Source organism: Poecilia latipinna, unplaced genomic scaffold (assembly GCF_001443285.1).
Source record: "Poecilia latipinna isolate Pla-1442-1.1 unplaced genomic scaffold, P_latipinna-1.0 Scaffold32, whole genome shotgun sequence".
In the NCBI taxonomy this organism is placed as follows: domain Eukaryota; kingdom Metazoa; phylum Chordata; class Actinopteri; order Cyprinodontiformes; family Poeciliidae; genus Poecilia; species Poecilia latipinna.
This window is the reverse complement of record NW_015112648.1, coordinates 416,214-481,926: the sequence shown is the minus strand read 5'-3', so window position 1 is coordinate 481,926 and position 65,713 is coordinate 416,214. Positions and strand designations below refer to the sequence as shown.

At 36.1% G+C, this 65,713-nt stretch overlaps 3 protein-coding genes across 3 annotated transcripts in view; all 3 read left to right on the top strand.

Moving 5' to 3' along the window:
- Positions 1–5,454: 5,454 nt before the first annotated feature.
- Positions 5,455–34,920, top strand: jak2b (Janus kinase 2b). The gene is made up of 24 exons (XM_015041862.1): positions 5,455–6,096; positions 8,046–8,281; positions 8,751–8,874; positions 8,970–9,087; positions 14,210–14,355; positions 14,497–14,788; positions 15,713–15,832; positions 15,923–16,080; positions 16,256–16,367; positions 16,871–17,057; positions 19,846–19,970; positions 20,135–20,269; positions 20,867–20,954; positions 21,804–21,931; positions 22,076–22,214; positions 22,533–22,684; positions 23,808–23,958; positions 24,964–25,100; positions 25,733–25,922; positions 26,971–27,095; positions 27,188–27,360; positions 28,513–28,630; positions 33,491–33,604; positions 34,108–34,920. Exons 2-24 carry the CDS (start codon positions 8,050–8,052, stop codon positions 34,213–34,215), a joined length of 3,372 nt encoding a protein of 1,123 aa, XP_014897348.1. The 5' UTR covers positions 5,455–6,096; positions 8,046–8,049; the 3' UTR covers positions 34,216–34,920.
- An 872-nt stretch (positions 34,921–35,792) lies between these two features.
- LOC106953258 (monocarboxylate transporter 13) lies at positions 35,793–42,585 on the top strand. Its single transcript, XM_015041873.1, has 5 exons — positions 35,793–36,155; positions 36,714–37,006; positions 37,107–37,250; positions 39,467–40,249; positions 42,257–42,585. Exons 2-5 carry the CDS (start codon positions 36,805–36,807, stop codon positions 42,463–42,465), a joined length of 1,338 nt encoding a protein of 445 aa, XP_014897359.1. The 5' UTR covers positions 35,793–36,155; positions 36,714–36,804; the 3' UTR covers positions 42,466–42,585.
- An 8,385-nt stretch (positions 42,586–50,970) lies between these two features.
- The window catches only part of prlrb (prolactin receptor b), a 21,918-nt gene continuing 7,175 nt past the window's right edge, over positions 50,971–65,713 (top strand). The window contains exons 1-5 of the mRNA XM_015041850.1: positions 50,971–51,155; positions 54,945–55,101; positions 58,315–58,447; positions 60,815–60,984; positions 65,183–65,349. Of these exons, the coding sequence (XP_014897336.1) occupies positions 55,026–55,101; positions 58,315–58,447; positions 60,815–60,984; positions 65,183–65,349 (546 nt within the window). The 5' untranslated portion in view covers positions 50,971–51,155; positions 54,945–55,025. The remainder of the gene's footprint in view (positions 51,156–54,944; positions 55,102–58,314; positions 58,448–60,814; positions 60,985–65,182; positions 65,350–65,713) is intronic.

Genomic DNA, 65,713 nt, shown 5'->3' with positions numbered 1-65,713 from the left:
ATATATATATATATATATATATATATATATATATATATATAAATATATTTTTTTTTTTTTTTTTTCTTTTTTTTTTTTTCTTCCATTTCAAAATGATGTGATCATCATCATGCAAACTTTTAGATTGTATGTGTGATTCTGTCAGCATTGATCAATCTTGGGGATTTCCTGCTGGTAGGTGGGGAAGTGTTTGCTATGAGAGAGGTTAAACAATAAGACAGCGGAAAAGTGAACTGTTAAGCAAGAACATGTCTTACCTGACCTATCACATTCATACGAGTCTTGACAGGTCAACTTTTCAACAGACCTGACGTGAGGGTTTTGGCGTCTGCGGTATTTGTGCTTAAGCAAAACAAAAGCATGCAAAGCTGGTCCTTTTACATGTGATAAACAGTGGAGTGGCATGTCAGTGAAAAAGGCGAGGCGTTTACTGTTTGTTGACTATCATTAGGGACCCAAAGGCCAAGAACAACAATAAACACTGAGCTTTCTTCAGGCGTGGAATTTTAAAATATCCAGTCAAGGGATTAGCATTTATTTCACATTTATAGATAACTATTTCCTTCTTTATTTTCTGAATTATATATGTTAAGCTACTTATGAGGTGCAAGAAGATTAACTGTTAAATGCTTAAATTTTAAAATAAAACTGAAAGGCAAAAAAGACAATAAACTGTCTCCTGAATTTCCTCTCTGTGGGACAATAAAGGCTTTTCCTATTCTATTGTCCTGTTTTTTAATCAGGTTCAAGTGGGGATGCAGAAACAGTACAGTCCAAATATATTTATCGTAAATCATGGTATTGATATGAAAGATTTATATTTTTTAGTACCTTTCTCTTCCTAACTTCCCTTTCTTCCACCACCCCACCCTTGTTTTGTCGCCTTGCCTTTTTCTCAGTTCCTCTTCCTCTATGTTTGTCTTGTGCTTTCGTTTCCACTCTCTCTCCCTTTCCTGTGTCTTTTTTTTTCCTCCCTCGGCCACCTCTGTCTGCCACGGGCAAGCCGGCTGTGGTGATGTTTTAGATCCACCGTGGGGATAACAGACTCTGCTGTCCCAACAGGAGTGTGTGTGTTTGTCACCTGAATGCCCCAGGTCCATCCAATTCATCCCAGTGTGTGGGAGGTTTTATGTGTCCGTGTCAGGTGCTTGCCAATGGGGCTTTTGCTAAAATAAAAACAAGCTTGCTTGGCAGCAGATGTGTGAATTTGACTGTCTTTCTGTCCAACCTGACATCTACTTGTTGTGTTTACTTTAGCATTAATGCTACAAACTTTTGGTTCAGTGTGAACTCTGCAAACCAATTTTCACTTCTTGTTGAAAATTGTTTTCATAGTTTCACATTGACTCTGCAAAAGCAATCATTTAATCACATGTTAAGAACTTTTTCAAACAAATAAGCAGGAGAATAAAGTTTTTTTCAAGCCAATTTCAAATTGACCAAAGATCATCTTACATTTGCTGAAGCTGATTGATAATTCATATATCTTATGGGGAAATATTCTGGACAAATGTAGCACCAGTTGGAAGGTGGGTGTCGTATCTCTTCTCATCATTTTACAGACTAACTTCATGGTCAATCACACCTGCAATGTAAAACATTTGAGCTGCATTTAGTTGTGTCTGCTATATTCTACTCTTTGAGTCAAATAAACTTAGCGAGTTTTAGATTTTGAACCTAAATGTGTGAGTTTGTGAAAAATAAACTTCCAGGAGCAAGTTGTTAACTTTTATTAATTTTGTCAAACCTCCAAGAGTTGAATAAACTAGAGATTTTAGGTTTAAAAAAACAAAAAGAGGAAAAAGAGAGGAGTGGGAACTATTTCCCAGAATGCTTAGCAGCTTGTTTTTGTATCCTCAGATAGAAGTGCGTTACATTGAACTGACTCTTGAGTTTTATTAAGGTAAATGTTTATTTTCATGCATCTTGAGGATAATGTCCTCTTCACGTGAAATTTTTTGAGCAGAATTCATTGTGATGTTTAATAAAATTCATTATCAGATCAGAAATTTTATTCAGGCAATTTGAAACAAGAATTAAAATTACTCTGAAATGAAATAAGTTACTTTAACTTGATATTGTGAGTAAAATAATAGAAAAATGAGGCTCTTTAACTAGGTGAGGGTCGTTTTTTTTCTTGAATATTGTAAAATAATTATTTGGTTTAACTTGCAGTATTACGTTAAAACTCACAATTCAGGGTTAATGAACTTAAAAAACAATGATTAGATAACTTGTCTCTTGCTGTTAAATCAATTTCATGAACTTTAATTTCTGAATTAAAACCAAAATAATTTTCTTGTTGACTAAAATTGCATTTTCAAGGCAGCATGAGGACTTTCATCTTCAAGTCAAATCACTTTCAAATGTTTTACAGTGTGGGTTAAGGATTTAGAGCACACCGCTAAGTTCATCTCTGTGCACTCAAAAAACTAAACAAAATGAAGGTTTTGTAGTGACCTAGTCAAAGTCCATACATAACTCTGACTGCTATAGTGTGATCCTGCAATGTAGCAGAATTACAAAACCGCTCTTCAAAGATGTGGGTGAAACTCTTCCACAGAAATGTGAAACAGTTATTGCCAGTTCCTGCAAGCACTTTGTGTCAGTTATCATTGCTAGGGAGCAAGTATCCATCAGGTTGTCATTTTTTGTTCCTAAAGCATTTAAGTGGGACCAAAACAAAAAATAGCAGAACTGCATAGGAGCAAATTTAGACATTTATTTTCACCACTATGTTTATATGTTTTGTTTGAGGAAACTGAGAGCTGTTTCTGGTAATCTAACCTCATGATGCACACAACTCTACCTTTTTTTTTTCTTTTCTTTTTTTGAGGTAGGTTGGGGTTTTTTTCTACATTCTGCTACATTGTCTGTTTTTTTCCACAAAGGATAGAGTATGCTAAGCACAACAAAAAATCACCAGGTTTTGTTAAAAATCAAAGAAATGTCGCAAGTTAGTTTTACTGCTATTTATTTATTTTTTTACTTATTTTATCCAGTTTAGCCTGTAAAATCAAACTTTTTACAGTTTTTAACCTCTGCTTTTTATGTCTGGGGTCCAAAAACCTCAACTTCTCTTTTGCAGGACTCAACGTACGCTGTTAAAATTCTCATGAAACAGTTTCTCAAGTTTCCAATTTTTCAGTTAAGTCTTGGCTCGGTTTCAGCTTGACTAACATGAAAAGTAATCTCAAAACACAAACTGTGTAACCACAACAAAAGCCACCATTTGATTTAGTTCTGCCAGATAAAACCATAGATATTAGCTCCTGGTGTCAGGATGAAAACAATTGTTTATAAGTTCATATTGTGGTCAGAAGAACTCATTAGTTCTAACCCAGCATTATCTCTGATAGCACAATATAATGCTTTGTTACAACCTCCTCAAAGTCAATATTTATAACGAAACTCTTCTAGGTCTGAAGGGAAAATGGGTTTGTTTTCCTCCGCTGTGTTACTGCTTTGTGGTAATTTGTGTAATATGTGCCCACTCCAGTTTCGGTGGGTGGGTGTTGGTTAGGTTGGTGGTTTGCGTTTCAATTGTAACCTTTTTCTCTGGGACTGTTTCCTTCCTAGTAGCTTTGTCGTCTTAGCAACAAAAACTTATTTTGTTTCATGAGGAAAATAAAATGAGCACTAGAATCATCTCACTCTTTATAATGTACAGTCTATCAAAACAATTTTATGTTTTATCACAATAGCATCTCACACTGGTTTTGTATCTAAGTTTGAATGCATGAATTCTATAAAAAGCACTTTTTTAAATATATAAGATCACCTGTGCAAGACTTATTAGCATCTCTGGTGTCAACTAAACCCTGTGTGCAGACAGGACAGCAGTTCACATTATTAACATTTCATAGGGTTGCAAACACCACATCACAGATCTGTGATAATATCAAATCCTGAGCTTTTCATATATGCACAAATTCAAATTCAGTATAAAATTCTCTCCATATACTTTTAAAAGCTTTTAGTGCTGCATTGAAGTCCTAATTAGATATTGAACAGAAATTATTTTAGTTGCATGTTACCACTGGCCAATATAACCACAAATTACACTTTAGAAACATTACATGTTTGACTTATGAATCTCATGACCAGAACAATGATCAGTGGTTCAGATTTTTTCTTTCTGATTTTGTCACAATTTACTGATTTAATAATTAGTTGATAAAATAATCAAATGATCTATGAACAAACTGAGGGAAACCTTGAGAATACAGTGATTTGACAGAGCAGCTGGTCATCCTGCATCCCTTAATACCTGTTTTGAAGTAATAGTAAAAATTATGTTTGATATAGAAAATCTTTCTTCAGATTATTTGAAAGAAAAAAAAATTGAATCTCTCAGAGGTAAGAAAAAAAATTGGAATCATAACCTCCAAAATACTTCACATTTGACACAGTTGTCCACAGCTTGTGGATCTTATGGCAGTCCGAATTTTAGTGTGTTTGGGTCTCCCTGGCAGAAAACATTGACCAGATTCTAAAATGATCACAAAACCAGTAACAAATCACCTTTAATCAATGGATCCTTGCTGTACATAAATGTCAGCTGACTACTGACAATGCAGTAGAGTGAAAATCTCCCAAGACAGGTTTGAACTTTTTAAAAAAATTTATTAAGATTCAAAACAATATAACCAAACACAATTTACAACAAAAAGTGCAGTTTAATAGGACAACTGAGCAGGAAAGTAATTACATGATAATCTATTAAAATGGAGGGTTGTCTTAAAAAAATGGCAAATTTTACTAGTTATTAGTTTCATTCTTTATCCCCTAGAAAATCAAATCAAAACTTAAAAGTGAAACAGATAAGATCAAATTATAAAAATCCTTCTAAAAAACATGCATAACATTGCATAACTGTTGTCTCAATATGTGAATCACAAAATAAGCAGGAGTTGACATTTCATTTCAATTGGAAAAAGTCATTATGAGGGTTAACTTACATCGTTTCAATGTGGATGTATTTTACATTTTATGGAAAGGGGAACAGAATCTATGTCTAAACAGATTAATGCATTAATTCCCACGGTTGATGGAAAGCATGTTAATGAGAGCTTCATATTAGTTTTTTACTACATGTTTTGTCTATAAAATTTCAGCTATTTATAATCAAAGATGGTTCTTTTGTAGAACTGTTGAATATGTTATCATGTCTTTAATTTGTAAAATCACAACAGGAGGAATTACCTTTAACACTTATGGTATAAATTTGTGCATATTATTTTGAGAAAAGCATCACAAAAGTCATATTTTTCTTCCATTAAGTTGTAGAACAACACACATTTCTTTCTACGCCCCTTTTTCTGTTTTATGAGGACGCATTTGTTGTTTCCAATCGGGGAAATCTGCTTATAAAAATCTGATAATTTTGTTTCTTGTAATTTTTTTTACGATGGCGTCATTTATTAGATCAGAGCTGATTATATTTGAACTTCTTCTTCCCTTTCCTCCAGGGAAGTTAGTCCATATGTTTTTGCTAGCGGGTAATTCGCTGATGCTTTGATGTTTGGAGTCATCCGGAGGGAGTTCTTCAGAATTCCCACCGCCGGTAAACGCACCATTCAGTATGGTGGGAGAGGCAGCTTTGTTGACTCAGTTGGAGCTCGGGATAGTTGGAGCAGGCACTGACAAAGTAGCTAGCAAAGTGTCATAGTTCGAGCTGCCTCGTCTGAAATATTTTAGTTATGTAGTTATATGTACGAGCTTCAGAAGATGTTTGTCGGCAAACAAATAAATTCGTGCGACCGGGACAATTTATAAACACGCACGATGTTAGTTAGCCTTAGCTTATATGAGAAGATTGACGAGATAAACGAAGTTCCCCTGTAGGAGTGAGATGGCTAAAGCTAGGCTGACCAGAGGTAACTTCAGCCAGCTGTAGTCAGCTGGCAAGCCGTGTAAAATATGGAATCGTTCATATCTCCTCAAGGATTCATACCGTAAATAAATCAGGGATTTTATTCGGTGTGCGACAGCAGAAAGCAGTGGTATCTCGGCGCTGCTTTTGGAGCTCTCTGGTCCAGGCTTCGGCGCTGGCCTTGGAAGTTAGCAGAAAGCTAATAGCTATCCACCACCAGGGTAAGTCTACACTAACTCATCAATATTGCCTTGGCAGCCTTTTTGGGGGGTGTTTATTCTTGAAGGTGTATAACCCTGAACCTTACGAGTCAGCTGCAGTTAATTAGAATATTTAATTAATGTAAAGTTCTCCAGTGACATTTATCGGTGGTTGAATGGGGCTGCAAGCGACAAGTTGGGAGTCAGTTGAAGCAACAGCTAACTGCAAAGATCACGGCCTTGATAAGTTTTAAAGCAAGTTTTTATTGAATTAATGCTCTGCTGTGTTTAGTGTTATTGTATTGCAACTTAAAGTCTGACATATTAACAGATAACCTTTAGAAAATACTGAAGTGTTGAACAGGTCTATAGCCCGCTACTTTGAAGTATTTTAGAGATGACATGCTTGGCTTCTAGCAAAAGTTTAGGATGGAGAAGAAATATTAATGTGCAGTTCTATCAGTTACTGTAAAAAAAGTGTCAATGCATGTATTGTCTTTATGTTTTGATTGAAATATAGAACATTAGGGGGGTTTGCAGTGCAGAGGAATTTTATGTAAGCTGCATGATATCATTGGAGCTGTTGTTATGGGAAAATATTTCGCATTTGAATGTCATGCATATCAGAACTATGACCCTGAACTTATACTAACCAAAAAACGGAATGAAAATACTGGTTTAAAGATTGTTTTTGTGTATATTTTGAATAGTACTCATTTTAAAAGTAACCTATAATAGAGATAACATTAGAATTAAACCATTCAGTCAGAAATTACATCAGATTTACTCAAACTAGCCGTCCTTCCTAGAGTTTTTGCTTGTTTGTTTTTTTAAAAGATTTTTCATTCATGTTCAAGGATATGTATAATATTAAATACCTTGTCCTTTCAATCAACCTCTAGTAGAAAAACGGAGTTTACTAGATTCTCTGATGCATTAGTTACCATATCCTCTCTTTATGCTTCTTTGGAAAATGCAGTTACACTGTGTGTACGGCGAGTCTTAAAACTAGTGACATGAGATTTTCTGCACTCTTGTTTAAAAAGAAACATGTAACATTTTTACTATAACACAGAGTATTTTGATTGATGAGGAACAGAACTCAAGATTATCTCCATTCATATCTATCTATCTATCTATCTATCTATCTATCTATCTATCTATCTATCTATCTATCTATCTATCTATCTATCTATCTATCTATCTATCTAGTTTATGTGTTTTAATTCCTTTGTGCTCCTTGCCTCAAAATTTTGTCTGCAAGAGAAATAGGTTCCCAGTCTCCTTTTGCTTCATGTTTTGTGCCTTATCACTCACATTTACAGTAAGAAGAATGTTTCTTCATGAACTGCATATGGGAACAATAACTTTTAGAGGAGATGGGGGAGGCTACAATATCTAAAGTATTGAAAAATGGGGTTAGGATGAAATAGCGACTCTTACTGAGGAGAAGCTAAAATCCAGATGGGAACTGAGTAATAACGACTTTGGCTGTTGAGGGAAAACATCGAAACAGTGATTCATTTTTCATCTGAGTTTCATATTATTAGCAGCACCGTTTAATTACCCAGCAGATTTGAATCAAGGTCAGATATTAGTCAGTAAGCGCATGCCAATCTCCAGTTTTAATCTCTGCAGTGGGAGGATTATTTTTCTTTCACACATTAATTGCAAACCAGAATTATTGCATGTTTAATTTCTTAAAATAAGATGTATATCCTGAATTTTACAAAATGAGTTTCTTAGAAAAGAATCTCATGACTGCGTTTCATAACTGTCACTCATGGAATTAGATTTACAGATTTTATAACCTTTTTTCAGACAATGCCTCCTCTGTGCTGCAGCTTTATGCAACATTTTCCAGCTCTGTAACGTTTCATACCATGCACCCTCGTCATGATATTAAATTTACATGTAGGCCAAGTTGCCACTGTCAGCCCCAACCCATTTTGTTTGCTATCACCGTTTAGGTGGATGTTGCTAATGGCTTCCCCACCAGCTATGGACACTGTGACGGACTCGCGTCCCACAGTGCACCAGAACGGGAACGCCCATCGTGAATCTTCAGACACAAGACCTGCTGCTCCTGTTCTGAGGCTTCATTTCTACCACTGCAGCCAGGGAGCAGCCGACAGCGGCACTCTCAGCTACCCACCCGGGGACTACGTGGCTGAGGAGTTGTGTATAGATGCAGCCAAGGCATGCTGTGAGTACTCCAAACTGTGCAGGCCCGCATAAAGCACTCCGTTTGTGAAGATTTTTGTAACTTTCACTACATGGGATTTGGTTTTTTTTGCTTAGATTTTGTTTATAATTTAAATATAAGCAAAAATAAATAGGCTAAGTTTTTTTTTTTGTGTGTGTGTGTGTGTGTGTGTGTGTGTGTGTGTGTGTGTGTGTGTGTGTGTGGGGGACAGAGACTAGATTTACCTGCATGCCATGTGTTTAAGGGTAAACCAAAACACACCTGACATTTTAGATGATCTTTATTGACCTTTTTTTCACCTGTATTGGTACTTAAAACAGTTTTCTTCTGCATGTCTTGAGGCGTATTCCGGTTAATTGCCTCATTAAAGATTGTGCCACTACAGACATTGAAGTCTGATTATTTAATGGTACATCATGAAGCTTGCATTTAATTATTTTGGTTTCTGTTTTGTTTTTTAACACTGTAGGTATATCACCCCTTTACTACAACCTTTTTAGCCTTTTTCGAGAGAGAGACAACTTGTGGTTTTCTCCCAATCACGTCTTTCGGCTTGATGAATCGACCTCTGAAGATCTGATTTTCAGAATACGGTAGCACACTTTAGTTCACCTTAGATTGTCCTTATAAAAATTATTTACATATTTACTGAAAATCATTGACATCTTTTTTTTCTTGCTCACCGCAGGTACTACTTCCCTGGCTGGTACAGTAGTGGTGCATTGCGGGCATATCGATATGGGGTCAAAAAAGGGTCAGAAAGTCCAGTCCTTGATGATTATGTAATGTCCTATCTCTTCTCTCAGGTAAGTGCCTCTGACTGAGCTTTTATTTTTAATCGCAAACTTTAATAACGGTGCTTTTTATATGAGTTAATCTATAGACAGTTCAAAGTTTTAGTTTCCATTCTTCCATACTTTCATATTCAGCCGTGTTACAACTCATTATAACATGTAAAAAACACTCAGGGATCTCAGTTTCTACAATAACTGTTGGTACTTGCATGAAAAATACACTTTAGTTGAGATAAAAGTCGAACGCGACCAGTAGTCGAATCTCTACTGTAAGCTTCCTCTCTAGGGCCTTTGTCCAAATTAGTCATTACTTCCTGTATTTGTTTGAGAAAATTAAGACTTGTAGCTCACACAGGAATCGTGCACACAGGATTCCTTCCAGTAAGGGTCAGTAAATGATAGAACAAAGCAGGAAGCGTCTCAAGGCTTGGCGTCGCCTCGCAGCAATAGTAACTTTGCTTTGGCATTGGGTTGCACATGTTGCCTGAAAATATAGATTTCATTATTATTATAGATTGCAGCTGACAAAACAAACATCTTTTTGACTGAGTGGAAACAATTTGTATCAGTTTAAAGGTTATTTTTCTAGAATTTAGAAATAAACAGGCCTCTACTGGACAGTTTCCTGTTTTAGTTTGGAAATCGACCTGTGGGTGCTGATTCTCTGACGTTAACACATACAGGCTCATTTGTGGAAATGTGCAGCAAAGAAAAGGCTGTTGGTTGACAAATTTACAGCATGAAGAAAATGTCAGTTTTCACCTTTGATTCACGTAATGAACAGGAGAGAAAAAAAAACAAATTTGACTTACCAGATAATGTAAGATTGGCACATTTTGATTACTGGCTGATTGATAAATACCAGAAATGTAACAACAGTTGTGCTGTGACTGGTGGTAAACTGTGAGCAATTGGATAAATACCTAAAAGTTAAATGTTATTTAATTAATGGGTATTTATACTTTTTAATGTTATCTGTGTATATTGAACATTTTTATTAATTGAATTGGCTCCCGCAGAAGATATGAAGCCTTATCTTTATTTCATTATTTACAGAAAACAAATCTCAAAAAAAAAAACTTTTAGATTGATAAATGAACTGAGAAATTGTTTTTGTTTGCAAAATGCAGAACGAAACATCCACAAGTTAAATATATTGTCCTCTAGTCTCTAACTCATACTGAAGTCATTTTGATGCATGTTGTTCATAAGGGCATCTTTTTTAACTGTGCACTTTGCAGTGGAGCGTCTGCTTATACTGGGCATATCTGACAAAATATTAACAGTGAGGCTCTTTGCCTAAAGTCATTTGTAGTTTTTGTCAAAGGATCAACACTGCAGATGAAATGAGAGTACTTTATTACTGTATCTGGTCTGCTTTGGTTCGGTAGGGGCAGGTGAAATCCTAAACAAGTAAACACTGGTCTGCCTGAAAATGTGGGTCTGGAAGTGAACGTTGGTGCATTTTGCTTACAGTGGGGAATCTAACTTACAGGGAGAAATGGCTCCAGGCATTTTACCAAAGACAAAAGAGAAATTCTGCAACTACTAAAACTTGACGCTATTCCATTTTTGTTTTACATTTTGTGATGAAGGAAGCAGCAATCATGTCGTCTTTGGAGGTTTTCGTGTCTTTTCCTTCAGTGGTTCTTGATGGAGCGACCCCACAGGAGAGGCGTTTAGCACAACACAGTATGAAAGCGAAACCACACCAAATGAAATAAATGTTGCAACATTGATCCGCAATCGAACTGAGTCTGTTGAAATATCAGGAATGAAATCATCCGTATTGAGATATCTGAAACTTCTTAATGCATAACCACATCAGTCTCTTTTGTTTTCTGTTCTCCTGTATTTGTGTCGTCATCTTATGAGTGATGCACATCCAAAAACCTGCATGGAGAATTAACAAAAATGTAATGATGTTAGGCCAACCAAACTCTTCAAACTATTTCAGTTGTCCGGAAAATCATCAACACTAAAACTTTGGTTGGATTTCCTGAAAAAACATGTGGTCAGCGTTAAATTATCTACCCCAAAAAAATATTGTCAAGTTGCAGCAAAATATCAGTGGGTTAGTCATCAGTAACCCAAGCTGGGCGATGCATGGATTTACGGAGTTTGTGGAGTTGTGCTTTTGAAAATCTATCACAGCGTTTCTGAACAGGAAATGAAATTAGTTTGATTCTTGTTTATCTATGTTGGTTTGTCCTCATCTCTCTGGGTCAAACACAACTATAACGTGAAAAACAAAACAAGAAATGGCCACATTTCAATAAAAGAGTACAGAGGTCATAAAGGAGACTAAAGTTGACTTTATGAACTGGATTATGGATTATGTGGATTTAAGTCTGTGGAAAGCCAACATGTTAGAAGATAAGCACTGCAGGGTTAGGGTGTTTGTTTTGACACATTGTGTGTTTGCGCCTATAGAGCAAGAAAATGTGGTTTCAAATGTTTTTCCTTTGCTAAGCTTTTTTTTTAAACTCATTGTTGCATACCAGCATCCTGATTGAATTAACTTAAATTGGAATGTTATAAGAACAAATTGGGTTGACGCAAGAGATGATTTATAAATAGACCTAATTGGGGTGAAGCTTTCATGCTGAAGTTTGTACTTAAAACATAAGTTGCTAAAAAAAAATTTAAAAATCCAGCTTTTTCTAAACACAAAAAAACACTGTTGCACATTGTGTCTTAATCAGTTAGTTATTGTCTGTGTCTTATTAGTTTACACCCTCCCAGTCTGAAATCAAGATTAATGAAAGTGTGAAAATCGAGACAGAGATGGTGAATCCATTAGCCTTTAATTCTGGTCTGTTTAGTGTTCACATTGGCCCATTACAGCCAAAACAAGAGTTGCAAATGTTATGTCACATAGACTAATAGGAAGCTCATTCATTGGTTAGTTGTGGTTAGCAGCCATCCTACAGCGTCATGTGGGCCTGCAGGGGGAAAACGAAAACAAAGTTTGTTCCAGTGACTGCAAGCACGTCACCATGTTCCTCCTCCAGACTGTTTTTTTAGTCTCTGCAGAGGTTAAAAAGGTCTTAAAGGCAGTTTATTCAGGACTTGTTATAAATGTATATGAATAAATGAGAGGTTGAGTAAGGAAACGACATGGCAGTAGGACTGATTAGATATTTGTGTATATCTGAATTCATTAGACTTAACATAGCTTCAGTCAACAGTAGTTGGCAGTAATAAGAGTATCGGCTCACATGGAAGTGAAATGTGACAAACCTTTAATGCAGCTGTGGTTTTATTCCAAGGTATAGAGTTTATTTTCTTTAGATGTGAATAAGTATTGGGGAATAAAATCTAAGGAGGTTATTGCTTCCTTAGTGTTTTCCACAGTTTTGGATTTTCAGTTGTACCTGTACGTTTTCTTCTCTAAATGTAAAACTTCACATTCCTTGCTTTTTTTTATCTATAAAATAACGGAGGTCTTGTGGTAAATAAAGTTCAGTAATTGGTACGGGTGCAACGATTTATTGGCCAGCTGATTAATCAGCCAGCTGATTTATTGGCGCTAATTTCATTAATTTTAGGTGATCAACTGATACTTATATAAGACCGATCTTATCCACCTACTTTATCTGCCTCAGCAGAAAAATCATCCACTGTCCTCTGCTGCTCTGCTGAGAGTTTTGACTGATAAAACGGCCCACCAGGTGCACATATGCAGTCAACAATAGTCACCCCCCTGTTGCCAACTCAGTGACTTTCTTGCTATATTTATCGACATTTCATTAAAAATAAATTGGTATCGGACAGAATCGTAATCCGCAGATCTGGCTTCTTAAAGATCGGCAATCTGTGCACCCTAGTAATTGTTAACATGGAAATTAAAGCTCAAGTACGGCTCAATTAGAATATCATGAAAAGTTTCAGGATTTGTTTTCACTCATTTCAGAAAGTGAGACTTGTATATAGAATCATCACACAGTGAAATATTTCAAGCTTTTGTTTTTTGTCGTTTACAACAGTATGATCCCAAACTTGAGCGTTTCAGAGAATTAGAATGTCACAAAGGATTAATTTATAGAAATACGTTTCAATATAAATTTCAGGCTTTGTTTGGGCTCTTTTTGCATGAATTACTGCATCAATGTGACATAGCTTGGAGGTGATAAATCTGTGGTTCTGCTAAGATGAGTTGTTGGGTTAGTGTCTCTCTCCCCCCTCCTGACTGCCCCCGTTGGTTCTCTTTGGGGTTCAGGCCAAGCCAGTAATCTTTTGGGCTCTTTCTTTGGCAGTGTGGAAAATGAAATCAGCAGAATGAGGCATGAAGTTGACTGAAATCTCTCTAAAGTCTGTGGTTATTATCATTGCTGTTGCACCTTTTCCTGTTTTTGACATGTTTTAATGACTCGTCTGGACATTGGTCCAGTCAGCAGTCCTTGCCATGACTGTCTACTGACCCAGACTGAGAGACTCAGGAAACCGTTGATTTAATTGGCTGATTCGGTTGTATCACCACGAGTTTCTAATGTTTAACTTTTTTTTTTTTACAATATTAAAATTTTCTGAGACATTGAATTTTGAGTTTTCATTATCTGTAAGCCGTGATTATTAAAAATACAAAATGTAATAGTATTGGAATATTTCACTCTGTGTGACAATTCTATAAAATATGTTTCATTTTCTGAAGTAAGTGACAAATAATATAACTTGTTTTTAGATTCGATGTTTTTAAGTTCTCATTTATTCATCCTTTTTAAAAAATTAAATAAAATTAAAGACAAACCTCCATCCTCTTGTCAGCATGTTCCATTTAACCTACTGATTTATTTTCATTTCCCTTGGTGCAATTATGCATATTTCTAATATGAAATCCTAGAAATACCTTTCCATAATATATGAAATTTCAAAATTGAACTGTGACGTCCACACCATTTACCAACTTTTAACATTAATGAGGTTGGGTTGTGACAACTTTAAACAAAAACATTGCTAAACTTTTTTTTTGTTTTTTGTGAAACTAAACAACTGACTAAATATCCCCCAAATGCATTGAGGTAGTTTGCAAATGAAAATGTCCAAATTAAGTCTTTTAACAGGCCTATTCACACTAACGTGCATCAAATAGAGGAAGTACTTAGCCGTGTTTCTCTCTCGTTACTGTGTGCAGTGGAGGCATGACTTTGTGAACGGAGTGGTGACGATTTCCAACTCCCACGAGTCCCAGGAGGAGTGCCTTGGTATGGCTGTGCTGGACATGACGAGGACGGCTAAGGAGAGACAGATGTCCCCTCTGGACATCTATCACAATACAAGGTGCTAAAACAAAATAAAATGCTTGATGTTTTATTTTCTAATAGTAGCTCACCTTCTCTATTCAATGTACGTTTTTGTTTAGTTACATTTAGAAATGAATTTAAGACAAATATTGATTCAAATCTGTTGCGTCTCTTCTAGTTACAAGTCCTTCCTACCAAAGGATATGAGAAATCAGATCCAGGATTGTAGTTTTTTAACTCGTAAGAGGATCCGCTTCCGATTCAAGCGCTTCATCCAGCAGTTCAGTCAGTGTCGGACCACGGTGCGCGACCTGAAGCTGAAGTACCTCATTAGCATCGAGTCGCTGGAGAAAGCCTTCTACACGGAGACCTTTCAGGTCAGAGAACCAGCTAGCGGGCAGCTCATCATCCTGGTGGCAGCGGACACAGGGATACAGTGGTGTCGAGAGAAATTAAAAGATTCTGATGAGGTTTGTACCACCGTTAGCTTTCTTCCTCTAAACCAGAATGAACTGACACCAGGAACCTGAACTGAACTGGTCATAAGTGTACAAACACAGATCACACTTCAACTTGTTCACATTTTGTCATGTTACAACCAAAAACATCGAATTATATTCAGTGTGTTTTTGTGTCATGGTTTGTGAAGTAAACCCAAAACGATGACGTATCTGAAAAGATTTGCAAACAAAATACATTGACGGTTGTCTTTGTAACGTGACAAGATCTGGAAGTTCATGGGTAATGAATAATTCTGCAACACACTTTACAATATAAAAATAATTACCAGCTTTGAAGCTTAAAGAAACCTGATGGATACTAGAGATGCACCTGTCCAATATTAATATCTGATACTGAAAAAAAATCTAGATCAGGTATTGGTGACAATGTGCTCGATTCCTAAGGACAGATCTACTCAGTATAGTTCTATACTTTGTACTCTGAGTAACATCATGCCTTATTATTTATATTACACTACATTTACAATTCCTAATTGCACTTTCTGAACCATTTGAAAGGAAATTTTAGTTTGTTTTTGTCAGTTTCAGTTTTTTTACTATTTATCTTGCATTGGTTGTTATAGTCTAATTGCACTGACTGAACAAATGAAAGTTATTTTTACATTTTTGACTAAGCTTGTGAAGCGATTTGTGTATTTAAGTGTTACTAAATACATCTGTGATTCTGTAAAACTATCTCTGTTTCAAAAAAGAGACATTTTAAGTCAATTCAGTTCCGTTTTCGGTATCGAATCGGCTGATTCAAAACCTCATCGGAATCGGAAGGGAAAACGTGGATAATCCCAAATGGATAAATTACAATGAAAAATGTGTAAAGTTTTTAAAAAACGATGTTTTCTACAATAGTTAGTTTATTTTATACTGTTTTTTCAGGAGCTGCAGACATTGTGCGACTTCCATGATGTCACCGACATCAGCATTAAACAGGCCTGCAAAGAAGGCAACACAGAAAGTCGGTTGGTCACCATCAACAAGCAGGACGGGAAGAACCTGGTAGCGTCTCAAAATAAACCCGTTTCTGTCTCCAGCAGAGAAACCTGAGCTCAGCTTCATGTTGACTGGAGAATTTTTGTTTGCTTTTAGGAGCTGGAGTTTCCGAGCCTGTTTGAAGCCTTGTCATTCGCGTCCCTCGTTGACGGCTACTATCGACTGACCACAGATGCACATCACTACCTTTGTAAGGAGGTGGCCCCTCCCAGGCTTGTTGAAGCCATATCTTGTCATTGCCATGGCCCCATTTCGTAAGTCATACGTTTCTGTGATTTACATAATACTTATCTGGGACGAAAAAAAGCAAAAATTCTCATTCACTGCTTGTTTTCAAAACTTGTCCAAATCAAACAAAATCAAATCACTGGTTGTATTCTTTGTCAGTAACAACAGCTTGTTTTTAATTATTGATGACTTTTTTTGCAGAATGGAGTTTGCCGTCAGCCGGCTTCAGAAGTGTGGAGACAAGCGTGGGTTGTACATTTTGAGATGCAGCCCAAAAGACTTCAATAAGTATTTTCTAACTTTCCCAGTGGAGGTGAGTTTCTATATCGGTGATGACTAAAAATTATTGAATGGAAAATGTTCCTGAGGTTTGTTTTAGAGCTGTTTTCCCCTTGATGTGTATTTAGTCATCTTCCCCTTGAACGTCTTGTCCCTCTGTCTTGTTTTGCTCTCAGTATGTGGGAATTATGTTGTTAGTGATGCCAGAACAACCACTTGTTATGCAATGCATTGAAGAGCCGGACAACAACAATAGGATTCATATCATAATTTCTCCTTCAATAAGTGGAAAACGTTTAGAAGTCTAGAGCAGAAGACTTTTTATTTTAGACTTTAAATAAATTGTGGACGCTTTAATCCCTGCATGAATCCCAAAAACGGCTCTAGATTTTTAACATCAAAACACAAATTCAATAAACATAAAACAAGCATTTTTATAAACCTTATGTCTTTGCTCCCTGTTAAACTGACATGAGCCTCAAAGTGATGCTCAGTGTTGCGTTCCTGCAGCAAATCTGTGCGCTTTGTGTCTGCCAGGTGTTTGATACAGTGGATTACAAGCACTGTCAGATCACCAGGTCCGCCGCTGGCGAGTTTAACCTCAGTGGAACCAAGAGGAACTTCAGCTCACTGCAGGAGTTGCTCAGCTGCTACCAAAAAGAAACGGTGCGCTCGGACGGTATCGTGTTCCAGTTCAGCAAGTGCTGTCCCCCTCAGTCCAAAGGTAAACGCAGTGCATTTATTTGAAGGCTCCTTTGATGAAAATTTGGGCTTTAAGGTGGAAATATCATTGCAGGATTTCCCTACAAATATAGCTCTTAGTAAAAAATAAAACTTGTAGTAAGAATTTCTGGTAAATGTAATTTTTAACCAGCTTTTTATTGGTTTCCATTTCAGTATTTTTCATTAAAACCACTACAGAATACTATTTGTATGAAATAATAGTGTAAAGCATTCAGGTTGTCGTGTTTAAATAAGCAGAGAGGAAACTGAAAACTGTTAATTAGCTTTAAAATATTCCAGTTGAAGCTCAGTGAGCTTTCTTTATGTTTAAGTCTCTGGCTGCGAAGGTTAGCCGTTATGAAACAGACGCTCCTCTGATTGCTTCAGCCTGTTGAGTTTTAAAGTCAAACATATATTTAATACTTAGTTGTTGAAATACTTCATCATTCTGCCTTTCTTTGAGATTCTGTGTTTAACGGCCAAATAAAACGATAACTATGTTTTAAAGCACAATCCAACACATTTTAAAGTTACTTTTATTTTTAAACTAATACTTATTATACTAATACTGTAGTGCTGTCATGTTAATAATTAAAGCCACTAACACCAGTTTATGTAGCTGGAGGAAAATGAGAAAAATGAAACTGATGCATCTAAGCAGCGTCATTGCATACAATGTTCTCTATTGATAATCCTGCATATAATCTGCTTTGGCAGATTAACACATTCTAATCCTTCACAATCTAATTACACGCCTCTACTTTGGGGATTTTTGAACAGAATGTGTGCAGTACCATTAGATTATGCCTCAAAAAGGATATATATCAGAGGAAGCACAAAGAAATATGCTTTTCTGAGCTCTTAGGTTATGTATTTTCAACCAGATGTTTCTTTCATGCATTTTATTTTGCATAATTTACGCATAAACACAAAAGGATAATTCAAGTAGGACGATGAGGTGAGTATCTGAGGCCAAACACCTACATATAAGAACCTGTTTTTGCTGTTACTGCTTTGATGGATGTTTATCAGATTTGCAGATAAAAAATATTTTAAGGTAAATATCTTAGTTATGTCACTTAACATGGATGTTTTTGGACTTATTTTTGTTTTCAAGGGGAGAGTTACAACAGATATGAAATGCTCTTCTAATGTCATAAGATAAACAGAGATCTGTGCACAAAGTTCATCTTGCAGCACAGTCTCTGTCTCTGCTGTATCTTTTCTGTTGTCCAGTGCAAACCAATATTATTTGGGTTTTTTTCCTTTTTATTTTAAATTTAGTAATGGTGTTTTTCTCTTTTGGATACTTTTCTAAGTAATATTCAAAAAGCCTCAAAACTTAAGTCTGGTTTTGCTGATTGTCAGTAAGAACTAAGGGGATTGTGATTGTTGAACGTTGTGGATTCAGTCGTCGATCACAAGCAGTTTAAAGACTTCAGGTGTATTCATCAAGTAACCAAATGCTGGTTATGCAATTATCATTATCATATTTAAAAATGATCTCAAGTAGAACTGAAACAATTAATCATGATGGATTGATTGTTGAAATAATTGTCATCTAATTTGGTAATTGACTAATCGTTAACTTTAATAGACTAAAAAAAAAGCATTTGCTGAAAGAACAACATATTCAGAAAAGTAATTAAGCCAAAGCTGTACAAAAAATATTTATGTACACATTTCGTGTTTAAGATAAGAAAAATAAACATTTACTTTTGTAAATATGTACTGCCCAGAACTCCTGAAGTGACATGGTTTTAGATTCACTTGGTTCAAATTCTTTTACCATCTAATTAGTTATAAGTCTGGAGATCAGCCCTGCACTGTATTGATGATTTTAAATCAAGCAAAAATGACTTGAGCTTTTAATATTTTTTTCTGTTTAAAAGTATTTTTTAGCTACAGATGCTACAAATGATCAGGCATTCACTAAAGGAATGTTAGGCTGTTGCATTGTAGACAATAAAATGTTTATTTCTTATATTAAAAAAGGAATTAAATTATTAATATGCATTTTTTTATGTTTTTCTAATTTTGCATAAAAACGTTTCAATAAAATCTGTATAATGTGCCACCTTTTTAGATAATTAATCATCAGAACAATCTGTAGAAAACTCAATAACTAAAAATAATCGCTAGTCTCAGCCATAATGTATAGTCAGACCTTTTCTGAGCTGCAGTCTATGCTTCACTTTTATGAAGTGTTGTTCAAGGACTGTGTGGAAACAGTGAGACGACTGCATGAAGAAACGCTACGTTTAAATTACCTAACCAAGGCAACCTTAAACAAACTGATGTCTCCCCCTGCTGGTGGCATCTATATTTTCACCTGTCTACACCAGCAGGTAATTACTGAGCTAATTTCCATCAACAAGGGGAGGGGGGGATTTTTTTAGCTAATATTTTTTAGTTTCATGTGCTCTTCAAATTGTTCCTGAACCGTTTTACTGTTGTGACAGAATAATGTGACTCACAGGATATCCGGACGTTATGTTTCTTGTTAAATTCTCCAGTTCACATGTTGTCAGCCGCATAGAGACGCAGTTCAAGGGAAAATTACCAATAACCAGGAACCTTTAAAAGTGCCTTGCTCCCTTTTTTCTTTCGAAATTTTACCAGAAGTGGTGATGAAAGGGATGAAGAAATAGTCTGTTGTTTCTCAGATTGCTGACTCATAACACGAACTCTAAAACCAAGACTAGAAAAAAAAACCTCAATTTAAAAAAAAATAAAAGAAACAAACTAAGTTTCTGCCTTTTTTTTTTTAAATTCTTTTCTCCAAACAGAAAAGTCGTGCCTCCTCATCTGCAGGAGCAACAAAGGTTCAGAAGTGCCTCTGTCTCCGTCGCTACAACGACACAATGTCAGTCAGATGGTGTTTCACAAGATCAGGAAAGAAGACCTGGAGTTTGTAAGCTTACAGAGCATTTCCAACCTCTCTGGTGTCTGTAATCCCCCAGTTGCCTCTTTGATTACATAAACTCTCATAAAACTTGGAATTTGTGTTTGGTCATTAATTCCAGCTACAGAAGTCACTTCACTCTCGTTTTTGTTTTTATTTGTGATTTTTGTCAGGTGGAGAGTCTTGGTCAAGGCACATTTACAAAGATCTTTAAAGGAGTTCGTAAGGAGCTCGGCGACTACGGGCAAATGCACGAAACTGAGGTTGTGATGAAAGTTCTGGACCAGGCCCACAGAAATTACGCCGAGGTCTGTGGTTTTACAGCCGTTTACTGTGTTATAGCTAAATGACCAAATGACTAAAGGCCCACTTCTGCTTGCTTTTTATTCAAGTCACAGACAATCCAAACATTATTTTGCAGTCATGGTGCAGATCTTCTTGGTCAAGCATCTCTTTCTGTAGGCTTCTTTCACAGTCCTAAAAACTCTGAGTTTTTTGTTTTTCCTTCCTCCTCTGTGCCTCCTTCCATCCTCGATTCATTTTTATCTCTCCTTTGGTGTCCTGTCTTTTCTCTTTCCACATTTCCTTAATCTTTTCTCTCCTCCTCCCTTATGTCCCTAAGGGATAAAGACCATCCTATGTCCACCTTTACTTGTTTTTGTCCTTTCATGATACATTCCTTTTCTTTTTTCCCCTCATATTATTTTTTTCTTACTTTGTTTTTCCTTCCTTGCCTTTCATCCTCTAAAAGTATGTCTTTGAAAAAGAGATTAAAATAAATACCAAGACAGTTTTTGTTTTAAATATAGAATATAGGAAACTCAAGTAGTCAAGATTTCTGGTTTGGTTTTAATTTTTCTGAGTTGTAATTTTGCATATTTTTTTCTCTCCTTCTGGTTTTCTAGTCTTTCTTTGAAGCAGCCAGCATGATGAGCCAGTTATCCCATAAACACCTGATCCTCAACTATGGAGTTTGTGTCTGTGGAGAAGAGAGTAAGTCAGATTCAGACATTTTCTGCCATATTTCTTACTGCTGGTATGTTACAAGCATTCTGCAAATGCTAACTTTCTAATACTGTTAAATTTGATTAAAAATACCACTAATATGGATTATTTGTCGACTGGCAGCGCTGTGATGATGTTTCACAGAGACTCTCACACCTGAGGTTCAAATGTCCAAATCAATCTATTAGTTGAGCTCAAATATCTGAAATAAATAAATAGTGATGGTTAAATCCCTTTGTAAAATTAGCTATCAACCAAAAGAAATTGCACTTTATGCCTACAATTGTATGTTTCTAATCATAAGTCACAGATCAAATTTGCAAAGTTTGAGTTGAACTTCATTAATACAAAATCTTACCAAGTATAATTGACCTAATTTCTAGTGCAAATGTCTCGGTAAACTTGAAATAAGACAGACTAATTTAAAAGCAAGATTTGGAGACTTGTTTCAAGTAAATAAATCCTTAATAGTGATGAAAAAACTTTTTCTATTGGCGGATAAATTAACATGGGAATCATGTCTTGCTATAAGTAAAAAAATAACATGTTCTTTTTACACAGGTAAATAAAAAGACAAAATTCTCTTAACCTTTAAATTTTAGAAATCCTCTTCCACTTGATTGAATATGTATCATAGCTGTTTCACCGGTTTATTAAAAAAGTGAAAAGTGTTTTTCACTGCCCAAGTTACTGACTGCCCTTTCTTCAATTATTTTGCAACAAAAATATGCTTTGTGGTTCTCTTTGTATTCAAAGCTTTATATTTTGGTTTGAAGAAACTTGTCATTTTTAAAAGATAAATTGCAAAAAGAAAAATCCCTTTTTGTCCCCTTTCAGATATCATGGTGCAGGAATATGTGAAGTTTGGTTCGCTGGACACTTACCTGAAGAAGAACAAGAACTCTATAAACATTCAGTGGAAGCTCGAAGTGGCAAAACAGCTAGCCTGGGCCATGAACTTCCTGGTAAAAATCCATTTTAAATCGGGCTCTGTTTGTTCTGCAGTAATTTCTTTTAAGAACTTTATAAAGACGATATTAAGGATAATATGAGCTGAAATGTGTTTTTTTAAGTTAAATTTTCACAAATTTCTCGTTTTGTTCCTGCAGGAGGAAAAGCATCTTGTCCATGGGAATGTTTGCGCCAAAAACGTTCTGCTGATCAGGGAGGAGGATTGGCGGGCTGGGAATCCTCCGTTCATCAAGCTTAGCGACCCTGGTATCGGCATCACTGTCCTGCCTAAAGAAAGTGAGCTCCTCTCCAGCCTCCACTTCACTGCCATAACCATTTCTACCAGCAGGGGGCGCTTGTTAGCACATTGACAAGCATCAGTTGGACGTTTTTTTGTGTTGACAAATGAACAAATAAAAAGAATTGACTGCACAGAGAAGCTGTTTTCCTACAAACGTTGACTTTTACAGCTGATATATTGACATTTCTAGTCTAAATGTAATCAGTGAAGGCATCAAATCAAACTGGATACAATTACATTTTGTTTACTAATGTCAATATGTGACCTGAGGGTAAAAAGCAATCAATTCCTCACTTGTTTTTGTTTGTAATCAGTCCTGATTGAAAGGATCCCCTGGGTGCCTCCTGAATACATAAACGAGCCGATGACTCTGAGCCTGGCTGCAGACAAGTGGAGCTTCGGGACCACGCTGTGGGAAATCTGCAGCGGCGGAGAGAAACCACTGGCAATGCTGGACAACACAAAGGTAGGGCTGAGTTTATGGCCAAGAATAGAAAATCTTTGTAAAATTGATGCAGCATCCCTTCCTGTATATTCTCACACCTGATGCACAAGTACAAGTAGTGTACCAACCACAGAGTTGGAAATGAGGTAGATTTATGGTAACTGGTCGATTCAGTGCAATATTCACCCATAATCACAGTCACAGCCTTTATACAGACCTGATTTGATGTATTTAGATCTTGAATTAGAGTTGATCTTTGTTGCGATAGCAGACACAAAAGATACAAAGGGGAAATGGGAGTTAAAAATTAATACAATAATAATCAGAGATGAGAATTGGGAAAAGTAGTTTCGGGAGGGACATAAAATATCAAATAGTCTGATATTAAAAATCAGAGTGATGTTCCTTAGGACTCCTTCTCTCACATCTAGATTTGGTTGCACCTCAGATAAATGTTTGGTTGGAGATTTCACCCTTAAGCTTCCAGCTTATTGCAAAGTGAGATTACTGCAGGTTTGAGCATTGCACTCCTCTTAGAGCCACCTTTAATAGAACCAGGTATATTTCAGAATAAAATTCAAGATCATGATATGTGACATCAATTAAAGCCGAGGCAGCTGTTTAGTACAAGTAAGAAAATTTTAGACAATTTTTTAGAAAAATCTGCAATAAACTCCCAATTAGCTCAAAAAAGTGCAGAGATGTTTTTTATTTTTGTGTGAATTTCCACAATAATTCTCAATAAACTGAAGGAAGTGATTGATATATTTTGGCATTAAGCAGATAAAAACTGCAACTACATAATATTCAAGTGCTAAGTCTAGAATCCAGAGGGCCGCATAAAAAGCTTTGGCGGGCTGGATTTGGCCCACGGGCCTTGAGTTTGACACATGTGTTCTATAAACTACAGGAAAGAAACCTTAAGTTTGGAAAAAAAATATCTTCAAACAGTAAAATTCGATAAACCGGGCGTAATTTGAATAATTGGCCATCCTGTTGATGCATGAGCCGGCTGTCATAATATACAAGAACACTCACTGGGTTTTCCTGAGCCGAATGCCCGGTTCTCTCACATCGACTCAGGACGGTTGTTGTTTTTGATCTTCAGAATGAGTTTGTATTACTCCTCATTTCTTCGCTACAGAAAGTCCTGTTCTACAACGATCACCAGCAGCTTCCGGCACCAAAGTGGACGGAAATCGCTAACCTGATCACCAGCTGCATGGACTACGAGCCGTCGTTCAGGCCCACATTCCGGGCGGTGATCCGCGACCTTCACAGCCTCTTCACACCGGGTCGGTTTAACACTCCTTACCCTGCAGACAAATTCCTCCTCTGGTGTTTCAGATTCAAAATCAGACGCCCATGTAGATTCCAGAAGTCCTCGAACGCATCCAACTAAACAGTCATGAGTATGTGTAATGATTTCCTGAAAACTTATTGGGAAAGTCTTGGCTCATATCTGGGGAAATAAAATTACGAACAGACTAAAGGAAGAAGTATTAGTCGGTGTTTTCTCCGTGGCAGTAAAAGAGTTGATGTGTTTTTTTTCCACTTTGCCCTTTTTGGCAACTACCGAACTCTGAAGAAGACATGATTGTTAGGTTAGATAGATGAGGAATCGGTACTGGAATTGGCTCAGTTTCTATAAAAATTGTGGCTACTATTATCAGAGCACCATTTATAAACTCCTGTTAGTTTACAAATGGTGGAGTACTTAGCAACCCAGAATCAAACATGGAGAACCAACATTTAGTTTTATATTTTACAAATCTAAATCAAACTTTGAAAATACTCTCTACTTAGCAACCCAGAAAAACTGGAACATTTTAAAATGTAGTTTTTCTTTTGCTGTGCTTGTTTTATCTATTGTTGTTTTTCTTCTAATTCATGTAAAGCGCTTTGAACCGCCTTTTGCTGAAGAAGTGCTACATAAATAAAACTTATTCCTGCTAAACTTAAACTTCTTCAGAGGATTCTGTTATTGCAAAGATGTTTATCAGCATCTTAACTGTACACTTATTTCAAACATGATACCAATATCAAGTGGCAGACATAAACAAGGAATTCAAGAGACATTTTTGTAGACCCAAAAAGAAAGAATTGAATACAATAAAAAAAATGTATGAACTTCTACCCCATAAACTCATACTTTGTCAAAAAATGAAAACTTTAAAGTAGGTTAATTAATTTTCCATTTTAAGATGTCTGTCTTTTTTTTGTTTTGTTTTGTTTTGGGGGGGTTGCCATGGACTTCCCAAACCCACACAGAAACTAAATATATCTTTTCCTGTTCTTAGACTACGAGTTGATCATGGATGACATCCTGCCAAACCGAACAACAGGTGCTGGTGGCACAGCTGGCAGCGGCTTTGAGAATCAGGAGCCAGCTCTGTTTCAAGAACGGCATCTCATATTTTTACAGTTACTCGGCAAGGTATTACTTGATGACGATGTTTTCATCTGTTGAACCCCTGCAAAGTATCTTCACACTGTAAAATCACCAAATCTCCAAGTATTTTTGGTCTAGTTTCTAGTTTATTTATCCTTAATATTCCAGTGTTTTATAGTGTGTTGCTACTATATTTTGTATGTGAGATACTCATTTATTATTATTTTATTAAATTATTTGACTTGCCTTCAAGAGTTGCTATTTTTTACATTTCGTTGCATTTTATTCAAAATGACAAAAAAGAAATTCTGATTCTGCACATATTTTCATACACTTGAAACAAGACAAAACTAACTTAAAAGTAACTTTTCAGCAATATAAAAATAAAATCCTATATGTTAATAAAAAGTACTAGTTCCACTGGTATATTTTTCCATTCATAACAAGGGAAAAAATAGTCAGTCTTTAGTTTTTCTTTTCTTTTTTTTTTTTAGAAACTAGACCAAAAATACAATATAAGATTTGGTGTTTTTGCAGTGTAGACTGTCGGTCTTCAACAGAGATGACATTATTACGATTTATAAAGACTTAATTTAGAACAAAGCTGACGTGCTGTGCATTTTTTAGAGTCTGAAATCAAACAGCAGTGTCTCACCTGGAGTCATTTTGTGTTTAAGGGAAACTTTGGCAGTGTGGAGATGTGCCGCTATGACCCGCTCCAGGACAACACCGGAGATGTCGTTGCTGTGAAGAAACTCCAGCACAGCACAGCAGAGCACATGCGAGACTTTGAGAGGGAGATTGAGATTCTGAAATCTCTCCAGCATGAGAACATCGTCAAGTATAAGGGTGTTTGTTACAGCGCAGGTACTTCTGACGTTTATTTTTAGTATTTATTCTAAACCTCATGTGTTATGACTGAAATATAATCTGCGTAGTGAATGAAATAGATCAGGTTTAATATGGATTTTGTTGTCTGGGGAAAGACGGTCCAGAAGGTTAAACAGTTTGTATTGTGTATAATACTATGACTGAGATGCAGTATTACTACAAGCTGACTAAGTAATGTGTAGTTGCAAAGAAATTTCACAAACGTGCTTACTGAGCAGGTAGCATCCTGTCAGAGGATTTAATTCACTGAGTTTGTCTGGACAATAAATCAATAACAATATATATCACAGTAGACATATGATCAATATCTATAGATAATAAATCTGATAGAATTTTCAGTAATTGTACTGAACTCTGATCCAGAACCACAAAGCATTCTGGGAGATGTAGGCAGAGGAAAGGCTTTAGCTGCTCAGAGTGAGCTTTGGCATGAGCCAACTCACTCAGTCTTTGGTTACCTAGCAACACGTTGAGGAACGTGTGGTTTCCTAGCAACGACTTGTTGAGTAACTTGCGCACCAGCAGTGTAAGGGTTTTTGCCTCTTTGCCTCTTTGCCTACTTAAAAATAAAACTGTGGAACAGGAAAGGTCACATCAGCAGTTTGACTGAATTTCAGATATTTAAAACAAATAACAAATTAATAATTATCTATCGACTGATATGAAACGTTTCTTATCATGATAAGTTTTCAGCCCCATCACCGAGAGTAACAGATTCTTTCAGAAATGATTATCAAAGCAGTCTGGATGTCTAGGTGCTTTGCTATGTTGTTGCGTTTTAGGCAATACAATTTTTATTTTCTTATTTAAAAAGGGTTTTTTCATCTTTAATATATTTCTGATATTGTGAAAAAAGTCCTAAATGGTTAGATGAAAATCTGCAGAATGTGCCTATCTTTTATCTGATTGTCAGACTATTTAATAGAATAATCGATTAATAAAATGTTTATGTTTCACTGAGCATCATTAAAGTCATTATCTTGTGTGTTATTGACATCTCATTGTTTTCCTTGCGTTCATTCAGGTCGACGTAATCTTCGCCTCATCATGGAGTATCTTCCCTTTGGAAGTCTTCGCGATTACCTCATAAAAAACATGGAGCGGATCGACCATAAAAAGCTGGTCCACTATGCCTCTCAGATCTGCAAGGTGCTGCAGCGTGACCTGAAGTTTTAGCACACTGCTCCGAGCCTCTAACCAACAGCTGGACTTCCTGTTTGTCTTTATGTGTTTGTCAACAGGGAATGGAGTACCTGTCGAGTAAGCGGTACATCCACAGAGACCTGGCGACACGCAACATCCTAGTCGAGAGTGAGCTAAGAGTGAAAATTGGAGACTTCGGCCTCACCAAAGTTCTGCCTCAGGACAAAGAGTATTATATGGTCCAAGAGCCCGGAGAGAGTCCCATATTCTGGTGAGAGCTTTTTTTATGTTACATATGTCACAAATGCACTTAATTTGACAAAATGAGTAAACTAGACAGCCTTGTTGAATCCAGAAGTTTACTTGCACATTTTTTCCCCTCGCTGTCTGAATCAGGCCAAAACATTGACTTCATTGTTGTTCTGGAACCACTTTGTAACTCGGGGTGCACCAATTTATTGGCCAGCCGATTTATCGGTGCTAATCACTGATTTTGGGAGATTGGTGATCAGCCGATTCTCAGATGTGAAGCCAATCTTATCCTCCGATCTTATCTGCCTCAGCAGAGGTCTAAAAATCAACCACTGTCCTCTGTGAGAAAAGTTTGACTGACAGACCAGGTCATGTCTGCATGTTGACAGCTAACAGTAGTTACCCCACTGTTGCCAATTCAGCAACTTTTCTGCTGTATCGAGCAACATTTCAGACCAAAAAATAAATGGTATCAGCCAAAATTGGAATTAGCAGGTTAGGCTTTTTAAAATATTGGTAATCGGCGATCGGACAGAAAACTGCAATCAGTGCACCACTGTCCCTTTGGACCCGTTTGTAACCACGGTCCCTTTGGACCTGAGCTTCAGCTTCAGTATTTCACATAATGTTCTTTCCTCGTGATTCCATCTATTTCATTAAGCGCACTAATTCCTTCTGCAGCAAAACATAATGCCGCCACCACCATACTTCACAGTTGGCATGGTACAATCATTCCTGTTTTTCCTTCGATGGTCATCATGACCAAATAGTTTCAACAGACCACAGGTCATGTCTCCAGACATCATTGTCCTTGTGTTAATTTGCAAGCTGCAGTCTGGCTTTTTGTGTTCCTTTTGGCATAATGGATTCTTCCTTGCTGAGAGACACATATTGTTTCTCGCATTACAGCAGCATTTAGCAAATAGAAATGCTTTTTGTAGATTCTAGCTGACTTAACACAAGACATTTGGTCTCAGACGGTGAGACTTTTTTTATATTGATTATATGTAAACCTCTAGTTTCAACTCTGTATGGCACAGAAGTTGACCACAAGTTAACAACACACACTCAGTTTGGTATTTATTCAGACTTTTTTTCTTTGGCATTAAAGCTTCGATTCTGATATGTTTTACCATCTCCAATACGCCGCCTGTTTACGTGTGTTTTGCAGGTATTCCCCTGAATCACTGACTGAGAGCAAGTTCTCTGTGGCTTCAGACGTCTGGAGCTTTGGAGTGGTGCTGTATGAGCTCTTCACACACAGTTACAAGAACTGCAGCCCTCCTGCAGTAAGTAGCTGAATTCATCTGTATGTGTGAATTGCATTTTGCTTCCTGATCCCGTTGATGTTGGTGCTACTGCTAGCAACTTGATAAAGTAAACCCAACACAAAGCTACAGCTGGTGACTCCAGGATAGATTTCCAACTGGCTGCTTTTTCCACTGCTCCCTTTTTCTGTTTTAATTTGCTTACAGTATTTTCCACACTATAGGGCGCACAGTGATTTATTTTTTTATATTAAAGTCTTTAAGTGTGCCTTATAGTCCAGAAAATATGGTATTTTTTTCTGCACCCATTTTATTTTCATTAAAAAAGCCTCCAGAAGTGCGAACGGCATTTAAAAGTAGAAATCTTGGAAATTGGAGGTTTATAAACAATTACACCTTTCAGTTTTTCATTAAATGTCCAATTAACTCTGATTTATAACAGAGAATATATTTTACAGCTAATGTTTTAATGCATCCTTGAAATATGACTAATTTAATAAACTTTAAAAACTTTCACCCTTTTTAAATCCATGTTTACTAATGCATTTCTGCTTTTGCGAATCAACAAATGCATCTTTCTTTTTAATTCAGCATGGTTTACTTCAGCTTTACTAGACCAATGAGATTCCTCTCTATTTCTAAAATAACGTTGTAAAATATTTATGAATGACCTGTTATCCAAAACCAGTGGCTCAGAAAGAGAGATTGAGATCGGTGCCTTAGCCTTTCATTGTGTCTTTGTAGACAGAATTGAAACAAAGAGGACAAGATGTGCGTCACTGGGAGCATTTCCTTTCTTTCTTAAAGTTTAACCTCCTATTAAAAGCTTAACCTCCAAGTTGGTGGCTTATTTCAAGAAAATACTCCGTTTGTGGATGCAAATATAGTTTTAAAAAGAGCACCAACTTAAATACACACCAGTAATGATCTGCATTGGGCTTCATTTGGTACAAATGCAAACCTGCAACAAGTGTTTCACAGATTGGAAACGTACGAAGCACAACTAGTATGGGCATGAGAGAACAAGAGGTGATATTCAGGATTCATGGTCGTGTTCTGGTGAGTTGCTGAAGCTTGCAACTGCCAGCTACATTGTCAGGAAAGTGCAATGACCTCAGCATGTGGGCGTGCTTTTTGAAATGTCAGCCCCAACTTGTAGCTCTTAGTGTGGTGCATTCACTGGTTGGAAAAAAGATCTGATTTGTGGGTTTCTGACAGTGGCCAGTTTTTATACTCATCACCAGTCTGTAATGTATCTAAACTTCTTCTTGGTTTTAATTTTTTGGCTTTATGTTAGAAAAATTACTAAATATCAATCATGGTTAATTATACATGCTGGGAAGATTTCTGTAAAATAATTTTTAACCGAAAGCTGAAGCATGCTGAATATGTGAAACGTTCGCTGGTAAAACACGGTTTCATGCCTTGAGTGGATGTAGAAGAATAATTTTCTCTTAGCTGCAGCGTCCCTGAAGTTTATCTTCATGAAAGTATCTTGTCAAAGGTCATATTAGTTGTTTTTATCTGGCTTGAGTCATGCCTTGTAAAAAAAAACAAGTATCTTTCCCACAGATGTAATTCACAGGAAAGGTCACAACTAAAACTTTTAAATCAAGCATGGAAACTGGAAAATTGAAAATATATATATATATATTTCCAATAAAATGTAAAAAAATTATAGGGTTCACATTCTTGAATCCGAATTCAAAAACATCCTGAAAAGTTTTTGAAGATTTGAACGCCGCCCATCATAAGAAGTCCTGGAATGTTTTTTGATGACTGTTGTCAACAGTTTTCTGTTGTCAACCTGCCATTTTTCTTATTTGATTGACAATTTGTGTTTTCTGTACTTAGTCAACATGTGCGTGACAACACATGCTTCAGTTGGTGCGATCCTCTCGTGGGTGAATAGCCTGTCATGTTGAGTCAGAACCAACAAGGTTTATGCCAAATCTGTATCGTTTCTCTCGTTAAGGTAACAAAGCCTTGAAATATTAACTGAGAATTTTTTAAATGTATCTTTGAGCCTAAAGTTTGAAAACCTCGTCTCACCATCGCCGTTTATAACGGCCCTTCAACTCACTTTCTGTCGTGATTCTGATCCAACAACTTATTTAGTTTTTGTTTTTTATTGAATTTGATTTGTATTGATTCATGGCTCTGTGGGTAGAGTATAGTCGTCTTGCGATCGGAATGTTGTAGGTTTGATTCCAGCTTCCTCCTGCCATGTCGATGTGCCCTTGGGCAAGGCACTTAATCGATCTGCGTATCCGTGTATGAATGTGTCAGCCTTTGTGAGTGCGAATGGGTGAATGTGACTCTAGTGTAAAGCGCTTTGAGTGGTCAAAATGACTGGAAAAGCGCTATTTAATTTACCATTTAAAACTATTTTTTGATAACATTGTAGCAGTAGGTAAATGCTGCTGCATTTGGTCCTTGAATTTGATTAAATTCTCCTGGAAATCCTTGGATTTGAGGTTAACTGAGGTTTGGCAATCCTGTAATTCCCACAGTGAAAAATGAAAAGTGATAAATTGGTCTTTACACTGTCGTCGTATGAAATGACTCCTGCTGTATGGCGTTGCTCGTTTCTGAACAGACCTATTAATTTAAAACACACTTCATAGTTTTAATAACTTGGACCTCTGAGTGCAATCTTTAAAGTAAATTGAACATGAATTCAATGTTTGGAGCTTTTTCTGCAGTTTTGCATGTAGACTCTGAAATCTGTCTATAACTTGCATCATAGCTTGATTTCCCCTTCTTAGAAATTATATTTACCCATGAGGCTTCTCCAACATCAGCACATGGGGATGCCAAGTGTTGCAATTTACCGCATGTTTTTTCTTTTCCATGTCTGAAGAAAAAGCTTTTTTGTAGAGGGACGGGGGATTAGAAACCTCCAGGAATGATTTTATTAAATTAATTGACAATTTTGGGAGGAGATGGGTTCCTTAAATGTGAATTTCTGCCTTTTTGATTGCAGAGAGATGCTGGACTTTATTAGATTCAAAAAGTGTAAGAGTGGTTCAAGGAGCAGAGTAATTTTGTAAAACATAAAATAAAAAAAATATTTGTTTGAGGCATTTCTTTTATTTTGAAGGGGCATTATTATTTACAAACAAAAATTTCTGCAGTTCACTTTTTTGTCCATTTCACTACATAATATCTATGTATACATGTGCAAAATTCCTTGATTAGATTAAATTATCCAAATGTATTGGTTGTATGGGCACAAAATTAATTAATCCAATCATGATGTTTAATCCAGAACAGAATAAACTGACGTGCAGTTTTAAAATGTTCCTTTAAAAAACACTGAAGTTCTACTTCTCTTGGTCCTGATCAAAAACAGTCGCAGTCCGTCTGTTCTGTGTCGCCTTGGCGCCCAGATGGACCAGCGCCATGTCATAATAAAGGTTAAACTACAAGCTGAGCAACACAAGCTGTTGGTCCTCCTGCGTTACGGCGTGAGGAATCAGCAGACCTGCTTTGTCACCTGGTCATAGGCCACACCTGTGCAATTATGCTGCTGTGCCACAATCAGAATGGCCTGATCAAAACCAATGTTTACAGGCGGGTTACAAATTCATACCTATCAATCTGAATCCAATCAGATTACTCCAGATTGGGCGTTTCACATGATCCATTTTTATTCCGATCCGTTTGTTGGTTTCTGTTTTTCAGTCATCATTTTTTAAGAAACTAAAACTGTCTTTTGCACCATTTAAGACGGTGTGAAATTAAGTGCTAAACATTTATATAAAATGCCTCCACCCAAGTGAAATTGACAGGATTTTGGAGAAACTCTAGACTTGAAAAGACATGCAGGACCTCTACTGAGCAAACACATTAAGGAGACACAGGTACAGTGTACACAGTGTCTGTATTTGGCTTCAGAGCACATTGTTTCGTTTTTTATAAAGTGGCCAAAAACGAGCCCCGACATGTGAGTTGAGTCTTGACTAAAAGAGGTTCGACTGCCTGAGGGTGGAGTCTTTCACCCTGTTTTCACCTGAGCTCATGATGTTCACTTGAACGCTAGATGTAAAGGCTTTCAGTACTTCTGAGAACACTGTGTACATTCAGAGAGCAAGCTTCAGTTTGATTCATGTAGGATGACAGCGCCATTAAACATAAACCCTCTCCAGACATGCTCTTCTTTCCAATAACCTGACAGCCAAGGCACGTTATCCTTCATGTCTTAATGTGCATGTGGCTCAGTTCCCCAAAAACATCTCCCATTGGGACTCGGGCCTGAATGAGTAATGTGAAATACTCGCATATCTTTCTCCCTCACATTTTCTTTATAAATATTAATTACTTCACCTCTTTTTTCTTCTTCATTCTTTTAGTTGGGAAGCTGGTCAGAGTTGAATGGAGCTAAATACAAGGGAATCCCTAGAGAAAAACCTTAGAGGCTACGTAAGGCTTGAGACTGGGGTGGAGGTTTGCTTATAGAGAAGGGGAACAACTCAAGATTACACCAGAGCTGCAATAGAAAAACAAAGATTATTTATGTGTTAGAAAGGCAGAGTGAAAGTCCAGACCTAAACTCATTGAGCTCTGTGGCAAGGCTTGACTTATTTTGCAAAGAAAAGCAAATATTCAATTTTTTGTCTGAATGTTTGGATGTTTCTTCATGACAGATTTCAGTGAATGGAGATTCTAGGAAGTATTTCCTCATGAGGGATGAATGTGAATATGTGCTACACTTCCAGATTATAATTGTAAAAAAATGTTTAAAAACTGTTTTCTTTTGCTTTTATTTTTATGTCCTACTTTGTTTGTCTGTGACATAAAGGACTAAAGTTTGTAGTTTGAAAAATTCCTACTTGCCCTAAAATTCACCATCTTTTTCCACTTATTTCCCCCATTTAGGTATTTATGTCAATGATGGGTAACGATAAGCAGGGGCAGCTGATCGTCTATCACCTCATTGAGCTCCTCAAATCAGGCAGCAGGCTGCCTCAGCCCCTGGGTTGTCCTTCAGAGGTATGCACCGTTGTGTTTATCTACGAGCTCTGAATGGCTCTTATTAAGTCCTACCACCTGTTTCATATAACAGCAACTTTCCCTAGATTTTGATAACGACTTCCTCTGACAGCTGTGCTTTGTCACGCTACACAAACCAACATGTCAACGTGAATCAGGGATGTCCAAAGTGCGGTGCGTGGGCCACTTGTGGCCCCTGGACTGATTTTGTGCGGCTCCCAACTGCATTTCTAGAATGATTCAAATTTGATCCATTTGATCTAAAGGTTAAACTACAAGCTGAGCAACACATGCTCAGCTTGTATTGCTGAGCATGTGTTGCATTGTATTTGTTTCCTACAATAAACAAATAAAATAAATTATGAATATTTTTCTTGTCCACAAATACTTTTGACCCATGTGACAAAAGATTTTGACGCCTCTGTTGTACATGTTTCTGTGTCGTAAACCTCTAATGATTGATTTCCTTTACTCTCTGCTGACATTCTTCCTTTTCTTTCCAGATCTACCAGATCATGGAGGAGTGTTGGGATAAAGACCCAACCCTGCGTCCGTCTTTTAACGAGCTGGCTCTGCGCATCGACCTGATCAAGGACAGTGAGGAGTTTTAAAAGTTAAGTGCCCTCCTCACGTTGAACCACGACACTTGAAACACTGTTGCCCTGATTGTGGCAGAAGGATGAAGACCAAAGCAAAGAAAAGTGGAGCGCCGTGACTTGGAACAAGGAATCTGCTCGAGAACTACTGCCGAGGTGCCTTCCAGCAAGGCATTTGTGTAATGTGGAGCAGCTGAGTGGCCTGGAAATGTTTGGATGGTCAAACTTTTGAAGCGGATGTTGCTGAAACTGTATTTGGTCAAAGTTTAAAAGAAGACTTGAAGCACCTGTAGAGACTGTGACGAGACTGTTGCCAGAACTAAAGCTACAGACGCTTGTGGTGAACAAGTTCTCTGTTTATGAGTGTGTGTGTGTGTGTGTGTGTTTGCGTGTGTGTGTGCATCTGCATGAGAGGTCCATACGGCTAGCTGGGCTAGCTCTTGCCATCCCCTTTTCTGTCACCTGAGAAGAAGTGGACTGATGGCTTCTTTTTTTTTTTTTTGTTAAATGTGTGTGCTTAACTGTATTATAGCTGTAAATTGTGTACATATGTCCAGAAAGATTTTATAATTTTATAAATTTAAATAATGTTAACACTATATTTGAGATGCCAGCAACTGCCATTGTTAAAGTATGTGCATACAAAGGTGATTTGAAAAATCTGTCATTGTTTTCATTGTGAGAGGTGGCGTGAAAATAAAGACTATATCTGTGAAGAAATTTCTTTACATGCATTTCCTTCATTTTCCTCAAAACTTCCATTTCACAAATGTAATGTATAGTTGAAATCACATGATCCACTGGGAAATTAGTGGAACATGTGATGCTTTTGATTTTTTTATTATTACATTGTTACTTTAATTTAAAAGCTAGATACACTAAAACTCAATGTTTTAGTATTTTTACAGTATTCTGTAAAAATACTAAATTTAGCTGTTCAAGTTGAAGATGTGTGTTAGCTCTTAATTGGTCCAAATCTTTGGTCAAAAAAACAGAATTACCTAAGTTTTTGTTTTTATTCAGCTAAAGAAAGTCATAGCACATCCACACATTTGTTCTGTGCATCTGCTCATTGCTTAAATTAGTTAAGTCACCAAGTGACAGTAATGAAAGGTATCACCAGCATAATTACGGTATTTTTTTTATTTGCTAGAATCTGAACAAGGGGGGTCATGTAGCTATAAGTGTCTGGAATCTTGGGAGATCCCAGATATGATTTTTATCAGGTTCTATGTAAAGTTACCAGTTGACCCAAAGAAGTTTATATCCTGTTAACTAATGTAAGAGGATTACATTACTGAAAATTATTTAACATTTCTGTACCAGAAGGCCTGACGAAGTTCTTCTGTAATGTTCTACAACCAACATCTTTTAATAAAATTAGTACAAAGATAATCATTGTGGTGTTTTATTGTGAAATACCAACCGGATGTGACGTTCAGTTTGCTTTGCTATAGACGTATTTTAGATAAATTTATGTTGGCCTATTGTTTTTTTGTCTGTTTTTTTAAGCAGTTGTTTGGTTCGTATGCTGTAACATGTATTAATTTAACGCCAGGTAAATAAATTCAATTAAAATACCAGGCTTTGTTTTGAAAATCGGATGTGACGTTCGATACGTATCAGCTTTAGCTTCATAAAAGGTCGTAGCCATTCGCTGACATTTCTATCCGGATGAAAAAAAAATCCTTATAAGGTGTTGGTTTTTAGTTTCAAAATTAGTTTGTATGCTGTAGCGTTTGTCCAGGAGATGCGAAGATCTAGGACTCGAGTAATTTTAAACGTTGTTGTATTCGAGGGGGGTTAGATGAGCGTACCGTAGACGTCCGAATAGAGGCGCACAGCAATTTAAAGGGCTCTGAATTTCACTTTGTTTAAGAAAAAAAAAACACTGCTGCTGTAAGTGCATTTGAGAGGATAACAAATGTCGGGGACAGAAAGCATCGTGGAAAGACGTGAGTCGACAATTTAACCTTTGTTTTCAGTAACTCTGCATGTCTCGTTTGGATTTTGTGAAATGTTTAGTAGTTTTGCTGTTTACCTTGAAGAAGGGGTTTGTTTTATTTAAAAATGCGACATCTCCGATGTTAAAATGTTACACATTAAATTATCTCATCCCAGGGGGGAGGGGGGGGGGCGCCGATTTATGTTTTTGCATCCACCTGAATAATGTGCAGTCGCGCCACTGCCATAAGACCTTCTGCGTTGTGAGCATATCCAACCTGTTATACAGCAGGGCAGAATAGCAGGTTATTTTACATATTTGTAAAGACACTAGGCGTGATAAGTCAAAAGTATGATCTTGAGGGTTTCATTTATGTATTGCTTAAGATCCTCCTGGGAAATTAGTCCTTTAATTCTGGAAAGTTTCTTCCGGCTGACTTTGTAATTGTCTTTATGCGTTTCTGAAGGTCCTATATTTTTATACAGTGACAAACAATATTTATGTTAGCATTTTAAGGCATCGCTTTTGCTGTACTATTATAACTTGTGTACATCTGTGCACATTGCAGACTCATTTTCATGAGTCCTTCCCACATGGGGGATCATTACGTAACAGCCTCCGAGCGGCAGCCGGGAGAGCAGCCTGCAGAGTAGCTGGAGATGAAGTCCAGGAGAGTCGGACCTCCAGACGGGGGGTACGGCTGGGTGGTGGTCGCTTCAGCCTTTTTTGCTATGGGCCTTACCGGAGCTGTCCTCAAAAACTTCGGCCACTTCTTCCTGGAGATCCAGAGTCACTTTGGAGTCCTGACCAGCACTACCTCATGGGTTTCTTCCACAACTATTGCTATGTTTCATATAGGAGGTAAGCGTGTGGCTTTTTGTTGACAGTGCAACTTATTTTAAAACCAGTGTATTTTTATAGTTTCTTTAGTTGTTGCTGTTTTTTTTTTTTTTTTAACTAGCTCCAGCAGCCAGTGCTCTGACGTTACGGTTTTCTCAGAGAGTGGTCATCGTAGTTGGAGGAGTTCTGTGTACTTTGGGGATGTCGCTGGCCTCTCTGGACATCAATCTGCCTTGGCTCTACCTCACTATGGGCGTCCTAGAAGGTAGGTAAGACTTCCTGACTGTATTTAATTGCTTGGTGAACTTTTCCTGATAAATTACATCATTAAAAGCTTCAGTCATTTGCTTTTTGGAAGATTTTTTCCACTGCTTCATTGGTTTGGTAAATAAAAAGAAGCAGAACTAAAGGTATGGAAGAACAGTTTTTTCTTTTTAACTGTCATGCAATCTTGCTTTAAGAAGTCACTGACTGCCTGGTTCAACACTCCCTGTCTTGTCTTGATCTTTGTGTATTTAGTCTCTTCTGAGTTTAATCAGAATTAAGAAATGAAAATATTTCCGTGTGACACTGCAGTTGTAAGCAGCAGACAAAGAAATAATATTATTTAATGTAATATATGGCTTTACAGATATGAGCACAAATAAAGTGGTAAAATTACAAACTACTACATCTCTCACTCTCACCAATTGTAAGCTTAAACAGCGTCTACAACCAGAGTGAAACATTTTGACTCTTTTGCTCCTGAATCACAAACCTTAGTTTTTTTTTCCTATCAACTACGATTGAATTTGATGGACACAATTTTTTTGTAATCTTGGGAAAGATGTGTAAAAATCCTTAAAATAAAAAAGTATGTAATTATCAAAATGTTTAAAAAATTTCACTTTGTAATTAGTAAACATTTTGTGTTTTGTTTAGGCCTTATGTTTTTGACCATTATCGTTCTGAAAGATCCTATTTTCAGTTTTCTGACCAAGTTTTTATTTAGAGTTTCAAACAGTCCTTGGTTTCATCCACTAACAAGAATTACAGAACATTTGGAAGAGAAGCAGGCCCACAGCATCACAGATCTCCCACCGTACATGAGCTGCTTCTCCACATATTCATCCTTTTTGTTTCACTAACATCTTTGAGTTTTAGTTTAACTTGAGTCTGATCAAAAACACAGTTTCAGGTAAAGTCATTATGAAGATTTGATTACCACAAGATGTCAGTTTTTCCTTGATTTCTCCAAGAGAACTGTTTGGATTTTTTTTATACCATCTCATCACAATTCTTTGTAAATCATATTTATACCCAAGATAAATTAGGTATTACGTATTACTAATTACAAGTTTCTAGAAACTACGATCAACTTGAAGAAGAAGCAAATGCTTCAGCTGCATTTATTTTAATAAGTTTGTTATCAATACCAATAATTGTCCCACTTGTTTGTTAAGAACGATTATTTCTAAAGCTTTAAATTAAGTATACTTCATTTAAGGCTTAATTTTTCCTGATTATATCACTGTACAATACAAGACTGATCTTTGAGCACTTGTTACCCATCTTTACAAAAGGTTCCAGGTTTCATGACTCACCCTTTAATTAGATATTATGATCGTCTTTTGATTTCACAACAAAGACTTCAATGTCTTATTGTCGCTATGATCTGTTTTTATGTTTTCTGAAATAAGTCAAGTTGTTCCAGAGGAACAGGAGAGATGACAAGGTAGTTTTTATTATTATTATTATTATTATTATTATTATTATTATTATTCAAGCAAAATAAATTGTATTTGTTCTCCAAGGTACTGAACTCTGGGTGCTTCAACAGTCAAATAGCCAAAAGCATCTGAGTTTTTAAAAGCATTAATAACATTTTAGCCAGTTTACAGACATTCGGTTGCTCTCAGAAGTATTCACACCGCTGATGAACACAAGCTTACTGCGATGTAAAAAGTGAGAGCAAGGTTAAATCATTTTAAATCCTTCTCTATAAATAAAATAAATCTGTTTGAAGAAATATAAAGGGGCAATAACCAAGTTGCACCATGAGTCTGGTAGAATGACACTTCTTGACTTTACGTTCTTTTCAAATCAGTCTATTTACAGCCTTTGTTAAAGATTTTCAGTCAAATTAAAGTCAAAATGGCAACACTTCTGGTTAGTTTTGATTTTGCTTTGCAGCTAAATTTATCATCCAGTATGTCATGCAAAAATCTGATTTCATGGACTTTGTTTTAAATCAACACTCTCGATAGTTATCTTGATTACATTATGGTCTTGGTTATTTCGGTTTCCAAATATCATGAATTTAGTTTTATCAAAATTTAATAAAAACGTGTTGTTTTAGTCATTTCATTTCTGTTTTAGTCATTTCATTTCTGTAGTGACCATCTGTGAGAGTGGTTGGATGTTTCCTCCAGTACAGAAGATACCAGTATCATCTGCAGATATAATGAATTCCAGCAAACATTTTTCTTCTTCTGCTTCCAGGAACAGGTATCTCATTCTCATGGGTTCCTGCTATCAGCATGGTGAATCACTACTTTTCAAGATGGCGCCCCATCGCCTACGCCATCGCCAGCTCAGGGGAGTGTGTCTTTGCCATCGTTTTCAGCCCGCTGTTCAAGTGGCTCATCGAGAAGTACAGCTGGCAGGGCGCGTTGCTCATCATCGGAGGCCTTCAGTTCAACCTGTGTGTTTGCGGTGCGCTCATGAGACCCCTGGAGGCAACTCGAGCCTCACAAACCAACCTCAAAGAGAGCACAGAGGACAGTGCTGCTGCGCTACCCCCAAAGAAGAAGGCGGTCTTCGACTGTGGCCTGCTGAAAAAACCCGAACTTCTTCTCTACATCCTGTTTGCGATCTTTGCAGCTACCGGGTTTTTCATCCCGACCCTCTTCCTGGTTCCCTTTGCCAACAGCTTGGGGATCGATAAGTACTGGCCCGCGTTCATCCTGTCTGTCATGGCCGTCACCGACCTGGTCGGCAGGCTGTTCTGTGGCTGGCTGGCTAACATGAGGCTCCTGAGGAACCTGCAGCTGCTCACCATCGTTACGACGCTGCTGGGGGTCGTGCTGCTCCTGCTGCCCATCAGTCACAACTACTGGTCCGTTCTGGTGTTCGCCTCGCTCTACGGCTTCCTGTTCGGCTGCATGGTTGCCATTCACGTCACCTCCATCGTGGACATTGTGAGCTTGGAGGGCTTCGACAGCGGCCTGGGGCTCTTCATGCTGTTCAGGAGCATCGGAGGCTTCATCGGGCCGCCTGCTGGAGGTGAGCATTTTATAACGTTTTGTGTTCACTGGAGCCAAAGCAACAAGATTTGAGACCTCGATGCTGTAACCAGCAGGTGTTTTTATAAAACTGGCATCGATGTTTTAATCAGGGCTGCAGCTAACGATTATTTTAGTCATTAATTATTCTGACTGGATCTGCCGTAATAACCAACAAAACAATTAACTGCATGATAAATGAAACTGACCTCAGTGATTTACATTTGATTTATTGTTTTTCTCTTTTTCTCTGTCTTTCCACCAAAAACTGGATGTAAAAACTCTTCATTTCATTCAATAATTTATCAATAATTAATAATTGGATAACAAAAAGTGCTTAATATGTGCTTTTTCTTTTTTTATTTTCTTTTTTATCCTAAATACAAAATTGACACATGATTAAATGATAAATGATTCTAACAACTGTAAAATATCATTTAAATTGTTTCCATGAAATCTGGGCAAGAATTGATTATATTTTATTACTTATTCCTATTTTAAATATTTAATAACTTTTGTCTGGTAGAAAGCAGCATTTAAATTAGATCAGAATAAAATATTTAAGGCTTTGAAAAGCATCTCAGGAGAGAATACTGGTAGAGAAACAACAAAATATCCCAGTGGGGAGTCAAAGCCCCATAATCTTTACTAAACTTTAGAGAAGAACAAATAAAACTGACAACGATGTTGCTAAAAAGTCAATTTCTGACTGGTTATGTGCACATTTCTTTTCTCATGGTTTCCATTGCTGTCAGAGATAAAAACTAATCTGTGATAATCCTGCGAGGATTATGAACTGAAACTGGCCTCGCATCAAAGAAACGTCAAATGATCTCGAGTTTAAATCACCTGCATGTTTTCTCAGTGAATTCCTCTGCGAGTAAATAGTTTACTCTTTACATTTCTCCAGACTGAAGCGTTCTGGCAGAAACTGCATGAGCTACATTACATTTTTTGGAGAAATGCTGATGAATTTTAATGCTTTGTTCAGAGTTTTTGAATTTGACTAAAAGCTAAAGCTGCTAAAATAAAAGAGAAAAATACTTTTTTCATCACTACAGCTTCAGAAGAACTATAGATAAAAACTGACTGTAAATTCCCATTCTTTGCATTTTTCCAGATGTGGATTTGTGGAGATTTTTGTTTACATTTGCAAGCAAAATAACGTGTTAATCAGTCAGGAACATGAAGATTGCATTTTGAGGGGAACTATACATTTCTGTTGATTTCTGTTCAGCTGATGTTATCGTAGCAGGATTTTGTTTGCAGTATAGACTGGCTGCTTTGACATTAGAGCGCCATCTACAGGAGGAGTTAATACCCTTGATGCTGACTTATGCTAGTCTATCTGCAGTCCTTCCGGTGCTTTGTAAAATATTCACTCACCTTAAAGTTTTCCACATTTTTATCAAGTTATAACCCCAAAACCTCGATGAGTTTATTAGGATTTTACTTGACAAACCAACACAGAATAGCAATTAATTGTGACTTGGAAGGAAAATGTGCACTTTTCTAGTTTAAAGCAGGTCAAATCTCAATATTTCTCTACCCAGTTTGATTGATCTTGGACTTTTCCGCAAAGAAAAATGGGTCATAATTTCAGTCTCTATATGCGAAATGTTGGTAGAGACAAATCCCTGAAACTTTCAGCAGCAATTGTTGCAAAAGTTAATTCCACAAAGTTCTGACTCAGCAGGCACAGAACCAGAATAGTTTTACTTCTGTAAAAGCAACATTTTCCTATCCAATTATTAATCAGTTAATCCAAAAAATAGTCAATTCATCTACAAATGTTTAAAGGATTAAAGGAATGCTGTTATGCCATTTTAGGCAATAAAATGTTTATTTTCTTATTTTAAAAAGTCACTGACTTATTCATTTAAATTTTTTTACATTAAGGCTTAAGTGATTAAATGAAAAATCTGCAGAACGAGACAAATTTTTTATCTGATTAATCAATTAATCGTTGGACTAGTGTACAATTGTCACCCTTTGTCTTCCGCTGCAGGCTGGTTGGTGGACCAAACGAACAACTTCGGCGCTGCCTTCTACCTCTCGGGCTTCTGCCTCGTTACATCAGCTGTGTTTGTCGTCGTGGTCGACCGCCTCGTCCAGAGGAGGAAATCTGTGGAGGCCGCCGGCCACCAGACGATCCACTACGAGGGCGACGGGGACACGGGGAAAATCGAAGGACTCGTTGTTGCACAAGAATCTTAACTTAAGGCCAGTGTGTGAAGACTGAGCGGACGCCGGACGATGTGGCTCGGACTGAGTTAAACAAATGTGTTTGTGTTTGGCTGGGTTGTGAGATTAATTTTCTATACACCTGCAAAAAAACGAAAAACCACACAAACTTCATACGATTCACCTGAAAGTAGACCAAAGGATTAAAGACAAAACATGGCCGTTTTAACAAACTGAGTGGGAAAAATCTAAATCTTCCCGGTGACTTTTGATTGGAGTTTCACAACTGAGCTTCACTCAGATTTTATTTTGCTCAGAAAAATAACATGTAATCTCCTCTTCCAGCTCGATTACAGTCAAAACTTTGATTTGCCTGTTTTAAAGCTTTTCTTCTTTTTTCCATTATTGCCGTTTTAGAGGAAGACAAACGTTTAGGGATGAAATTCATCACTACATTATGCTGCTAAATTAGCTAAACGATGACACTACCGCCAACATGTTTTATACACATTTATACTGGAATGTGCTGTTTTCTTTTCCTCAAATAAATATGCAATAAGTTTCATAAGTTTTTTCTATCTGATCTTAAATAAACTGAATCAGTCATTTACTGAGCAGCAGCTTTCCTGTCCTGAGATCCAAATCGTTTTTGTTATTCTTACTGGGATGAACGGATGCTGGGCAATTTTCTTTTTATTTAAAAAAATAAAATTTTATAAGAAATTTGATTTCTGATTTTATTTTTTTCCCCCCCCCCTTTTTTTTTCCTTAAAAAATTACAAGTTACAGAAAATATCTTTAAAATTTGGCTTTTATCTTGATAATTGTTTCTGGGACTTGACCGTAATTCAAAGTTGAAATACATAAAAGCTGTAAAACAGACGCTGGTCGTAGCTGGGTGGGTTGACATCACTCTGGAAACCAAAGTGGAGCTTTGCTGGAGAAAAAAAGAAAAAATTAAATCTCCAAAAACAAATAATTCAATTACAGTCGATTTGTCAGCAGACCTAGGATGAACTCATAAACATCAACTGTGAAAAGGCCTTTTGGTTTAGTTTGTTCTCCGACTAATTGTCAGCTTTCGCTCTTAATAGTTTATTATTATTATTATTATTAGCGTTACTTTGCTTTATCAAATCCTGAGAGACTCCCACATTTCCCCTCTGAATTCTGCATCTTGTTCAGTCTTTTTATAACCAGAATATTCAGGACAAACGGAAACAGTTTGTTCGTCTTTTTCCAAGTCACGGGTTCTTCTGTCCCACAAACAAACCCAGGAAATCTGTTGAGGCTCCGGAGTCGACTTTTCCTTTTTAAACAAATGAACTAATTGTTCCTACATAGCACAAAAACACTAAAAGGCTGCAGCTGCAGAGGAGTGATGAATATCTGCAACGTTAACAGAGAATATGTGGTAATTATGAAGGAGAATGAGTTCACTGTAAAATCTCATTTTCAAGAGAAAAGTTTGACCGTTTCGCTGATTTTGATGAAAATAAATACAACGAAAGGATATAAACCAATAAGGAAGTTATCATGACTCTGTAAAACAAAACAAGATGCAAATTAAACTGAAAATCAATGTGAAATTGTTCTACTGGACTGAATAGATGAAGCACACTTTTTTTATTTGAGCCCGTTTGCATTTTTTAGGTAATTTCAGATTTTAAAAAATAGTTTATTTCTTCAGTTATTCTTCAATAACTTCAAAGTCATGTGACCTATTAACTCAAAACCAGCGTGAAATTCTTTTGAGGCACACTTAGTTTGATTCCATTTTAGATCTTTTTATATTTTTTTAGCAGTGTCAAAATGCATTATTTTTTCTCGATAGCTTCTGGGTCATGTCACTTATCCACTCAAAACCAGAGTGAAATTGTTCTATTAGACTGGACGGCCATTTTTTTTTTTACTATTCTTACATCTTTTAAAGTCAAAATTAAGGCGTTTTCTTCAATAGGTTCCAAGTCATATGACTTAACTCAAAACCAGTGATTTTGAGTTAACAAGTCATTGATTTGTTAATTCAGAATCATTGATTTTGAGTTAATAGGTTACATGACTAATTAAACCCAAACTCCCAGACATATTAAAGGGTTCAGTGTTTTCAGAAGCATGCGTCCGTCATCCTCCTGCTGCTGTCCCGGAGCAGAGAGCCCGTCCCAGGCAGCCAGCTGGGGGGCCGCGCGCCGCAGAATGAAACCGACACCAGGATGTGGACGTGCTCAGAGAGGGACGAGCTCCACAAGCTGCTGGGATGGTCAGAGAGGAGTTATGCAACCAGCTCAGTGTGCGGCTGGTCACATGGTTCAAGTGCTTGTGTTGAAGCTAAAATAATGGTTTCAGCAATGAAAAATTGATCATCTGATAAATTATTTGCTTCCACTTGAAATCTAAAGGTGGAGTAGTTTAAAGCTGCAGTACTTTTTTTTGTTACATATTTGTTTGTATGAGACAGATTTGTATAAACAAGAGCTCCTCTGCTTTCTCCCAGCGCTAACTGGAAGCAGTCAGAGACAGGAGGTGTGTCTTAGCGCTGTCAATCACAATCTCATGTGGCACTGCTCAACCTCACTCCCACTTCACTCAATCTCTATTATGCTGTAGCTAGCATAGCCTGTTGTGAATGTAAGGCTAGTTAGCATAGCCACCAATGACAGCAGATAAAGTTTTCCTGTAATAAGTTGTTTCTCTATTAGCACATTGAGCAGAGTACATAAGATTGATTGACAGCGATAAGACCCTCCTCCTGGCTCTGATTGGCTGTTTTTGGTCAGAGTGGTTCATTTACAGTAACAGTAGCCCAGTTCAAGAGATTAATCTTTTCACAGATTATCTGCCTCATACTAAACTATCACCACATGGTAACAGTTGATACTGCAGCTGGAGGATCTGACATTTTAAACTTTTTTTTTTTGCTGATTTTGACAAACTTAAGTTTTTGCCTGGGTTGGGAAAGAAATTCTCATTTTTGATTTAATTCTGGTTTGTATTGTGGCATTAAACAAATGGAGAAAATAGCACCTGTAGAATCAGGGGGCAACTACATACTTTCTGAAGTGTATGCGAACATGTCAGAGGTTTTGCTGAAAGGCTAAGAACACTACATATTCTTTTTTGTGAACATTAATGTTTTATGTCAGGGAAACAAGGTATATTGTTTTGTTGTATACTTGGCTTGAAATGCTCTCAATGACAATTTCTTTTATATTTCATTATGATTAATCCTGGGAAACTATTTTATTGGGTTAAACGTATCCAACAACTCTATATCTGTTCAACAATTCTTTCTGTAGACTTTCCGTTTAGATGATTTTTAAAATAAGCGCTAGAAAGACTAGATTGGCACAGCTTTAAGGAACCGGTCTTCCTGATCTCGACGCGGCCGCGCACAGCAAATCTGTGTCGCTGCAGAAACAACAACAAAATAAAAAAGATTAAGAATAATAATGAAATAATATGATTTCTACATGTAAACGTCTGACTGTCACTTCATATCCACTAATCTATTGTTTATACCCACTTATAAAAACTAGGATGGAAATAAAAAGTTAATTTATTCTGAAATTTCTGCATGGTTCTTCTCAAATAATCTTTGTTCGCAGCAATGATGTATTTAATTGCCCTCATAATCATCAGTTGTTTATCCATAATATGTTTTATATTTAGCAACTTATTTGTCCTTGAACTCTAAATTTATTGGTAGCAACTGATGCAATGAAACCTCAAAAAATGACGGCAGATATACAGATGTCAGCTAATGAGCTGGTATCTGGCGCCATCTTGTGTAAATGACAAGCAACTGCAGCATATTGGTAAAATGATAATGATACAATGTGATTTAGATGATAGATAGATAGATAGATAGATAGATAGATAGATAGATAGATAGATAGATAGATAGATAGATAGATAGATAGATAGATAGATAGATAGATATTTATAGAGAAAGAGACAGATTGATGTATATATAGAGAGAGATAGATAGATTTAGATACAGATACCTGCCTGCCTACCTACCTACACACACACACACACACACACATATGTTTTCTTGCCCAGAAAGATTAGTTTTCAAAATTTTTCCCAATTTGTATAGATTTAGACTTCTAAAAGGCTCTTTTCTAAATCTCCCTTTAGTTAATAAATGTGGTTGTATTATTTTCTGTTTAGAATTAGAAATAAAAGCCTTACAATGGATGAACATGAGTACTGATGTTGTTGAACGTGGGGGAAGCCGGAGCACCCGGAGTGAACCCACTCCTACACGGGGAGACGTTTCCCACCGTGCAGTCCTGACTTTTTAATATTAAAATGTCCAATTAACAACAACAGTAGTTCTTTCTCCAATTCCCTCCAATTACCCAACCCACAGGTGGCCCCACCCCCTTTCAAATCTAATGTACCGGAGACATAAGTTGATGTCTACACTGGAGGGACTTACTGTCTGTCTTTGAATTTGCGCCGTTGTTTTGGAGTGAAAGCCTTTTTGATTCGCCTCCACAGTGAAATATTTTTCCTGGGTCTCTCTTTTTGGGCAGAGATATTGCTCTGCTCAGCTGACTCTTCAGTTGCTTGAGTTTCTGATTCCCGATTTCTATGAATCTCATTTATGATGGTGGCCGTCTGCTCTTCAACTATTACTCCTTGTTCAGTATTTACTTTAGAAACGTTTTTACGATTGAGGTTTTCCAATTCATAGGCAGCATTCATAGCTGCCTGTCTCATTTCCTCTTCAGAGACTTGCTGGGAGCCAGAGATCACTGATTGAATCAAATTAATGTAATATTCGATGGAGGCGGTCTGATTCCCAACAGTTTCTTGTATAGAAACTTCTTTATTTTCAGTATTTACTACAGAAACTTTTTTACTTTTAAGGTTTTCCAATTCAGAGGCAGCATTCATAGCTGCCTGTCTCATTTCCTCTTCAGAGACTTGCTGGTAGCCAGAGATCACTGATTGAATCAAATTAATGTAATATTTGATGGAGGCGGTCTGACTCCCAGCTGTTTCTGGTTCTAAAATGTCTTGTTCACTGTTTGCTCCAGAAATGTTTTCATCATTGAGGGTTTCCATCTCCGTTTGCGTCGAAATCGTTTGACAAACTGGTTTTAGTTGATCGCTGGTTTCCTGTTTGTCCATCTCCATTTGTACTGAAGCAGATTGGTAATGCACTGTTTCCTGCTGTGAGCTGTCCTGTGAATCTGTCTTAATTTCAATAGAAACCATTGACTTCATGGTTTCACTTCTCTCTGAGAGTATTTTCCTCATCAGATCGTCCTGCTGTTTAAGTTTAGCTTTTAGTTTATTATTTATATCGAACATCTCATCAAGCTGCTTCATTAAGTATTTCTGTACTTTGATATATTCCAGTTCAGCTTCCTTAAATTTGCCTTCACATGTACATTTTGGTTCACTTGTCTTTTCAGAAGAGTGGGGCAAATTCTGAATTTCAGATAAACACTCTCCTTGAACATTTTCTGGTGTTTGATTAACAGGACCTTCAGTTAAATTCTCTGTTTGGATGTAGGGCTTACCCGGAGATGGATGTGTCTCCCGTTTTTGATCAACTTTCTCCTGTGGGGTGAAGATGGATTCCTTTTTGGTGACTAGCTGTGTTGTAACAATCACAGGTTCCTCTTTGCAAATCTCATTTTTTAAGCAATCTTCCTGATCACCTTCTTCTTCAAGCAGAAAAGTGTCCTGCTTGTTAACATTTTCAGTGCTGGACATAGAGAACTGTTCTTTCTCTGGTGTCACTTGCAGTACGGAGATCGATTCCTGTTTGGTAACCAGTGAAATGTCCTCCATTCCAGTACTTTCAGCTGGAGATCTTAGATCAGCGGGAGCATGTGTCTCTAACCCGATTTGAATTGTTATCTTTTTCTTCTTGATGATGGTCGTCTTTGGTGGCTGTTCCTCAGACTTAGAGGGCTGTTCCTTCTCTGCTACATCGACTGTCTCCTGCTCTCCAGCGATGGACTGCATCATAACCTTTGCTTGTTTCAGGTTCTAAGATAAAATCGCTTCTCTAAAACTGAGTCAAGATTTCACGATAATCCTGATGTCCAAAAGAAATGTGCAAAAAAACAAAATTGAAAATCCTGCTGTGAACTGCTTAGTAAATTCTCAAGAGAAACGTATTAACAACGGCTGCGAACAGGTTGTGATGAAAGTAGATTGATGTGACGAGTTTATATAATCCCTGGTGATGTCAGAATTCTGCCTTTGGAGTTATATTGTGATGTCACATTGTGATGTCACAGTTTCATTTGATATTCAGAGCGGGCTTGTCTGATGGGTTTTTTATGAACATGGAGGATGCGCGCGCAACCTGACTGCAGAAAGAGTAGGCGGGCTTTTAAACCGTCACTGGTTGCCATAGTTACCCACCATTACTTTGTTGTTTGAGAAGGACCTCGCTGCAGAATTTATAATAAATTTATTTACAAATTTAAAAGAAAAACCGCGCCTCAGCGCGTTCTCGAAGGGACGTGAGCCCTAGCTACCTGTATGGGAGGGGAGAGCGGCTGGCAGGAGGGGAGGGGCGCCTAATCAGTGCTGTTCCTCTGTTATTGATCATTTCATACACAAACAGCTGATAGGTATGTAAAATACTGACTAGGAAAAAAAAAATCCCCACATCGTTTTTGCGCCCCCTCTAGTGTAGCGCCCCTATGCGCTGCATACAGTGCATAACCACTTCTTGCGCCATGGACTTGAACTTATACTCAGTTACATTTACTTGAGTAAGTTTTTGTAAAAAAAAATTACTTTTAGGTCTAGCTTACCACATACTTTTTTCATTTTTAAGTTCTAATATTATGAAGTATTACCCTTCCCACAGTGAGTAACTTAAAGAACCAATGTGTATTAACCAAAAATGCGCCAGATATAAACACAAACTGTTTAAGAAATGCTTTATAAATACAAATGCATTGCATTGTAAACTTACAGTTTATGTTTAAGCAAAGCTTGTTTTTGCACAAGCTTTGCTTTAATGTTATATTTTTATTTTCTGAGTTTTTTGAGCCATTTAGAGATCAAGTGAATAAAATAAACAGTACATATTGTCACAGGAAATATTTTTCTTGTTTTTTTTTTGTTTTAGTCTTTAAAATACCAGAATTTCTGCATAACATACTTTTAAATCATCAGTTATGAAATCCTTATTTTTTTCTTGGATTTTATTTTACATTTTGCTTTTACTTGAGTAGTAATATATTGAAATAGTGCTACTCTTATTTGAATATAATTTTTGGGTACTTTAACTACCTTTGTTGGAGAGAATCTTTAAAAGAATAGACCAGAGAAAATGGGAACAAAAAAGGTGTTATTAACAAGTTTCATATTTAATTTTTGTTGTGTTATGTGTTGATACATCCATTAAGTTTGGGAGGGTTTTTGTGTCAGTGGTTAATTGGTCACTAACTCTGGTCAGTTTCTCCAGAGGCAAAAGAAAACAGTTGCTCAAAACCGTTTTTAAAAGGCTTTAAAAAATCTGGCTTCTTGGAAACACTTGGAATATAATTTCACATTAATATCAGAGTAAAAGTAGTAATATAAAAAACTAATGAAATCCCTCCTGACCTTTCATAAATTTGACCAATCCAAATCAAGACATGTAAATTTTATTCTTGAATTTCAAATTAATTCAAATTAAAAAGGAGCAGAAAATCTATTTTTTCTACTTCAAAGCATAGACATTGCTTTTTAGTGATGTTTCTGAATTGAAGGTCACCTTTTGCATGTTTGCAGACATGGATGTATATATGACTCAGCAGAGTGGAGCAGAAATTAAGGTTTCCACAGATGCATGGTGGTGTTCTCCTTACTCACATGGATCATGGGAAATTCAAAATATGCTGCATTAAAAAATAATATTCTGCTGCACATTGAGACACTTTATGCTGTTTTTATTAATTTTAAGAACTAATTTAAATGTTTATAATATCAAAAATTAAATAATTGTATTTCATAATAATAATAATACTTTTTAATATATTTAATAATAATAATAATAATAATAATAATAATAATAATAATAATAATAATAATAATTATTATTATTATTATTATTATTATTATTATTATTATTATTATTATTATTATTATTATTTTATTATTATTGTTGTTGTTGTCAAAAGTTTTTGTCTGGAGGTGGAAGTAATTAAAATATTCAGCAGATTTAAAAGGAAGGATAAAAACGTATTAACTGTCAGTTACATCAGAGTCAAACTGATGCAGTCATTTAAATTTTTTTAAGTTTCCTGACATTGCAACAGTCACGCAGGTAAAACACACCCTTCTGCGGTCGAGATGCGTTCAAAAGCCGTCCGCCTTTTCTCGGCGGACTGAAACAGGTAGACTATCATATCTGAACGATTGCTTGAGATTATATTATTTTCATATCTAATATTTATTTAACATCTAACATAAATTAAGTGACAGCAGCAAAAGTGAAAGCGTGTGTCTGGAGCTCTTTGGAAAACCTGGCGAAGTGACGAATCTCGCCGTGCTTGCCATCTCCGCCGGCTCGCAGGGGGGCAGGTCGTGCGCCAGTAGCTCCTCCCTTCCCGGTGATTCACCTCTCCGGCTCCTCATAAGCGGTCATACCTGAGTCGTGTGGCGCAGAGGGGGTTGCCAGGTGAGAGCAGGTCCTCCGCTGCGATGTAACATCTGCGGAAGACCTTGATAAAGATCGTCCACAGTCCTGCGAGGCGGTGAGTCCCTCCTCTGAAATGTTTAAATACAACAGAGAAACTGCTTTTTAACTGTTTATGATAATGAAGCGCAGTTTTAAAAGTTATATAATCAGCTGTTTATCATTAATTTGGGATGTTTTTCTGTAAAAGAGGCGTGCGCGTGAGTGTGGACGCGCGCGCAGGCTTAAGCAACACGATGTAATCTAACACCATGTAGTGACATGCATCACACGGGTTACTATAACTGAGTGTACTGTAATCATGAATTTAGTTAGATTAAGCTCTGATTTTAAAATAATACTTCTGCCATCACATTAATATTTAATAAATATTATTTAAAGGAAGTAATGTGTGTTATTATGGATATTGTGATATTTTTTAACCAAGAAGCAGAATAAAATAACCATATGTGGAAGGCTGCTGTGTTTTAGTGAGGTTAATAAATATAGCAGCATGGAAACACCGTTTTGTTGGTGACCATTTCTCCAACAATATGTGCTTTTCAACGTCAAATATAATGGTTGTAATTTACTCCGGCTGTTCAGATCCTCACTAAATACATTTATTTTTTTTTTTTCAATTAGACTAAATTGTTTCAGGTTTAGGGCTTTAATAAGCAGTGACAGTTTAACAGTTGGTTTTATGTTTTTTACATGCAGTTTGTTTTGTCTTCTCCCAGAGTTGGGAAATAAGGAAATAAAGCTTCATGCAGGGCCCGCCTAACGCAGCAGGAAGCGATCCTGTTGAAACTTGCCAGAGCAGGTGTAGTTACACAAAACTGAGTTTGCTGTCGCTGTGTTTGTGGCACAGGGAAAAAAAATCAACAAAAAACAAATGTTCAGAAAGCTACAGACACACACATCATTACACATACACTTTATATTTCTCCTGAGGATGACAAGTTACACCTTTCAAGGTTGTCAGCCTGTGAAAAAGCCACTTTGAGGTTCTTAGTTTTCCCTTTGAGTCAGTGAATTTCCAGTAAGTGTAGAAACTTGTAGAACAAGCAGCAGAGCAGCCACTCTGACATGAATTTACAGCTTGGATGTCGGCATTTCAGAGCCCACATTGACTGTGCGAGTCTCTATGTGGCCCCGCAGCATCTAAATAAACATGAACTCCTTGGAATAGGGAAGTGCCTAATGTTATCTCAAGTGAATCTGTGTTTGTCAGACATGCTAATAAAGAAACTACGCAGTGTAGCAATTACCCCTATAGTGCAATGTGATGATTCAATTTAACTTAAAATTGCAGCACAGCAGTTTTTGCATTCAATCCCGCCAAACGAAATTTGCCTAGTGCAACTAAAGCAAAGTGGCTCTTTGAAACAAAAATAATTGGTTTTTATATATATGTTTAGATTTTTAAATTAGACACCAGAAAATATTATTTAATACATTAAGTTTTTAAAAAATCACTTTATAGAAAATAATATTCCTTACTACTAGTGCTATGCATGTCTGGGAAAATGGAAAAATTACATTTACATTTTAAAACATGGCTAATGTTTTTAGAACGTTATTAGTCGCTGCAGTGGAATGAAGGCTTGTCACAATAACAAATTTTGCTGTATAATAAATTGTCCCAGTAATTATTCCCATAAACAACATTATTATTGTTTTGAGACCATTTTCAAGTAATATGCCATAATAATGCAAGTTCACCCTTTCAATGCCTAATAAACATTGAATATCCAACAACTAAAAACAATAAATAAAAAGGAAATAAAAACTATGTACAATCAAAACCTTAAATAAATTGGATTATGAAGTATTTTTAAACAAAACTGCACTTTAAAAATTATGAATCATCAGAAATGATCAAGGTCATTTTAATTTAACATGCGATTAATTGATTAATCGCATGTTTGATTGATTGCCAGGTTAGCGGAGCATCTAAAATTATTTAATTGTCTTTTTATTGTCTGGTGATCAGAAAAGACAGATTGAGATCTAACAGGAAGGCCAATAATTTTCAAACAGAATCTAGTTATTTTCTACGGAGGCCCCTACAGGCAAAAATTTTTATTTTTGCATTACCTCAATAAATTAACAAATACGACCTGGTTTATTTTGTGTACACGCATAATTTTAACAAATCTCCATTTAAAATTGCATCTGTGTATATAGACCTTTAAAACGTGTTTCTCCATTCTTCACTCTTTGGTGCAGAAACTGGTTGAAAATCGATCTCCTTGCGTGTTCAGGTTTGTTTGTGTAAGGTGGAGATGGGACTGCCCATGAAAACGCTCCTTTACTAACCATTCAGACTAAAAGACAAAACTGTCTGATGACTTTATTACCCTGTGAAAATAACTCAAAAATTATAGTCCAAATAGGCTGGATGTATTTTTTCTTTCTCATGGAAAGTTTCTGTTTATATCTTAGAAGGAATGGAAAGAGAAAGAATGATTGACCTGTTTTACTTTTGCATTTTGCACATAAGTTTGTGGTGCATTTGTATTCTAAAGTCAAATATATAAAATTTCAAATATTACACTTATGAGATATTAGCATACATGGAAAAACCTTAGAAAAACCCTAGATTGTAGCACAAAGACTTCCATTATTCAAGATGTTGCATGAAGTGACTAGTACAACGATGCGAGAGAACGCAAAAAATTTGCCATGTAATGCAAAAGAAAAAAAAATGTTCAAAAGTACTTTATTGATCCCAAAGGGAAATTAAATGTTGTTGAAACTCATTAATTCTTCAGAGTTACTGTAGATGTTGATGACTGGTGGCAGGAAGTAGCCGTCTGTATTACAGCGAATTTGAAGAAGCCTCTGACTGAAGACACTCTGTTTTCCCCAGGTTCCCTAGGGGGCGCCATAATATTCTGTAGGAAAGTCTGATCTTGAAGAAAAATTGAACACAACCAGCAGATGAATGAAAGAGTGACAATGTTTTCAATGAAGACATGATAAAACCGATTTTAGAAAGTTTATTGACTCCAAAGGATCGAAAAATCATAGAAAGTATCGTAAACAAAGTTATATTTACTCAATTACATTTACTTGAGTAACTTTTAGGAGTTTTTTTTTACTATGCTGTATGCTGAAATTTTATTATGAAGCATTGCTACTCTTGAGTAAAATTTCTGAATTTTCTATCCACTCAATGAAAAACAAACATGTTTTAACCAAAAATTCACCAGACACAGACACACAGCTGCAGTTTTCGTTAAAGTTGTATCATTTTTATATTGAACGAAACTCATTTGGAAAAATTTTGTTTTGTCTGATTTTATTTGTTGTTATTTATATGAATTATTGTCATTTTTGTTCTTAAAATACCAAAATATCCACTTAACTTCACATTTTGCTCCATCTTATGTATTTTTTAAATATTAAATTATGTATAATTTAATCAGTTGATCAGTAAACTTTTTACCAAATACTTTTTTACTCTTACTTGAGTAATCTCTTGGATGGCTACTTTTTACTTTTATTTGAGTAAAAATATATTGAAGTAGTGCTACTTTTACTTGAGTACAATTTCTGTGTACTCTGTCCACCTTTCATAGTAAACTACACCCTCTTTCAATCAGCTGACTGAGCAGTGTGCAGCAGCACTTCCCTGCTTTCATCTCTCTGGTACTTTCACTCACGTCTTATTTAAAGTACAACAGGAAATATGGATGAGCATTTTCATAGTTTTGTCATCAGTTAGCGGTCATTGCCTCTACCTTCACTTTTTTAAAGCTTCCTGTATTCCCATCACATCTCAACTCTTCAGTTTGAATATCATGTTTTATTATTGTGTGGGTTAAATGTGATGTTTTCCCTGCATGTCTCTGTGTTTCAGGTGTAAACAAGACGCGCAGCTGAGCCCCGTGTTTACAGTACTTTTTTGAGGACATGCTGTTGGTTTCTCTTGGCTGTGTCGATGTATAACGCCAGGATGAGGACGCACCTCGGTTTGGTTATCCTCTGTGTGCTGTCAGCAGCCAGAGTTTGCAGCAGTAAGTTAACATTTGATATTCATTTTGTCAGAAGGTTGTGTTGAAAGTGGTTGTTTTGTTTAAATTTTTGAAATGAAGGCAGAACCTAAATACAAGTAGTTATACTTCTTGTTTTACATTTGTTCTCTCTGTGAACTGAAGTTCAGTTTTTCCATCAAAGCAAGTAGTTTGTCTTACTCTGTATTCACAATCCACTGCAGCTTTTAAGTGGCTGAAGGATATTTAATCTGTTTCAATTTTGCAATTCAAAGCTTAAACACTCAAACTTCTTTCCATGAAACCATAGATCACAAAAGAGCAGAAAGATAAGAAGGTTGTGTGTGACGTGTGCTCTGATTGCGTGAACAAGAAACTTTTGAATGATTGTAGCTGAAAGTTTTTTCAAATCTGCTTAATAGAAAAATGAAAAAGAGGGATTGAATAGCCTCCACTTGAAGCTGGTGTTTTCATTTTTATGGAGATTATTTCAGGTCTATCTTGACATTTATCTCTGTGTGACTTTTGCACTTCCTCTCTCCCACTCAGGACAATGGCACTGTATTGTGACACGGTGTCATATTTTACCAATCATCGCTCTTCTCCCTTATCTTTACATCTCTCTGTAGCTCACAAACCTCTTTACAGCTTGTCTCCTTTAGACTTTAAAACAAGCACTCTAGCAGAGCTGCTTGTTGCTGCAAAATGATTAGTTTCTCTGATTTTACTTTTTATAGATAAATGTTTGAGTAAAATGAACATTGCCTTTTCATTATATGGACTACTGACAACATGTCTCCGAAATTCCAAGCAAAAACTTAGTATTTTTTTTGGAAGAAAATGAGAAGTGGTCAAAATCACATAAAATATGCAGTGCTTTCAGACCTCTCAAATAATGCAAAGAAAACAAGTTCATATTCATTGAGACACAACAATACTAATGTTTTAACCCACGAAGAGTCCAGAAATCAATATTTGGTGGAATAACCAGGTTTTCAAAGGGGCTCAGTGCAGTGGTCTCTTCATTTATTCCAGAGCTACAGCCAGCTGAGGTTGGTGGAATCAACCAACTCACTCACTCTTTGGTTACCTAGCAACTCACTCACTCTTTGGTTACATGGCAACAACATGTTCCAGCAGTTCAGCAGCAGTTTCAGGTTTCGCCACCATTCCTCATCACTGCTTAAAAATAAATGATGACATGGAGTGAAAACTGAGGATAAATTAGGAAAGGTCACGCAACCAGTTTAGCAGTATTAAACAAATCAGTTAAAAACAAATCAATAACCATTGATAAACGGGTATTAAACACTTACATCGTAATAAGTTTTTAAGTCCAGCCCTGAACTTATACACGGAAGTCACTATATCTATCTATCTATCTATCTATCTATCTATCTATCTATCTATCTATCTATCTATCTATCTATTTATCTATCTATCTATCTATCTATCTATCTATCTATCTCATATATATATATATATATATATATATATATATATATATATATATATATATATATATATATGTATATATGTATATATATATATATTTATATATATATATATAGGATATGTAGGATTTATATTTTCATTGTAGAAGATGACTCTGCATGCTTCCCTATAACGTAAACATGATCTTCTGGAGTGGCCAGCATTTTTCAAGTGGGGGCCATGGCCCCCGCTAACCCTCCCTTCGGGGTCACCACTGACAGAGAAGCAATCTAAGACTTCCTAGCTCTGTATCTCGCCATACCATAAGGCCTAACAAATCATATATTTTTACATCATGGATTGCCAAACAAAACAACTGAAGCTTTTTCAGCGTCTGTTTCTACGATCTGAGTATTATAAATCTAGCGCTCTGTGGCTCCAGTCACTGATCTGAGGTGCTGTTTTTGCTATAATCCTGGATGCAGGGCATGTACTTAATGGCTTTTACATAAAATATTTTCCTGCTTGTTAAGCACTGTGTTGGATTTTACAAAATTTATGGACTTCAGAGAAACATTAAAATGGAGCTACTTTGAAATCAAAGACTCCATAGCAACCCAGAATAAAAGGACGTGAAAAGGTTACAACTACTTAGTGTTAAAGATCAGCTAATTAAAATAAATCACTCAGCGGTAAAATGGGCAGGTCCTTTTCTACTTAGCAGTTAAAAATCACCACTGAAAGTTTTGGTTTTGGATTACTTTTCTTATTTTCTGTTATTTTGAAAAAATATTTTTAAAATTAATTTTTAAAATTTTTTGGCTATTTTTCAGTTAAAATTGGAACTTACCTTTTTTCCAGCTAAAACTACTGTTTTATTTCATTTTAATTCAGATAGTTTAGGTTTTGAGGTATAATGAATTTTGTTTAATTATTATTTTATAACAGGTTGCTTTATTCTGTTTTCTTTGTTTTTATTTTACCTTTTCATCTTTGTATTTTTTATTTTAGATTTATAACATTTGAGTTTTTTTATTTCATTTTTTAATTTATTTTGTACTGAGTATCGGAAAATTAACAAAACAAACAACGAAAATTGCGAGAATAAAGTGATAATATTACAACTTTATTCTCATCTTAACTATTTTTGTTTTAATTATTTTTAATTTTATTACGTCTTGTATTTTTATTTATTTTTTATTTTCTTCCACGGTCCTGATATTATAAATTAATAGCAACAATAAAAACTAAACTCAAATTCAGGGCCAGGGTAGGGAAATAAAAAAGTAAAATGATGAGAATAAAGTAAAAAAATAAAATATAATAATAATAATAATAATAATAATAATAATAATAATAATAATAATAATAATAATAATAGGATAAAGTCTATAATACTATGACTTTTTTTTTTTTTTTTGTATAAAATTTTTTAGATTATATTTTATTTTTGTTTTATTTTTATGTTTGGATTTTTATTACATTCATCATACTGTATGAGTTTGACCTCTGCCAAATTGGTCTGAAAATGACTTCATGCCTTTGTGTGCTGTTTAAAGAAACGACTAGATTTTACATAATAAAAAACATATTTTTGTTTATTATATGTTGAAGAAACTATGTCTTCAGAACTAGGTGACACTTTTAAAATGTACTGAAAGCTCTGAATACAAACTAACTTTGATTGAAGATTACAAATCATCCATAATTACATGAGGTAACTTGTAAACAGCTGTACTCATAATGCAGTGGCCCAGAGTGGGAATTAGCATTCATAATTTGTTTGCCACTCTTGTTGCCCAGGTACATCTGCACCAGAGAGTCCCAGAAAATTTGACTGCAGGTCCCGAGAGAAGGAGACATTTTCCTGCTGGTGGGAGCCAGGCTCTGACGGAGGGCTGCCGACTGAATATCGCCTCTTCTACACGCAAGAACGGTCAGTTTATTCTACATATTTTGACCTTTTTGTCTTGAATCAGCGGGTCACAGTTCAGACAGACGATGGGAAAAAGGGGAGTGGCATATGGCACAGTTTCTCAGTTGGGGTTTATGCGCTCTGTATATTTTGTTTGTTTTAGCCACAAGGCCACCAGATGGCCCTTAGAGTTCCCGATAAGTTTATCAGCTACAATGATGGGAGTAAGACACATTTTTAGTTGCTCCATAAACACGCTGATGGAAAACGACAAAGTCCTTCTGTGGGTAAAAAGGGAGCACATATTTCATTGGTGAAGGAGTTCACGTCCTCATCTAAAACCCTGAACTCACCTGTGAGAGCTTCAGCTGCTCTGACCTCACATTAATATTAGTAATTGTAGCTTAAAGGGGAACTATTATGCAAAATTCACATTTTGCATGTGTTTGTACTTGCATTTGGGTCTCTACTGCTTCTAAAAGCAGCACAAATGCTTAAAAAAAAACACCCAGCCAGTTTTGGGCAATAAATTAATGGTGTTTGGTGTCTGGAAAATGATTATCTCAAAAATCTCTAGAATGTAGCTTCACAAATCAGCAGGCACTGCCCCTCACCTAGCAACCCAAGTGGAGCCCAGCCTGTTACCTAGCAACCCCAGAAAACCCCAGCCCTTCACCTAGCAAGTTTGGCCAGCTGGTTTTGTTGTTTATTTAACATTCAGAAACCACTTGTTGCATTGTTATTGGTTGTGCAGGAGGCGCTTCTTCGTCTTTTCAAAGACGGTTGTCTGTTTGCAGCCAGTTTTATGAAAAGTAAATTCATAAATGTAAGGCGTGGCCAGCAGCAGCTTATTTGGATATTTTTTTTTAAAATTAGTTTTTATGATGGAATCCACACTTTCTTTTCAACAGGAGTCTTTTCTTTCTGTTGCCACATGCTTGGCGGATTGCTGCAAAAATCAATGACTTGATATAGTTAACTGGGCTTCCTTAGATAGCCTTTTATAACCTTTTATATTGACTGAAGTGGAGGGCACTGTATTATACAGGATCAAATCTGAGTGTAAAGCTGAATTTTAAATCTGTAAATGATTGGTTTGCTCTGATTTTATAGTTCTGGATTTGAATTGCACCTGTTTATTTTGCAAAGTGCCTGTAAGATTATGCTATTTAGATAGAGATTACGGCAGCTTATTAGCCACATTTTAAGATATTTGATCATCTGCAAAAATTATCTTATCACAAAACCCACTTTGAAACTATTGAGTAATTGTCCATAATAAATGTCTAATTGCATATCGACTGTAGACACAACGACTTCACAATTTCCCTCATTTATGATAATAATAGGTAAATTTCTAACAGTCCAGACTGTCTTCTGCTCCTGCTAAGTGGTTTTCATTTCTTTGCTTGATATTCTTAAAGCCTACAGATGTTTTGCATCTTTTCTGTGTTGTTTACAGTATAGCTCAAAACTATTGACACATATTATCTCTTTAAATTTGCTCAAAGGTCTTTATGACATTAAAATAAGATTTTTTCATCCTGGTTATTAGACAAAAAGTCTCTGTTAATTTGACTTAGTTCCCATTTAGAGAATCTATTTCCTTTAAAACAATTTGTTTTGTTTTTATGCTCAGTTTTATCTAAAAGCTATTTTTTTTTGCGTACAAAAGTTAGACAGCTCAGTTCTTGTAGTGATTACACCATTTTTTCAAAATTGCATAATCATTTCTCATTCAAACAGCTCACTGGTTGCTATGGTAACTATACTGGTTGCCATAGCTGGTTGCTCACTGGTTGCTATGGTTGCTATAGCAGGATTCATTGTATACCAATGAATGTCAGGGGAATCAACTTTTTCACTAAACAAAATGAATTTGAAGAATAAATAAATGAGTTTTGATAAACTTCACCCATAGTATTGTTAAAATAAAACCGTTACACTTGATTACTGTGACTTTGAATCAGTCTTTGCTTTCACGGTTGGTTCAGACTTTTAGTTGAGTCTTATAAACCTGAATATGTCACCCGCTGTTCTTGCTTCACTCCACTGGCTGCCTTTCTGTTTGTTTTTTTTCCTTTTGTCAAATTTTAATAATATTTTTTCATTTTTGCCTCACCTTGCCTTGCTGATTTCTTCTGAACTACAAAAACACAAAATTTTATTTTTGGTCTAGTTTCTCATGCAAATATCTTAGTACATTTGAAATAAGACCAAACTAAGTTACAAGTAGGACGTTGTAAAAGATTTGTGTTTAGCTGTACTGATGCTTATAAATGAAGCATCTAATCGTTTATAGATTAGACGTTCTCTTCTTTAAGTTTTTACAGCAGCGTTTTGCTTCCACTTTCTGCCCAGTAAAGGTCTGGTTTTCCTGTTTTACAGCTTGAGAGAAGTCCGTGAGTGTCCGGACTACGTCTCTGCTGGAGCAAACTCATGTTTCTTTGATAAGAAGCACACTTCCATCTGGGCTGAGTACACCATGACGGTGGTGGCTACAAATGCCTTGGGGAATGCCTCAGAAGAGTTCCGGATAACGGATGTGATGGAATATGGTAAGTCGAGACCACAAGGCTGCAACCTGTGGCTCTTATTAACTTTGGCAAAAACATAAATATTTAGCAATTTCTAAAAATGAAAGAGTAATAAACAAATGCAGATTAGCAGATTTTTTTTAAAAACTAGTAGAGTCAGGAATATTTTTTAAGTAATTTTTTTGTCTCTAGAATGCAAATTTTTTTTTAAAACAAATTACATAAAATGTAAAAGTTAGTGTTCATTTCCTTTTATGAAAAAGTTTGATATAAAAAAAAAGTAGTTTTCCTTTATTTAAAAATAAAAAAAAATCCTTTATAGATATTTAAAAAATTGCTATCTTGTTTTAAAGGGTCATGTAGTTTTGGGGCTCTAAACGACTACTGACCCCTGGCCCCTGACCCCTGACCCCTGACCCCTGACTTAGGCAGAATAAAGGAAACAGGCAAAAAACTGTAAATATTCAGTGACTGTCAGAAATTGACATAAATTCATCCAGCATTAATTTGATATAGGTTTTGAGTTCTTAAAGTGTGATTTTAAAAGTTTTTTTTCTAGATGAAATTAGCATACTGCAAAAAATAAAAGAAATTAAAAACTTGTATACAATGAAAAAATGTTTGTTTGGACCAACATTAAAAATTACTCTAACTTGTTACAGCTAATTTTGCTCAAGGTAAAATTCAAATTTGAATAATTGTGAAGTCAGAGCAAAACTAGCTAAAACAGATTGCAGTAACTCTTTTTAAGTTGGGTCAAAGAAACACTTTTTTCAGTGTAGACTGGAACTGATGGAGGGAGGTTTTGGTTTGTGAAGCGCATTGCAGTAATCCAGATGAGACAGAAAAAAACATGAATTAAGAGAAACAAAAGGACAAAGTTTGGCAACATTTTGCAAATGGTAGAAACAGAATCGAATTGGAGACTTGATATGATTTTTGAACATAAAATATAAGTCAAAGGTTATCCCAACGTTTCTAACAGAAGATGTAGCCAAATAATGAAGACACTCAAAGATCTGCTTTATCTTTACAGTTATGTTTTCTGGTGCAAACATGATTTAGTTTTTTCTTTATTTAATGTAATGTAATATGAATATACTGTATTTAGGTAGCACATCTAACTAAATGATTCATTGCCTCTAAGCTCAATAAAATAATTAAGTGTAACATAGAAAGACAAATGAACATACATTTTACAAACTCTTAAAAATGTAACTGAAGGCTTCATTGAGTCCTTCATTGAAAATATTTATTTAAAATGAATTTAAACAAGCATGGCAGATTAACAATGTAATATTTACAGCTGCTGCAAATGGGGCTGTAAAATTTCCACAACAAATAAAACATGCACTACGTAATCATATCACTAAGGACAAATACACGACTGAATAAACATACAGTCAACTGAAATAACGTCTGTCCACAAATATTCCCATAACATGAGCTTTAAATTCCACCTTGGAGGTAAAGAAAATCCGGTTTTAGGGCTTTTATTGTTTATTCAGGTCCAGCAGACTGAAACAATAAACAAATGTATTGCAGGGCAAGTTTTTGAAACCGTTATGATAATCAAGTTCACAAATCGAGTGTTGCACGTAGAAGATAACTGTGCAACAGTTTACAGACATGGTGGTGACAGACGAAAGAGATTTTTGTTTCAACAAATTCATTTTGTGATAAGTGTGTAATAAGTTAAGGGAGGAACATGGAGTTCTCAATGGAGCATTTGTTACAATAAAGAGAGGATGTTCATGCTGTTCTGTGAATGATGTCAACATGATCTAAAATTAGATTGTATAAAGTTAAAAACTATGCAATTTACTTAAGAGTAAAATGGAAATCAGATGGCTTCCCATGTTTTTTATCTGAGTTCTCAATAACCTTGATAGTTTTCCTTAGGGTTGGACAATATGGCTGAAAGACGCATGTCAATAATTATTTATTGATCAGTTTTTTGTTTTAAAGATCTGAAATACTGCCAAACTGGTTGTGTGACCTTCACTGTATTATACATAGTTTGCTTTCCAATCATTAATTAATCTACAAATGATCAAGTATACACTCAAGGACTGCTGTGTTGTGAATTTTAGGCAATAAAATGTTTATTTTCACATTTAAAAACGGAAATGAACTACTCAATTATTAGCCTATTTTAATGTGTTGTGCATATTGTACTAAAAAGGCTGAAGTGGTTGAATGGAAAATCTGAAGAATGTGACATTTTATTATGATTAATCATTCAGATAATCAATTACTTGATTAATCGTTAGTTGTAGCCCTACATCTTACCAAAAATAATCTGCATTCTGTTGTTAAGAGAGAGTATATAACTAATCTATATATTTCTGAAAAAAAAAAGTTTAAAATGGTAATACAAGGTGAACTGTAGTGAAGTAAAAGTTTATTGGTTTTCTATTGAAAGTTTATGACTCTAGTAACATTAAATCCTTATTATTGTTCTCACGTTGTGATGTCTTTGTCTATAAAAGGTAAAATCATAGAGTCCTTTTTAAGAATATCCCTGGAATATTATGAATCTAAAAAGTAAAATGTCAGTTCAGGAAACAAACACAGTTGACCTTCACTATGAGTTTGTGCAGAAAGAAATCAACACAGTTGAGAATTATCTTTATATAGCGAGCTAATGATTGGCTCGGTTTTATTGGCTGCCCTGCCGTCTTGAGCGCAGGGAGGAATGGAAAAGTACTGAGAGATGAGTGAACGGCAACAAAGAAAAGTAGAACAGAATGAGGTAGAACAGGTTCAAGCCCTTGACATGTTGTGTACAATCACAGATCAGATTTCACAGCCGTTGTTTGGTTATAAAGGCGGCTCATGTCAATTCTGTCCCAAGAGAGCTAATAGTTACGCTATTTAGGTAGATTTTATTTTTTATTTTCTGCACTGAATCCATGTCCAAAGAAATCACCCAGTTAGTGAAAAGAACCAATTTAATGTCAGCACAAATCCAGCTGTTCTGTGAAGGTCTAAGAATTTTTTTAGACAAATAATAGCATCATGAAGACCATAAGAGATCCACATCTTAGTGGGAAAATTTGTTTAAGTGCAGTTTTATACTGCAAAAACAAAAAATCTTACCAAGTAGTTTTGGTCTAGTTTTTACTGCACATATCTAACAACAAATAAGACAAAACTAACTTCAAAATAATTTTTCAGTAAGTTATAGGAGCTAGTTTCAAAGATGCAGTGTGTTACTTTCATTAAAAACATATTTGTTAAAACTGTCATCATGTTGTGACTGGTATGAGACAGGTAATCGGTGAAAAGATAAAGCTGCTCCACTTCCTCCTGGAGCTACAACTGCCGACCAAAAACAACCAATCACAACCAGGAGGAGGGTCTTAGCGCTGTCAATCATGTTCTTATTGCTAAATATAATGATGGAGAAACAACTTGCCATTACAGAAAAATATTTAATCTGCCATCATCTGTGGTTATGCTAACTAGCCTGAGCATTCATGCTATGCTAGCTGCAGCATAGCGTGAATAGCTAGGAGGGAGTTTGGCACGGGGGACATAAGCGCCACACAAGATTGTGATAGACAGCATTAAGACTCGCCTCTTTGCTCTGATCGATTGTTTCTAGTTAGCACTGGAAGAAAACAGAGAGCTCAACTTTGTTTATTTTTTTGTCTCATACCAAACTGTCACCACATCAACAAATATGTAAACAAATATATTTTTTAATGAAAGTTACATAGCTTTAAGTGAATAAGTTCTTAATATTGATGAAAAACTATTTGTTCCAGATTATTGGCAGATTATTTAACTTATAATATAGGGAAAATGTCTTGTTAAAATAATCTGCTGATAGAACTACTACTTTACTAAGGAATTATTGACTCTTATATTATGCTGAAAAGTTATTTGCCAGCTATTTTTGTCTTGCAGAAGAAACTAGACCAAAATTAGTCGGTAGGATTTTGTGTTTTTGCAGTGTATGCTGATGCAGAGATTGTTGTGCTAATATTTGTCCTTCCTCCTATTAGTCCCCCTTTCCTGTATTTCTCTGATTCTGAGTAAGCTCAGATTTGGTCAATACTTGATGTGTTAGTCTTTATCATAGCTCAGATCTAAGACACTGACTAAACTTATCCCATTAAGTTTAATATTAGATTTTCTTTTCTAATGGGTAGAGAGGCAGTAAACTTAATGCAGTTATTGACTTTGTTCCTTGTTTTTCTTTGGCCGACAGTGAAGCCCGACCCTCCTGTAAATGTCACAGTGGTGGTGAACAGCAGCGCTCCCAGTCCATTTCTTGAAATAAGATGGAAAAGTCCTCCAGACGTGGACGTCAGAACCGGATGGGTCACCCTAAAATATGAGCTGAGGGTTAAACAAAACGACAGTAAGGAGTGGAAGGTGAGTGTTTTATGTGAGAAACTGCAAACCGGACCGTTTAAAGCTGAGAGGCTTCTGTACGTTCCTTAGTTTCCCAAAGAATTGGCCCTCAAGGTGAAGGTCCGCCATCTGTCTCACAATCATTTACAGACAAATTGGTCTCTGGGTTGAACTAAAATCACCCCAGCAAGTTATAACCAAATATTGTTGAACTTTTATCTTTCTTACGTCAGTCTTGTTGCCTTCAGCTTCAGAACTTTGTACTTTATTAATACTTTATTTTGCAAATTATATATATATATATATATATATATATATATATTTTTTTTTTTTTTTTTTGAAAAATAAGCCGCTTTAAAGAACTTGAGATTAAGAAACATTTTAC

What these genes read in the sequence shown, in the direction of transcription:
- jak2b (XM_015041862.1), top strand. Translation starts at nt 8,050, where the DNA reads ATGTTGCTAATGGCTTCCCCACCAGCTATGGACACTGTGACGGACTCG. An exon ending in TCACAGCCTCTTCACACCGG is followed by an intron (nt 23,959 to 24,963) that starts GTCGGTTTAACA and finishes TCCTGTTCTTAG; the next exon opens with ACTACGAGTTGATCATGGAT. An exon ending in GGGTGTTTGTTACAGCGCAG is followed by an intron (nt 25,923 to 26,970) that starts GTACTTCTGACG and finishes GCGTTCATTCAG; the next exon opens with GTCGACGTAATCTTCGCCTC.
- LOC106953258 (XM_015041873.1), top strand. Translation starts at nt 36,805, where the DNA reads ATGAAGTCCAGGAGAGTCGGACCTCCAGACGGGGGGTACGGCTGGGTG. An exon ending in TGCTATGTTTCATATAGGAG is followed by an intron (nt 37,007 to 37,106) that starts GTAAGCGTGTGG and finishes TTTTTTAACTAG; the next exon opens with CTCCAGCAGCCAGTGCTCTG. An exon ending in CACTATGGGCGTCCTAGAAG is followed by an intron (nt 37,251 to 39,466) that starts GTAGGTAAGACT and finishes TTCTGCTTCCAG; the next exon opens with GAACAGGTATCTCATTCTCA.